This window comes from Nycticebus coucang, chromosome 20 (assembly GCF_027406575.1).
Source record: "Nycticebus coucang isolate mNycCou1 chromosome 20, mNycCou1.pri, whole genome shotgun sequence".
Taxonomy (NCBI): domain Eukaryota; kingdom Metazoa; phylum Chordata; class Mammalia; order Primates; family Lorisidae; genus Nycticebus; species Nycticebus coucang.
The window spans coordinates 31113725-31185813 of NC_069799.1; the positions used below are offsets into that span (position 1 = coordinate 31113725).

Below are 72089 nucleotides of genomic sequence, written 5' to 3' on the forward strand. Positions count from 1 at the left end.
TTTCCACATTGTTGACATTTGTAGGGTTTCCCTCCATTATAAATTCTCTTATGGTTAGAGTATTTTGAGCTCCGGGTGAGACACTTGCAAAATTTTTACATTGGTAGAGTTCTCCAATATTGGTAGAGTTCTCAAACCCCTTGTAATTAGAAAGGCTTGAGCAAGATTTAAAGATTTCCCAACTCTCTTTACATTTGTACTCCTTTTCCATAAAATGAATTATCTCATGTTTTCCAATGTGAGAGCATATATTTAAGGCCTTCCCATATTTTCTACACACAAAAGTTTTATCTATGGTATATATCATCTTATGTCTACTTAGATGTGATAATTTTCTGATCACATTCAAATATTTACTGTATTGTGACATTTTGTCATGGGTAGATGTTAAACATTGAAGGAGCTAAGAAAATTTCACTGCAAAATATGATTCCTAGGTGTAAAAATTATTTTGAATTAAAGGCTATTTGTTATTAGGGAACTTTAAAGAAAGACTTTCCTCTATGTTAAAAGGCTGCTAGACTCCTTATCACATGCTAATAGACCTGTGATAAGGTTATTTGAAGAACAATAACTGTCTCTCTCTTTTTCCCCTCCATCTATCCATCCCCCCTAGCACCACTAGCTACACCAATACTTTCCAGTTTCTCTCCACCCCCTTCTTCCTAAAAGGCATCTTTAAATGCCACTGACAGGTAGTGCCCGTGGCTCAGTGGGTAAGATGCTGACCCCATATACCAATGGTGGCAGGTTCAAACCCGGTCTAGCCAAACAGCAACAAAAAAATAGCCAGGCCTGTGGCCAGTGCCTGCAGTCCCAGCTACTTGGAAGACTGAGGCAAGAGAATCACCTAAGCTGAGGAGTTGGAGGTTGCTGTGAGCTCTGTGACACCACATCATTCTACCGAGAGTGACAAAGTAAGACTCTGTCTCTCAAAAAAAAAAGCCACTGATAATCACTGGGACTTTGGGAAATTATTCTTTTGGTTCCCTCCATGAACATGGTATTTGGAAATAAATCTTTCTCTTATTAATGTTCCATAACTATGAGTTGATCTTTTCAGTGAACCAACCTAGGGGGAAAGGGCAAGTTTCCCTGAGACCCCAACACATTCATCAAGTCCACTAAATCATACTTTCTACTTCTTATGTTGCAGGAAGATGAGGCCCAATGGAGAGAAAGAGTACCCAAGCACCATGTAGTACCCAGCAAAAAGACCCTTAAAGGCCCTTAACTGTCTCAGCCAGTGCCCCTGCAAGTCTCAACCCACCCACCCTACTTGGGTTAATTCTGAGAACAGGTTTCAGGACAAGGAAGTTCCCTGAGTTCCCCAAAACTTATAATTATATAACAGGTAAAACAATGGTAGAACTTACCCCAACCCCTTAACAAAGGTTAAACAGTAATGGAAAGCTTACTCAAGCTAAGTTTGTCCCCATGTCAGCTGCCAGGGTATAACCTCCTGAGCCAACCATCCTCCCTGACTGTAACTCCACCCCAAGCTCCCCCCTGAGCTAACCAATGGCCATGTTCTACATCTGTTTTGGCTTGGCTTGCCACATAGCACAAAGAGTATAAAAATCACCCTGCTCCTCTCTTCAGAGCCATTTGCCCTTCAGGGCGGTGGCCCACCTGCAAAGGTGTAATAAATCACCATGTGATTTATACCTGAAGTGGGGTCCGAGTTTGTCTTCCAGGTGGCAAATGAGTTACAACATTTCTGGGGGCCCCATTGAGATTGAAATGGGGTTCCAAGTTTTTCTTCAGGGTGGCAAATTGAGTGCAACATTTCTGGAGGCCCCAGTGAGATTTCCACCCTTGGACCCCCACCTAGGCCTGCTGCTATCTGACAATTCCAGGGGAAGGCCTCAGAGAGACGTTCCTCTGCCCCCGGAGTCCTCAGATGTGTGGAGTCAGGGCATAGTTTTCCAAAACTTCTGAAACTGATGATAAGGCAACAGCATCCGGGTGAGTTTTGTTTGATCTCTAGAGGTTTTTGGGGGAGGAAATCAGACCAGTTGGATGCAACTACACAGTCAGTTCCCCAGGTAGGGGGAGACGTCTCCCCGCCCCAGGGTCAGGACTCATGCAGGGCTCACAGCAGTGAGTCCAGGTTTCATGCAGGGCTCACCGAGGTCACAGGGGTGAGCCTGGTCTGTCTCAAGTCTTTTCTGTATCAGTAGGATTGTGTAAAACTTGTCAGTCTTTTTTCGTGCAGAGTCTGTTAGTTTCTCTTTTCTAGACACTCAGAATATGGGTCTGTTGGTCTCTTCTCTTCTTAGGACTCACAGAAGGGTGGGTATTCTGTTTGTTTAGCTTGTGTGTGTGAGTAGTTTGTCAAATTTGTGTCAGCACTGGTGTGTGTGAGTTTTTTGTCAAATTTGTGTTTGCTGTTTCCAATGGTTTGTCAGAATTCCTTTCGAAAAATTGATCAGTTCCAAGTTTGGGTGTCAACATCTGTGTTTTCTTGTTGTCTGTCAATGTGTCAACATAGAATTTGTTTTATTCCCTATGTCTCCCACTGCCCTATAACCTACTTGTGGTTGAGACTCTCTCTTTCCAGCAATTAAAGAGTTACTGCAAGGTTTAGTAAAATTGTCCCTCCCTTTGACTGCTAAAAGCTATGGTTGCTATTTTACAAATAGTCTTGAGATAAAGTGCTGGCATTCAGCAGAAATCCCAAGGTTAATTACTCATTGGAACTAAAGAAAAAAAAAACAGTCCTCTTTACCTTTTAAAACTGCAGCCACTTGGAATTACTCTGTTTGGCTCTTATTCAGCTGATCCTCTGGCAACTTTCAGGAGGGGGCACACCAGCCCCCCCAGGAGACCAGCTGATGATCACTCCTAAATTCACCTGTAAGTCCACCTCTGGAGGTAAGCCATTTTAACATGTAATTTTAACTAGTGTCTGCAAACATTAATATAATTATTCATGGTATTTTATTGTGCTTATTTGTTGTGAATTGTTAGAAAAATATGTAACTGTTTGTTAAATTCAATTATTGTAATTTGTATAGAGTCTCTGAGGGAAGGCCAAAGAGATAGGGACCTCAGGTTGCCAGGCTATTGACCTGTCAGAAGCTTTTGGAGGCATGAGAAGCTTCAGCCCTACTGGCCAATCAGGGGCTCCCAGAAAGCAGACATCAAATCAACCCCCACAGTGTTAGGTCACACACAGGCCTGTTAAAAACTATATGAGAAGGTGTTCTGTTTCTGGTTTTGAGAATATGAGAGTGTGAGAGTAAATGTAAACTAAAGAGAAAAAGAAAAAAGTATAAAAGAGTTTGTTGTTTTTTTTTCTTTTTGTAGAGACAGAGTCTCACTTTGTGGCCCTCGGTAGAGTGCCATGGCATCACACAGCTCACAGCAATCTCCAACTCCTGGGCCTAAGCGATTCTCTTGCCTCAGCCTCCCAAGTAGGAGGGACTACAGGCACCCGCCACAACGCCCAGCTATTTTTTGGTTGCAGTTCAGCAGGGGCCGGGTTTGAACCCGCCACCCTCGGTATATGGGGCCGGCGCCTTACAGACTGAGCCACAGGCGCCGCCCAAGAGTTTTTAAAAAATTCCCTAGAACTCCCTGTTCTATGCTTTGAGACACCTGAGTTCTAGTTCTTGTGTCAGCAATTAGAGGTTTCTTCCTCTATATTGTTATTATAAATGTCTGTCTGTTTTAATCCCCTGTTTTTCTGCAACATTTTGGTTCCCTGAGGAGAGTGCTCCCCAGCACCCTGACCAACGTCATTCCCTAAGAGCCCTCCTGTACTAATTACACGGAGAGGAGGGCCCCAGCAGGGAGACAGGAAGGTCCCACGGTGGTCCTCTGTGACAGCAGTCCACCAATAGAGGAATAAACATGCAGGAGAAGAGAGGCTCTGACAATGAACCTACTTTTGTTAACTCCATCTCTAATGTAAAAGGTAAAATACAACCCCCTGTGTATTCCACAACTTCCTTGCCTCTAGGAAAATGAAATTTAACTACTCTCCCCCACTGTTTATATAGAATCTTAAAGTTAATTTAAACACCTAACTCCTCTAACATCACAGACTTTCAGAGAAACTTTACTGAAACTTTGTATCTTATGTCATAAATTTGTCCTGAAACAAAATAGTTGTATAGAAAAGTGAAAGGCAAGACAAAGGTTAAAAAAGTCTAAAATATGTGCGAACTGTCTGTGCAGGTTAAATAAAACTTATGAAGACATTTACATGTAATCCAGTGCAGTTGTAATCTTGTTTGAACAAATGTTTAAACCTCTGATATTTGACAAAACTTATGAAATTTAGAACTCGGCACCTGTAACACTGTGGTTGCAGCGCTGGCTACTGCACCAAGGCTGGTAAATTCAAACTCTGTCCGGGCCAACTAAACAACAAAAAACACAACTCTAAATTTGGTCTTCTTAGAAAAATATATAAGAAACATTGTCAAATATGAAATGGTGATTAGTTGTGTATGGATTATAGTTGTATATATATGTTCCAATATTGTAAAGCATTGGTCTGTCCTAACTATAAGACATTGGTCTGTCCTGACACATACTGTCAGTAATGATTTTAATTCATCTAAAAACGACTGAGTCCAAAGTTCATCCCTAAAAGGAAAAAGAAATATTTGTCCTACTGTCTTTAGAATTTTTGTTGGAAAGTTAACCATATCTATGAGTAATGCTGACCTAACTTCAAACAGAATAGAAATTACTTATGTGGAAATGGGCTAGTTTTGTTATAGCTTTTTGTTTGAAATATTATTGATTCTTTCTATGTTTTGTTTTCCAGAAGTCAAGTAAATAATTTTCTGTCTTTTGAGCTATTTACAACTTTTCAAGTATATACTTATGAGCAGAGTTTAAAATATGTACTTTTTTCACTCTTTTTGATTTCTCCAAAAGTTAAAAGCCTTTTGTCAGTATTCTTAATTCCTGACAATACAGTTATTTGCGTAAGTTCAATAAGAATCTGTTTTGTTCTATAGCACAATGAAGGCACTGGTTAACTTACCAAGGCTTTGGCTGCAATAGCATTTCCAGAGGTATCCAGACTGCATTAAGGAATTAAGGTTGACTTTAAAAAGCCAAAAAAAAAAAAAAAAAAAAAAGCCCTTTGGAAGACTAACCAGATACCCGTCAGTAACATTTCCTGATCTGTGATAAGTAACAAAGGTCACTTGCTGATGGGTCCTCTGGGAATCAAAATGTGCTTGGGGACCTCAAGAGAAGAGGAATTTACCCAATGCATACAGGTATCTAATGGCACAGAGGAAACCTGGGCTAATGAAAGGCTTTCTAGAAAGTCCAGCCTGAGATTCCTTATGAAAGGTTCCAACAAAAGCCAATTTTAAAGGAAAGAAGAGCCTAGATGGCTAATAATTATTCTTACTGCACTCTATGCAAATAATCAGACCCAGTATACTGAAGGTACAGTTTATTTTGGCAACTAAGTTTGTTTTGCTATATTTTGTTTTTAGTAAAGAGAAAATTAGAGAGAGAGAAATAGTTCAAAGAGAAAAAGCTGTCACCCACCTGTATTAAATCCCAGCCTTGTCTGTACTGTCAACTCATAAAATGAGACATAACTGTTTTGCTAATCTGTTAAATAGAACTAAAAAAAACTGGTCAAAAAGTATAGAATTATATAGAGTAATTACTGTGCCTGATTTGCATACACTGCTGAGTTTGCTGCTAGCAGAAGCCAAGTGACTCACTTGCCTGGACATAAAAGATGACATCTAGAGACCATCCACATGCCCTGCTCTGGCCACATATTGAGAGCTGGCTGGTCAACACATGCTTGAAGCCTGAGGAAACTCCTCAAGGGACTTGTCTTAATTGGACTTTTGAACTTTAGCTAAAAGGGGGAAAATGTCACAGAGGAAAGTAAAAACTCATATGTATATTAGCTCATCACCACGGTACTATTCAGGCCTGAGTAGAGAACCCAAGAAGAGTCACAGTCCCTAAGACCTCAGTGGTAAAGTATCAGCACCTGCAGAGACAAGCTGATATTGAGACCCTAAATCAACTCCTTGGACATTAGATCACCAGCAGGTCTGTTTAAAAAAAATATATATATATATATGTGTGTGTGTGTGTGTAAAAGTGTATGAGTGTTGTGTAACCTAGAGAACTCTGAGAGTAAAATTAGATCTCCCTTCATAAGATCTAGGGAAGTGTTGGTTTACCTCGTATGACTAAGTAGCAGCTTGAATGAAAAATCGAGGCTGCCCTGGTTAAAAATAGGTTAAAATTGTATGCATGTAAGTGCTTGAAGAATGACTGAAACAATAGGTGGGTCTTTGACTCCCCCTCATTCATGGGATGAAATGAATGTGTAAGCATGCCCTTCTTCCTTGCTCCCTTTGTCCCCTGGCTATTAAGTCTTTGCTACAATTTTTGTCTAGAGAAAGGATTAGGGTGTGTGCTCCTTGGTCAGAATAGAGCTATCCAAAATGTTTAAAACTGCTTTGTTCATAATCTTACTGAAGCTCAGAGAGTTAGTGCCTGGAGATAGGAGTCTGATACATACCAAATATCAGCCCCTTCCCAGTGACACAGATGAATCAAGGATTTGATGCCCAAAAAGACCAGTGGGGAATGTAGTACCCAGAAAAAAAGACCCCTAAAGATCCTTAACTGTCTCAGCCTAAGTCCCTGCAAATCTCAAACCCCCCCAACCCCCTTGGGTTAACTCTGAGAACCAGGTTTGAGGGCAAGGAAGTTCCCTGAGTTCCCAAAACTCCTAGGAACAGGTAAAACAATGGTAGAACTTACCCCAACCCCCTAGCAAAGGCTAAACACTGGAGGAAAGCTTACTCAAGCAAAATTTCACAAGCCACGTTTGTCCCCATGCCATCTGCCATGATGTAACCTCCTGAGCCAACTATCACCCTGACTATAACTCTGCCCTGAGCTACCCCCTGAGCTAACCAACGGCCACGTTCTGCATCTGTTTTTGCTTGGCTTGCCACATAGCACAAAAAGAGTATAAAAATCACCCTTCTCCTCTCTTCAGAGCCATTTGCCCTTTGGGGCGGTGGCCTACCTGCGCAGGTGTAATAAATCACCATCTGATTTATACCTGAAGCGGGGTTCGAGTTTTTCTTCCAGATGGCAAATGAGTTACAACAGTTTATAAGAGGAAGAGCTTTATTTACCAACTGGGAGCCTAGGGCATAGAAGAATTCCAATTGGCTGCACTCTCCCAGTGGCTTGGTCTTTCCCTTTTTATTGACAGTCAAAAAGTTTCAACCCTTAGGTACCCTTCTCATTGGCCAGTTTGAATCAAGTGGGAGATGCTATTTCAGTCCCTACAGAACTACAGGATTTCACAGAAGTGGAAATTTCCAAGTTCCAAGAAGTTAAGTTTATAAATTCCCTAAGAGCTGAGCCACCATGGAGAGGACCCTGAAAGTCTATCCTTGTGGTCTCCTTGAGAAGACCTATTCTCCTAGACCTCACCTTCTTGGGTATCCTCTCTCACTTACACTCATATGCTCTTTCCCAGTCTTTTCTTAAGTTTTAATTCTCAGGGACATAGTTTTAATATATTCTCAGGTTTATCTCTGGGAATAAAATATTTATGCCCAGCTCTTATGTATGGTCTTGGAAAGAATTGAGAGAGGACACCCGAGGAGTTTGAGTCTAGGAGAACAGGTCTTCTCAAGGAGACCACAGGGATACACCTGAAGGGTCCTCTCCATGGTGACTCAGCTCTTGGGAATTTGTTGACTTAACTTCCTGGAACTTGAAAATTTGCATTTCTTTGAAATCCTGTAGTTCTGTGGGGGCTGGAATAACATCTCCCACTTGATTCAAACTGGCCAATGAGAAGGGTACGTGTGGGGTGAAACTTTTTGATCGTCGATAAAAACGGAAAGACCAGGCCAGTTGGGAGCATGGCCATTTAGAATTATTCTATGCCGTAAGCTCCTGGCCAGTCAATAAAGCCTTTCCTCTAATAAACGTGGTGTTTGGGTGCTTTTTCTCTCCATTGGGCCTCATCTTCCTGCAACAGAATGATTAGGTATAGCTGAAAGGTATTTATAAAATACAAAATTTTGCCACTGACTTTTTATCAGGAAAAAATACAAATTTTTCCTGTAAAATTGCCAAGTACATTTAGGAGAGGGCATAATATAGTACATGGGCCCTAATAATTTTTAAGATACATAAATATAACAAATATATACTGCATATTGAGGAATTACAAGAAGCAAATAAAGGGGCTGGGAGCAGTGCTTCATGCCAGTATGTATTCTCAGTGTTGTGCCCAGATCTCGAAATCCCCCACAAAGACCACTAAGGAGCCAAGTCTGATGCAAAAGCAAAAAAGTCATTTTATTGCAAGCTTGAGCTTGGGGCCCCCGGGGTCTCTGTTACAACGGATTGGAGCCAGGAGCCCTGAGCTCTGGAGCAGGGGGGGGGTTTAAGGTCCCACGCAGCGGGTGGGCGTGCACAGCTTGAAACAAAGGGGGCACTTCTGGATTGGTTAGGTGGGGGGTTGTCCCTGATTGGTGGACAGTTGTCTCATGATTCTGGGGAATTTCCTGGGCTTGCCTGAAAGGTGAAACTTACTGAGTAAAATGGCGGGGGGTGGGGGGAACAAAACTTTAAGATGGCGCTGGTCTGGTTCTTTCATTCCCCCCTCTGCTTGTAAATTCAAGGACCCAATCATGGGTCTGGTACCATGTGTGTCACCTCTAGCTTTCTGTCTGAAAGGGGCCAATATTGGCTTTTTAAGACCAGCAGTTGTATGGCACTTGCACGGTCCTGTACAAAAGTGATGAGCTTATTGATAATGCAAGGGCCCACAGTCAGGAGTAGGAGTAATAACACTAGGGGACCAACCAGGGCTGATATCAGAGTTGTTAGCCAAGAGAGACTTATACCAGCTCTGATTATTTTCTCTTTCTAATTTACGCTTGTGCAAGCTCTCCTGCACAAGGGCCATTGATTCTTTCATTATTTCCGAGTGACCAGTGTAAAAATAGCATTTTTTACTTAGAGCAGCACACAACCCTTTTTTTAAAGTCCAAAGTTTAATTAAGGCAAGTTCTTTGAGGAGTTTCCTCAGGCTTCAGCCGTGCATTGACCAGCCAGCTCCCAGTATGTGGCTGGAGCAGGGCATGTTGGATGTCAGGATGATGGTGTAAAGTTCTTTCTACCTTGGTTTCAGGTGGACCAGGTTCTGATTCCAGACCTAGACTTGGTCCTCTTGATCTTCTAGAGATACAAGATGTACAGTCACAAAAGACTGGAAGTCCTCAAAGGGCATTGCTCTATACAACTGGATTCCTGGGAGTACAGCTGGTCCTTGGCACCCGTCGAACTGGCTGCAGGTGATACACTGTAGACTGCAGTTTTGACCGGGGCTGTCAGGTGGAAGATGTAGAAGTACTGGCCCAGCAACTTCATTGAATACTCCTGTCACTATGGTGGCTTCTAGAATCTGGGAGATTCCTACTCGTCTGTCTCGCATCTTTATTTATCCTCTTTTTCCTGGCTCCTTTCCACTGCTAACTATTCCTTTTCCTCCTGGGAGTAGATAGGGGTGAGCTCCGGAACCCATGGGATGAGGGGAGCTACTCGTGACCCTGGTAGGGCTGGGATGCAGCCCTTTTTGCCTCAGTACTAACCCTAGTGTTCTCTTTAGCGATGGTGGAAGCATTTCTTTGATGTCCACAACAGTGCATAACTGCTACTTCCTGGGGTTTCTATACTGCCTCTAACAACTGAAGTTATCTCCTGCTGATACTTGGAATGTCTTTATTTTTTTCCCAGAATTTAACAGTTCCTTCTCCTTGTACAATGTCATGTGTACTCAGAGAGTCAGAAAAGCATTTAAATTTTTCCCTTGACTTAGTTCTAAGGTTCCAGTCAAGGCAATTAGTTCAGCCTTCTGAGTTAATGTCCCTTGAGGGAAGGACTTAGCCTCCACAGTTTCTGTTAAGGTGACCACTGCATACCCAGCCCGCAGCTCACCTTGTGCTGTCACACAGCTGCTTCCACCTACATACAAGTTCTAGTCTGCATCTGTCCAGGGCTGGTCACGCAAGTCAGGTCTGTTAGAGTACACATTATCTATAACTTCTGTACAGTTATGCTTAGTCTCTCTTCCACTGACTGGAAGGTGCATGGCTTGGTTCAGAGTGTTGCATTAGAGAGTCAAAAATGCCCCTTAATGTCCATTAAGTTGACCACAAAGTGCAGTACTTTCACTCTGAGATCCCGCCCAGAGTCAGCTTATTACCTTCTTGCATAAGGAGAGCAGTAGTGGCTAAGGCTCGTAAACAGGTTGCAGACCTTGGCCAGGACCCACCAGCTGGGTTAACACCCCCCCAGCCATTTTATTTTTCTCTGAGACATATAGAGTAAGGGGCTTGGCCAAGTCTGGCAGTTTTAATGCAGGTGCAGCTGTCAGCCTCATCTTTAGCTGGGAGAAGGCCTGTTCTTGTTTTCCTTCCTACTCCAAGGGCTCTCCCTCTTTTAGTTGCCTCATACAAGGGCTTAGCTAAGAGGGCAAAGTTGGGGATCTACAGATGACAGAAGCCGACCAGGCCTAAGAATTCAGGAACCTGCTTTCGTCTCTTGGAGGTGGGGAGGCAATTAATGACCTGCCTTTATTTCATGCCTAGATACTTATACCCCTGCTGGACAGTAAATCTTAGATAACGTACTTGCTGCTGGCAGACCTGGGCCTTCTGCTTTGACATTTTATAGCCACATACCTCTAGATGTCATAAAAGACAGTCCATGCCTCGGGAGCAGCCCTCCTGGGTAGGGTGTCCTGAAAGGAGGTCATTGACATATTGGAACAGCACACATTCTGATTCCTCAGTCAGGAATTTGTGGAGGTCATGAGTCAGCGCTTCTTAAAAATTGGGTGTTTTGAACCCCTGTGACAACCTGGTCCATGTGTACTGTTTCTATGTCTGGTCTCTCTCACTGGAAAGCAAACAGCTTCTGGCTTCTTAGAGCCAGCCTTACACTGAAAATGGCCTCTTTTAAGTTCAGACAAGTGGGACACTTGGCTTCTGCTGGCAGCAGATTCAGCAGAGTAGAATGTAGTGTTTACTGTTATATCATTTACTAAGAAATTTTAGATAACATTTAATACTACACAAGTTTTCCAGTATAGCCAACAGGTAACTTTTGTTGAGTCTTAAGGTTTCAAAGTAAATATAATTATTATATATAATTTTATATTCTTTGGCCAGTCTCTTAGTCCCATTTAATAGATTAATTTAGTAAAATAGTTGCATCTCATTTTACGAGTTGACAGTACAGAAAAAGCTGGGATTTAATACAGGTAGGCCACAGCCTCTTTTTCCTCCTTTTAAACTATTTTTCTCTCTCCTATCTCTGTCTTTACTAAAGGCAAATTATAGTAGAATTAACTTATTTGCCAAAATAAACTGTACTTTCAATATACGGGGTCTGATTATTTGCATAAAGTGCAGTAAGAATAATTAATTATTAGCCATCTAGGCTCTTCTTTCCTTTAAAATTGGCTTTGCTGGAACCTTTTATAAGGAATCTCAGGCTGGACTTTTTGAAAGCCATTCAGAGCCCAGGTTTCATCTGTGCCATTAAATAACTGTATGCATTGGGTAAATTTTTCTTCTCTTGAGGTCTCCAAGCATATTTTGATTCCCGAACCTGTCAGCAAGCGACCTTCATTACTTACTACAGATAAGGAAATGTTACTGATGTGTATCTGGCCAGTTTTCCAAAGGGCTTTTTTATTGACCTTATAAAGTCAACCTGAATTCCTTAATGCAGTCTGGACACCTCTGGAAATGTTACTCCAGCCAAAACCTTGGTAAAATAACCAGTACCTTCATTATGTTCTATAGAAACAAAACAGATTCTTATTGAACTTATGCAAATTACTGGTATTGTCAGAAATTAAGAATGCTTACAAATGGCTTTCAAATTCTAGAAAAATCAAGGAGAGAAAAATACATGTTTCAAACTCTGCTCATAAGTACATACATTTCTTGAAAAGTTACAAATAGCTTGAGAGACATAAAATTATTTTCTTGACTTCTGGAAAACAGAACACAGACAGAATCAACAATATTTCGAACAAAAAGCCATTACAAACTAGTCCAGTTCCACGTAACTGATTTCTGTTTTTTTATGAAGTTAAGTTAGTAGTACTTATAGACATGTTATCTTTTTAATGAAAGTTCTAAAAATCTGCTTTTAGTCCGAAGGTATTCAATTTTTAAAAACATCAGTAATTTGGTGCGTGGGCCGCGCGGGCTGGCCATGGCGGGCGGTCACCGGCGTGCCCAGCGGTGGGACTTGGGATAGCTGACGGCCAGGAGAAATAGAGTGGAAAATGCAAAACAACGAAATTATAAAACCTGCCAAATACTTCTCAGAATTGGAAAAGAGCATTTTGCTTGCTTTAGTAGAAAAGTACAAATATGTGCTGGAGTGTAGGAAAAGTGATGCTCGAACTATTGCCCCCAAGCAACGTACCTGGCAAGCGCTTGCCCACGAGTACAACTCCCAGCCAAGCGTGTCACTGTGGGATTTCAAACAGCTGAAGAAGTGTTGGGAGAACATCAAGGCTTGGACCAAAAAAATTATGGCCCATGAAAGGAGAGAGAAAGTAAAACGTAGTGTCAGCCCACTTCTGAGCACCCAAGTCTTAGGAAAGGAGAAGATTGCCAGCATGCTGCCGGAGCAGCTCTACTTCCTGCAGTCCTCCTGAGGAGGAGCCGAAGTACCACCCTGACACTGCGGCCCAAGAATCATTTGCTGTTTCAAATAGAGAACTGTGCGATGATGAGAAAGAGTTCATTCATTTTCCAGTGTGAGGGGACCTCTCAACCTGAACCCTCGTGTTCAGCTGTCAGAATAACAGCCAATAAAAACTACAGGAGCAAAACTTCTCAGGAAGGTGCTTTAAAAAAGATGCATGAGGAAGAACACCATCAACAAATGTCCATCTTACAACTGCAGCAGATACAAATGAATGAAGTGCATGTGGCCAAAATCCAGCAGATAGAGCGAGAGTGTGAGATGGCAGAGGAGGAACACAGGATAAAAATGGAAGTTCTCAATAAAAAGATGATGTACTGGGAAAGAAAACTACAAACTTTTACCAAGGAATGGCCTGCCCTTTCCCAATTCACCGTAAGACTTTGGGGGTGGCTCTCTTGTAATTAATCTGTGTTGGCAAAGAAAGTCTGGAACATGAACTTGTGGTCTGTAACCTGTAACAGCTACAACTAGGAAAATTAGAGTGGTAATAGTCACTTATCTAAGAATACATTCAGGTAAACAGCTGCACCCTATTTACCCCTTAAGTGGCAAAGAAGCTGTTATAGTCTTCTGAAAATTATCACTATGAGTGCGATAATTCTGAATGTAATGTCTCTTAATTAGAATTCATACAAGAACCATGTGTGAGTGTTGTTGTATTTTTTTTAATCAAATGCAAGTGTGACTATAAAGGAGCGTAGCTGATGTTTTTTTTTTTTTTTAAACAGCAGAACTTTTCTATCCAAATGAATGCCCTTCCATCAAAATCAGCTGTCCTGGGAGGCTACATGTCTCCAGTGATGATGCTGTTGCTCAGAACTTGCTAGAGGTCTTTAGGGAACCCCCTTGAGAGCTACAGCACCTTTTTTACTGTTTGGGTGCCATCCTCTGAGTGTGCATTTTCTGTTTTTCAACAGCCCAACATTTAGAAGGGTATTTTCTAATGTGAATCATAAACTGCCTTTTCAGGCCTTTCCCCAAAGAGGAGTTCTAAATAATGTCTCCAACCATGAAGCTTTGCTGGAACTAGGGTGTGACTAACTACTTTGAAGGAGAAATGTTTGTTTAGATTTCTACATTCTGTTATGTTTGCTTTATTAAAGACTTGCAATTAAAAAAAAAAATCAGTAATTTGAATTTGAGAGAATTCGTTGGCCTCTCTTAATATTTTTCTTTTTTAGGACAAACTTTGGACTTGGTCAGTTATAAAAAAAACACTTTTTTAGATGAATTAAAATTATTACCAATAATATATGTTAAGACAGATCAATGTCTCATATGTTAGGACAGACCAATGTTTTATACATTGGAACATATATAATCCACACAAAATTAATTACCACTTCATATTTGACAATGTTTCTTATATATTTTTAACAAATTAAACTTGACTTTCGGTGGTCTTACTATTTCAAAAAGACCAAATTCTAAGTTGTTGTTGTTGCCCTGGGCCAAGTTTGAATCCGCCAGTCTCAGTGCATGTGGCCAGCATTGCAACCACTGCTCTACGGGCACCAAGCCCCAGATTTAGTTTTGATTTTGAAAGGTTTATCAAATATCAAAGGCTTAAAACATTTGTTCAAATAAAATTACAAGCCAAAAGATTTTAAAGGAAATACATAGTCAACTGGATCATATGTAAAACATCTTCACAAAATTCCCTTTTATGAGCAATTTAACCTTCACAGACAATCTACAAACTTTCTAAACTTTCTTTAACTTTTGCCCTGCCTTTCACTTCTTTACACAACCATTCTGTTTCAGGACAAAATTTATCACACAAGATTCCTTCTTTACACAATGCCATTCTCTTTTCTGTCTAATTTCTCTTACTCTCAAAAACTCACTTTCTATAAAACAGGATCCCAGTTTACCATGAAGTCACCCATTCATTCAGCCAAACTGATAATTAGGTTTAAAAGGCAAGAATCTTATCTTTTGACAAAGATTCCGTTTGTAAAAATATTTTTCTATTTATACAAATTGCTAATGGCAAAGGGCTAATAATAAAGGCCCTTTATTATTGAGCTTTACCCAGGCATGGAGATTCTGGCAGCATCGCTGTAACACTTGGGAGGCGGGCCTGCCCTGCAAAGGGTGAGGCCCCAAGCTCTTTCCTTGCCAGGCCTTCTCAGCCATCCTGGAGCCGCCCAGCGGTGGCAGGTCACTGGCGGGGGGGGAGGGGTGGAGGGGAACGGTTCCCTGCCTCAGCTTTCATGCAAGTCCCTGACTCGCGCATGTGTTAGACTTCTTGGTCCGTGTTTCAAGATGGGTGGGTGGGGTAGCTGACATGGCCACTGACCCCATGCGCTCACTTGGCTGTTTTTTTTTTTTTTTCCTCGAGTGGTCCCTGGAGAGAAAAAAAAGTCCTCCAGGCCCACAGGCGTCCCCGCCCCATCATCGCCAGGACAGAGGGTTAATGCGAAGGGGGTGGGGAGAGCAGTCGTGCGGTGGAAGGGGTGGCCCGCCACCCAGGAGAGCACTGGCGCAACCCCCACAGGGGAAGACGTTCAGCGAGGGGTGATATAAAGGAGGGCAAAGTAAATATTTGTTTGCACTATCCTGCAAAATGGAGTAAAGCGGCGCAGAAGTTTTGTGGGGTCAGAGACCGGGAAGTGCTTTCAGCCAGGGAGGGGGTGATGAAAAGTTCCCTCTGGAGGCAGGCCAACATTGAAGTTTGGCCACTCCGTCCTGCAAAAAAAGTAATCAGTTTAGCTCTCTTTTTTTTTTTTTCTTCACCACAAGTCCCAAATTTTGGGCTCTGAGTTCAGCCACACTAAAATTCCAACATAATACAAGAGACATACACACTGAAGACATACAAATCCACGGCCAACAGAAACAATAGGACAACAGTCTCTGACCATGCTGTGGGCGCGACCGCTTTGTCCACCCAGAAAAACTACAAGAGGGCCTGCATCCATACCACGCCCCGAGGGTTCCACATCTCGGGCAGGGAGGGCCTGCTTCCACACCACACCCCGAGGGTTCCACATCTGGTGGGGGAGTGGCAGGGTCCCTTCCAGAAGGGGCCGGAACGTCTTCTCGGCACCCCTAGCCAGCAGCCTCCATCATGTCCGCTTTGATTTTAGCCTACCCTCTTTACAGATTCCAGACTTCCAAAAACAACCACGGCAGACAAGACAGACAGACACTTACCACAGAGCAGCTTTTCGGGTCGATGTCCTCAGGGGTCTTGGGAGACTTCCCGGCCAACACACCAAATGTTGTGCCCAGATCTCGAAATCCCCCACAAAGACCACTAAGGAGCCGAGTCCGATGCAAAAGCAAAAAAGCAGTTTTATTGCAAGCTCAAGCTTGGGCCCCTGAAGTCTCCGTTACAATGGATCAGAGCCAGGAGCCCCAAGCTCTGGAGCAGGGGGTTTTTATGGTCCCGCGCAGTGGGCGGGTATGCACAGCTTGAAACAAAGGGGGCATTTCTGGATTGGTTAGGTGGGGAGGGTCCCTGATTGGTGGGCAGTTGTCTCATGATTCCGGGGAATTGCCTGGGCTTGCCTGAAAGGTGAAACTTACTGAGTGAAATGGCAGGGGTTGGGGGGAGTGAAACTTTTAAGATGGTGCTGGTCTGGTTCTTTCACCAGCACTCTGAAAGGCTGAGGTGGTTGGATCTCTTGAGTTCATGTGTTTGAGACCAGCCTGAGAGACAGCGAGACCTTATCTCTAACTATAGGCAAGCACAATATTAAGGGGCACTTCAGGCCAGCACAGTGCCTCACATTTGTAATCCTAACACTCTGGGAGACTGACATGGGTTAATCATTTGAAAACAGGCCTTTGTGGCCAGCCTTGTCACAAACCAGCACAGCAAAGGGGAGCCAATCAGAGTGGAATTCGTGAGGAATGAGGAAAATACAGCACAAGAGAAGACACAGAGAAAAAAGATGGGTTTGGGAGGTCTGACTAAGCTGATGGCTCCACCCAGCACCAAAGCACAAAATCAGCTTTATTTTACAATATCTGTACAGAGTTTTCTACAGGGAAGTAGCATAAACAAAACACATATGTTCGGTCTTACAATAGGATTGGAAACTCTAAATGACTTGAATAAGGACAAATCATCTTGTTAATGGTTTCTACTCACCTTCTTTAACATATGACAAGAAGTAAGAAGGGAGAGGTCAGGAGGATCTCTGCACAGTTAACAAAACAAAGGAAGAACCATGTGACTTAGTGGTTTCTACCTAACTTCATTAACATATGACAACATATGACATTGAAAGATCACAAGGATCTCTGCACAGTTCTTGAAAATTAACTAGACAAAGAAAGAGCTATGTGACTTCTGGCTGAGGGAGCATGAAGGAAGGAATATGGTTATTTCAGGAATGGAGAAGTAGTTGGGGGTTCATTCCCTGAATGTTCCCGAAGCTGTGGGGTCCCTGGTGCCTCACAGCCCACACTCCACACAGCTTGCGACCCCATCTGTACCAAAAATAGAAAAATTAGTTGGGCATGTGGCAGACTCCTATAGTTCCAGCAACTCGGGATTCTGAGGCAAAAGTATTGCTTAAGCCAAGGAGATTGAGGTGGCTGTGAGGTATGACACCACAGCACTCTACCCAGGGTGACAGAGATTCTGTCTCAAAAACATATAAATACATAAAATAAAATAAAAATTTTTTTGAAATTATCCTTTATTTTTATTTATGAATATTAGTTGTCTATTTTTTGAGACTTTGGAAAAAAATAAGAAGTTAACTGATGAGTACATACTAAACCTCCCAGTCAAAGCATTCTATGATAGACATAGTCTTATCTGACAATGTGAATGTTACTTTTTTTGCATTATTATTATTAATATTGCTTAATATTTCATTGTAGCATTCGTCTGATTTCTTTTCTGAATGTGTTTATCTTCATTTGTTCTTTACAAGGTTTTTGTTTCTAGTCCTTATCTTATACATTGTTATTGTTATTAAATTTTAAGCTTTTTTAATTTTGTGAAGGCAAAAAGCAGAAAACAATTAAACACATGTATATGTATAGAGAAAATTAAAAAAAAGAAAACATGAGAAAATTAAAAAAAATCAAAAATATAAGAAAGAAAATAATAATGAACCACAAAGAATGGGAAGAAAAGTTTGCCTTATTTACACACCACAGACTTTGCACCATCTTAATATAACATGTTGCATAAACTTCCAAACTCCAACTTTGTTCTCAAAAGAAAAATAGTAACATCTGTGTTAATTCTTCTTGCTTTCCAGGGTTTTTTCAAAGAAAGGCTGTCTTTCATGAATGACAGTGCTGGAAGGAATGGTGTATAGTTTGCAAGATAGATTAGGGGTGTGGAAACCAAAGGCAAAAGACTGTTATAGCAGCAGAGGGACTCCAACAGGCAGATTCAGGTCTAGCAAGTGATGAGAAGCTCTTAAGAGGAACTGTGTCTTCAAGTAAAATATAACTACATAATTCCACAGGCAAAACACTTTCTTAGGGTGTATGAGGTTCCTAAAATCTTTAGTACACTTTGTGTCAGAGTCCTACAGGATAAAGCCATATCACAAATGTTGTAAAAGGTGCCTTTTGTAATTTTCAAAAATCAACAAAACATTACAATATGTACAAAATATTAGAACAACAAAAACCCAAGAAACAAAAGAAATAACCTAGAATCAACTTCTTCTCTCTTTTTTTTTTTTTTTGCAGTTTTTGGCTGGGGCCAGGCTTGAACAGACAATTCCCTGTGTATGGGGCCGGTGCCCTACTCCTTAAGCCATAGGTGCTGCCTGGCAGCACAAAACCCAAAAAACAAAATAAATAACCTAGAATCAACCTTAAGTAATAGAGATATCTAGATTACCTATAAAAATTACCTTAATGATGGTAAATGGGTGAAATGGGAATGATACAGTCAACTAAATAAAATCACAAAAATGGAGATATCAACAAGAAATAAAAGCTTTATAAAAACAGAAACTCTGAAGTTGAAGAACACAGTGGACAAAGACTGAGAAATTTTCAAAGTTAAGCAAAAAGGTGCAGAATATCCAGAAGCTCACCACACTTCAGCTAGGAGAAACACAGAGACCCAGAAGGCTTGGCGCCAGTGGCACAATGGTTATGGCGCCAGCACATGCACTGAAACTGGCATGGTGGGTTTGAACCCTGCCCGGGCCAGTTGAACAATAATGACAACTGCAACAAAAAAAAGCCAGGCATTGTGGCAGGCGCTTATAGTCCCAGCTACTTGGGAGGCTGAGGAAAGAGAATCACTTATGCCCAAGAGTTTGAGGTTGCTGTGAGCTGTGACGCCACGGCATTCTACCCAGGGTGACATAGTGAGACTCTGTCTCAAAAAAAAAGGAAATATAATTTAGGATATATGAATAATAGGTATTACTCAGCTATTAAAAATCAAGACATCAGGTGGCACCTGTGGGTCAAAAGAGTGGGGCGCTAGCCCCATATACTGGAGATGGTATGCAAACTCAGCCCCAGCCAAAAACTGAAAAAAAAAAAAAAAGAAAGAAAGCAAATTTAGGACATCTTCTAACTTTTCTAATAAAGATTAACCTTAACATTATGGTAAAGGAAATAGCCCTCACTCTGGGAAGCTGAGGCAGGTCGATTACCTGAGTTCAGGAGCTTGAGACCAGCCTGAGCAAGAGAGAAAGCCCATCTCAAACGTAAGCCAGGCATTGTGGTGAGCACTAATAGTACCAGCTACTTGGGAGGCTGAGGCAAGAGGATTACTGGAGCCCACTGAGGCTGCTGTGAGCTCTGAGGCCCAGGCACTCAATCCTAGGGTGACTGAGTGAGACTCTGTCGCAAAAAAAAAAGTAAATAAATGGCTGGGCAAGGTGGCTCATGCCTGTAATCTCAGCACTCTGAGAGGCTGAGGCAGGCGGATCACCTGAGCTCACAAGTTCTAGACTAGCCTGAGTTTGAGCGAGACCCCACTTCTAAAAATAACTGGGCCGTTTGGTGGGCACCTGTAGTCCCAGCTACTTAGGAGGCTAAGGCAAGAGAATTGCTTGAGCCCAGGAGTCTGAAGTTGCTACCAGCTATGATACCATGGCTTTCGGCGTGGGGGTGGGGGGGTTGGGAGAGCAGTGACAAAGTGGGACTTTGTCTAAATAAATAAATAAATAAATAAAGTAACCCAGTGTCCCCCCAAAATCAGATATATTTGCATCACTTATATAAAATATCTAAAGTAGTTACATTTGTAGAAATAAAGAAAAAATAATGTAGTCCTTATAAAGGTTCTGAAAAGTGGATGAAACGGGTAGTATTTTCACACACATTGAGTTTTACTTTTGCAAGATAAAATGTTCTAGAAATGTAGGTTGCATAACAATGTCAATATACTTAACGCAACTGAACTGTACAGCTAAAATGATAAGGATTGTCAACTTTATGTGTTTTTTACAAGAAAAAATGAACAATAATACCAAAAAAAGAACTATATGGCTTCTCAAAATTTGTCTTGAAATCACACAAATATATGTTCATTCATTAATATGTATTACAATTTAGACAGTTTTCATAAATATTCACTTTTAGGATAAAATAACCATTGGCCACCAACCTAGAGAAAATATATTATTCATGAACCAAACGTAAGTACCATGTAGGCAAAGAAAATGAGCTTACCAACAGACATAGGGCTGATTTGTATTTAACTTTCCTCTCAATGTTTTCAAGTACACAGAGCTGAACAATGTCATACCAAATGATAATGTACAAAGTGTACCAAAGTTACACACATAAGAAACTCATATTATGGGTGGTGCCTGTGGCCCCATATACCAAGGGTGGTGAGTACTAACCTGGCCCCAGCCAAACTGCAACAGCAACAACAAAATAGCCAGACGCCTGTAGTCCCAGCTACTTGGGAGGCTGAGGCAAGAGCTGGAGGTTGCTGCTAGCTGTGACACCGTGGCACTCTACCGGGGGTGACAAAGTGAGACACTGTCTCTAAAAAAAAAAAGAAACTCATATTATATTTTAAATTTTATATCAATACATAGAGAAATATTTTGTAAAAATATGTAATGAATATTTTGTAAATAATAGTACATTTGGTTAGAATTTCCTGTTTTCCCTACATGTATATGTATGGCAAATTTTGGGATATGCTGTATAGGTAAATCTAAAAAAAAAATGTGCCGAGGTGACCTAATTTAAAAAGGTAAAAAGAACTACACAGGCTCAGAGCTTATAGCTCCGCTGCTAGGGCATCAGCCACATACACCAGAGCTGGCGGGTTCAAATCCCACCCAGGCCTGCTAAACAGTGACGACTACAACCAAAAAATAGCCAGGCATTGTGGCAGGCATCTATAGTCCCAGCTACTTGGGAGGCTGAGGCAAGAGAATCACTTAAGCATCAGTGTTTGAGGTTGCTGTGAGATGTGACGCCACGGCACCCTACCCAGGGTGACAGTGAGACTCTGTCTCAAAAGAAAAAAAAAAAAGAACTACACACAGTTACAAAACAAAATTGAAAGAAAACTTAACCCATAAAATTGTGAAGAAGGCTCAGTACCTGTAGTTCCAGCCTCTAACGTGCCAGCCATATACACCAGAGCTGGCCGGTTCGAATCCTGCCCGGGCCTGCCAAACAACAATGACAACTACAGCTGAAAAAATAGCCAGGCATTGTGGCAGGTGCCTATAGTTCGAGCTACCTGGGAGGTGGAGGCAAGAGAATCACTTGAGCCCAGAAGTTGGAGCTTGCTGTGAGCTGTGATACCACGGCACTCTGCCCAGGGTGACAGCTTAAGGCTCAGTCTCCAAAAAAGAAAAAAAAATTGTGAAAAAAACATACTACATTACAAAAGTAATCTGAATGACAGTCTTTTAGTTTTTGAGACTGAGAGTCTCATTCTGTTGCCCCAGGCTAGAGCACTGTAGCATCACAGCTCACTGCAACCTCAAATTCCTGACCTCAGGAGATCCTTTTGCCCCAGAATCCCATGTAGCTCTGATTATAGGTGTGTACCATGACACCTAGCTAATTTTTCTATTTTGTTAGCAGAGACAAGTTCTCACTCTTACTTAGGCTGGTCTGTAATGGCTGAGGTCATACAATGCACACACCTCCACTTCAAGAGTGCTAGAATTACAGTCATGAGCCACCATGCCTGGCCCATAACAGTCATTTTTAAGGATAACTGGACATCCATGAGCAGCACAAATTTTGAATCTTTAGTATACACTTAGGGCAATAACATTTTATAAAAACACATGAAAACTATTGATAAAAACTCTGATAAGAAAATATTCGCTTGGTGCCTGTGGCTCAAGCGCCTAAGGTGCCAGCTACATACACCTGAGCTGAAGGGTTTGAATCCAGCCTGGGCCCGCCAAACAACAATGATGGCTGCAAACAAAAACCGAACCCGGTGCTGTGGCAGGTGCCTGTAGTCCCAGCTACTTGGGAGGCAGAGGCAGGAGAATCGCTTGAGCCCAGGAGTGGGAGGTTGCTGTGAGTTGTGGTGCCATGGCACTGTACTCAGGGTGACAACTTGGGCTCTATCTCAAAAAAAAAAAAAAAAAGAAAGAAAGAAAATATTAAAGGCTCTGTGACCATAGCACAGTGGTTACAACACCAGCCACATACACTGAGGTTGGCAGGTTCGAGCCCAGCCCGGGCCAGCTAAACAATGACAACTGCAACAAAAAGTAGCCAGGAGTTGTGGCAGGCATCTGTAGTCCCAGCTACTTGAAAGGCTGAGGCAAGAGAATTGCTTAAGCCCAAGAATTAGAGGTTGCTATAAAAAAAAAAAGAAAATATTAAGGATTGAGGCTTAACACTAGAAAAACCTCATTTTAATGTGATTGATATACACAAAAGAGAAAGGCTGTAATTCACCTTTCAGAAGCAAAGAAAAGCCTTGCATTTATAAATAAGGCAAAACATGAATATTGTAACATATGGTGTGAAACTGGTATATGAAATGAACAATTAGAATGGAATTATATTGTCATTCAGTTAAACGTTGATAACAGAAGATGGAAATGCTTCTATTTGCATGCAGCCAACTAAAACATACAAAATCAACAGATTTTGATAAATGTGGGGTGCATAATAATTATCTAACTTAGCCTTTATAAAACATATACATTCAAGCATGTTTAAAACTTCTGAAATGTCTCTACAAATATTTGCACAATATAAAATGATATAATTTGTCACATTTATAACAAAGTGAAGTCTGGCACTGTGGCTCACACTTGTATTCCTAACACTTTGGGAGACTGAGGCAGGAAGAATGCTTGAACTCAGAAATTTGAGACCAGCCAGAGCAAAATAAAACCCCATCTTTACTAAAAACAGAAAACCTGGCCAGGCATTGTGATGGGTACTGTGGTCCCAGCTATTTGGGAGGGAGACTAAGGCAAAAGTGTTACTTGAGACCAAGAGTTTGAGGTTGCTGTGAGCTAGGATGCCAGGTCATTCTACCAAGGGTGACAAAGTGAGACTGTCTCAAAAAAAAAAAAAGTGGGTCACACCTATAATCTCAGCACCCTGGGAGGCCCAGGCAGGTGGACCTGAGCTGAGCTCAGAGGTTTGAGACCAGCTTGAGCAAGAGCAAGACCCCCATCTCTAAAAAGTAGCTGGAAGTTGTGGCGGGCACCTGGAATCCTTGGAGGCTGAGGCAAAAGAATCACTTAAGCCCAAGTGTTTGAGGTTGCTGTGAGCTATGACACCACGATACTATACCAAGGGCAACATAGACTCTATCCCAGGGAAAAAAAAATTAATAAAAAACAGAAAACTTGGACATTGTGTAGTACCTAGGCCTAACAAGTACAGAACTCTCTAGTTAAAAGTAGGAAAATCTGGCTGTCCTTGGCTCAGGGCTGTAATCCTAGCACTTTGGAAGGACGAGGCACATGGATCGCTTGAGCTCAGGAGTTTTCGATGATCATGGGAAAGGGCAAGATCCCATCTCTGTTAAAAATAGAAAGACTATGGGCGGCGCCTGTGGCTCAAGGAGTAGGGCGCCGGTCCCATATGCCAGAGGTGGCGGATTCAAACCCAGCTCCGGCCAAAAAAAAAAAAAAAAAAAAATAGAAAGACTATATGAGCGTCACAGGAAGGAGTGGATGTGGTGTGTGCACAGCGTCAATAAGGTTTAAGGCCAGACTGTATTGCCTGGGTTTTTCTGGTAGAAGCTCAATTAGTTTATTTACTAGTTTAGCCGTTCTTGTAACTGGCACTTTACAGTTTTGAAGATCCCGGGGATCCACTGTTTTCAGGCAGGTGCAGAGGGTGGGTGGCAGCTTGGCCAGCAGCTCCATGCTTTCTTTTGTCTGTATGCGGAACAGCACATGAGCCACTTTTTGCCCTGTCAACACCAGCAGCTGAGAGGCAAGGACTTCTTCGTCATGAACCTGTCCAACCCTTCCTTATGACACTCATCTACTGGAAGTAGTCTAAACTGTGATTATAACATGAATTAGTGCATGGTTATTTTACATAGGAAGATCTGGAACTTTATTGAGCGTGTATCTTTTTTTTTCTTTTGTAAAATAAATAAATAAATATATAACTTTAAAAAAGTTCAATCCTGGGCGGCGCCTATGGCTCAGTCGGTAAGGCGGCGGCACCATATACCGAGGGTGGCGGGTTCAAACCCGGCCTGGGCTGAACTGCAACCAAAAAATAGCCGGGTGTTGTGGCGGGCGCCTGTAGTCCCAGCCGCTTGGGAGGCTGAGGCAAGAGAATCGCTTAAGCCCAGGAATTGGAGGTTGCTGTGAGCTGTGTGAGGCCACGGCACTCTACCGAGGGCCATAAAGTGAGACTCTGTCTCTACCAAAAAAAAAAAAAAAAAAAAGTTCAATCCTGGCTAAGCTTCACTCCTTTGGTTAATACTGAAGATAAAATATAAACAAATACCAATTATAGTACAATTAATACAGATGTTTTACTGTTTATTTCTAATTCAAACACTTAGGTAGATTTATTCTTTTTATTTATTTTTTAATTTTTATTTATTTATTTTTTTTTTTTTTAGAGACAGAGTCTCACTTTATTGCCCTCTGTAGAGGGCTGTGGCATCACAGCTCACAGCAACCTTCAGTTCCTGGACTTAGGCGATTCTCTTGCCTCAGCTTCCCGAGTAGCTGGGACTACAGGCGCCTGCCACAACACCCAGCTACCTTTTTGTTGCAGTTTGGCCAGGGTCAGATTTGAACCCGCTACCCTCGGTATATGGGGCTGGCGCCCTACCCACTGAGCCACAGGCACTGCCCTAGGTAGCTTTATTGTTAAACTTTGCTATTTTAAATTGATTACAACTTACAGATCATGTTATAAGATTCTATATTTCTATCCAAAATGTTATTGTTGTAATTAAATTTAAATGTGTTCACGTACAGTCGCCATCAGTAGAGTGAGAGAAACATCCCTCTCCCCTATTAATAAATGTTGAGAAGATGCTTTTGTTATCATGCTTACAATCCCATACAGAGCTGCCCCCTGGAGTTTTGGACACTGAAAGATTTCTTTCTCAGTGGTCCTGCTGTTGCCATCAGAGGATGGCCTTGCTTGAGGAGGAAGAATGGGTTCAGGATCATCCTGTTTATCAGAAAGGACACTAAATAGTGCCCTTAACCTGTTGTACTTGCCAAAAGTGAGAGTTTGAGATGCAAACAATCCAGCAGAATTATCGTGTAAGTTAAGATTTGCTTCTTGCCAAGTTGCAAAGTTGTATCCATATCAGGTAATTGTAAAAATGTATTATCTTATAAAACTTATGTTAAAAAAAAGGCAAAGATACTAAAAATTTTAAGACCAACTTAATTTTTCTTATAAGTGTTTAGAAATGTCTACTTCTGGGATTTGGCAATGTTTTCTCTCCTTGGGAACAGTACAGAAAAAATATGCTTAGTGACATTACAGCTTTAGCAAACCTACCTTACAGCTGAATTCAGAGGACAAAATACAATTACTTTTGTACCCTATAGTTCCTAGAGCAGTCCAAGTGCTAAATAAATATTTACTGATTAAAACCAAACGGTAGCCACTTAGGAGGCTGAGGCAGGAGGATGGCTTGAGCCCAGGAGTTTGAGGCCAACCTAGGCTAGGTAGCAAGACCCCTATCTCCCAAAACAAAAAAAAACCCAAAACTCTGTAAAAAAGTGCTTTAAGCTCTACAAATACCAAGTATTTATTACAGTGTACCTTTAGAATGCAGCCAGCCATACAGTGCAATTTTTGTCTGTCATGGATCACAATTGGTGCTCAGTGTAACTCATTGTGATACAGAAGTGTGTTACTTCCTTTTTTATTTTTTGAGACAGAGTCTCACTATGTCACCCTGGGTAGAGTGTCACAGCTCACAGCAATCTTGGGCTTAAGAGATTCTCTTGCCTCAGCCTCCCAAATAGCTGGGACTACAGGTGCCCATCACAATGCCCAGATATTTTTTTCTTTTTTTGGTTGTAGTTGGCAATCCCAGGCTGGCTTTGAACCCACCAGCTCCGGTGTATGTGGCTGGAGTCCTAGCTACTGAGCTACAGCACCAAGCCTCTTCACTTCCTTTTAAGAAGCCAACTCTAGCAGTTGTACGAAGTTGAGAAGCTATGCCCTTCAGGAACATATTCCTGATATTTGAGCTAAAAGATAACATCCAGATAAGAAGTTAAATGGCTAAAACTTAATGATAACTGTTTAAAACTATTAAATTTAAAATCTTTCACGCTCAATTTTTAACATCATCTTGAGTATTTTATTTGGGGTAAGGGCCTACGAATCTGATTGAAGCACACATTTTATACAGTAGCAGCATTGAAAAGGGTCTTAAATATTCCAATCTTCCAGCCTCTGCTTGGATTTCCACTGCCCCAGCCACACACATTCTAGAATTTTTTTTTTTTGAGACAGAGTCCCACTGTGTCGTCACAGCTCACAGCAATCTCAAACTCTTGGGCTCAAGTGATTCTCTTACCTCAGCCTCCAAAGTAGCTGGGACTACAGGTGCCTTTCACAACTCCTGGCTATTTTGTTTTGTTCTTTTTAGCAGGCCAGGGCCGCATTCAAAACCACCAGCCCCTGTGCATATAGTTGGAGTCTTAGCCACTAAGCAACAGGTGCCGAGCCTTGAATTATTTTTTTCTCTTTTTTTTTTTAGACAATCTCACTCTGTCATCCTTGGTAGAGGGTCGTGGCATCACAGCTCACAGCCACCTCTAACTCTTGGACGTAAGCCATTCTCTTGCCTCAGCCTCCCAAGTAGCTAGGACTATCGGTGCCTGCCACAATGCCTGGCTATTTTTTCGTTGTATTTGTTATTGTTGTTATTGTTGCAGGCCCGGGCTAGGTTCAAACCCACCAGCTCCAGTGTATGTGGCACACCAGTCGCTGAGCTACAGGCTCTGAGCCAGAGCCTAGAATTCTTGTATCTATATCTAACTTTATAGAAATAGTCACTTGTTATATATGTTCTAGACATTAGTTCTTCCTGCGATTTTTCTAAACATACTGAAAGTAGTATGAATTTAAGGAGGTTGGTCAAAGAAACTTAGAATTATAGGTGTTTTTAATGATTAAATCCTTAGTTCTGTTATCACTTTGGGTGTATACTTACTAAGCATTTTAGAGAATAAAACTGGTTAAACTTAACTCTGTAGGACACATAAGTCTGAGGATTGCTGAGAATAATAAACTGAAATATGACTCAGAACCATAACACAAATCATGAGTCTCTAGTTAGATTTGTTATCTTAAAATTTAATGTTCGTAAAATTTTAAAATTGAATTCTGAGTTGTGTAGTTAAGAAAATCAGTTAAGGGCAGCGTCTGTGACTCTGTGAGAAGGGAGCCAGCCCCATATACTAAGGGTGGTGGGTTAGAACGCGGCCCCAGACAAACTGCAACAAAAAAAAATAGCCAGGCACTGTGGCGGGCGCCTGCTCAGGAGGCTGAGGAAAGAGAATCACCTAAGTCCAAGAGCTGGAGGTTGCTGTGAGCTGAGATACCACAGCACCCTACTAAGGATGACAGAGTCTGACTCTGTCCCTAAAAAAAAAAGAAAGAAAGAAAATCAGTTGAAGCTCGATGCCTGTAGTTCAGTGAGTAGGGTGCCAGCCAAATACACTGAGGCTGGTGAGTTCGATCCTGGCCAGAGCCTGGAAAACAATGACAACTGGAACCAAAACATAGCCAGGCATTGTGGAGGGCACCCATAGTCGCAGCTTCTTTTGGAAGCTGAGGCAAAAGAATCACTTAAGCCCAAGACTTTGAGGTTGCTGAGAGCTGTGATGCCACAGCACTCTACTGAGGGTGAAATAGTGAGACTCTGTCTCAAAAAAAAAAAAAAAAAAAGAAATCAGTTAAATATTTTACTACTTCATGAAGGACATTTAAAATAAATATGATAGGAAGAAAGAAAACTAAGTACTTATGTATACATTCTGTAACAATGAAGAGTCACAAATAGAGGAATTAGACTTTATGTAGAGTGGGTAACATTTGACACTTACTACAGTAATTGATGGGAAGGCAGTAATCAGTAGTGTTTTCCTAGACATATCTCCACCATCCCCACATACCTGTAAATCTTCATTAAAGTACATGCTTATCTTGCTAAATTATTTATATTGTATAATGCTGAAGGAGAACAAAAGTGTCAAATAACCACAACGTCTAAATTACAGGTGGTTGTCTTTGTATGTAGGATTAGAGGGGCCAGGATAAATGTAGATAAAGAGGTGTAGGTATATAGTACCAAACTTCCAAATCCTTCCCACTTTTTTTCCGGGGGGTGGGGGGATAGAGTCTCACTACCCTCGATGACGTATTACAATTGACCATGTTTTTATCATTATTTATTTGCATGGTGTCACATCTCACAGGAACCTCAAACTCTTGGGCTTAAGTGCATCTCTTGCTTCAGCTTCCCAAGGAGCTGGAACTACAGGTGCCCACCATAACACACGGCTAGTTTTTTGTTGCTGTTGTCATTGCTGTTTAGCAGTCCGGGCCTGGTTGGAACCCCCCACCCCCGTGTATGTGGCTGGCGCCCTAACTGCTGAGCATAGGCGCAGAGCCAATGCTTTGCACTTTTGCGAAAAAGAAAGAAAAGAAAAAAGAGTTTGGCCTTAGTTATAGCAATTTATCTATGATCAAAGTAAACCGTGTTACATTTAAATGGCCTTTTCAAAAGAGGTTAAGGCTCGGCTTCTGTAGCTCAGCAGGGAGGGTGCCATCCACATACTCTGGAGCTGTAGGGTTCGAATCCAGCCCAGGCCTGCCAAACAACAATGGCAACTGCAACCAAAAAAACACCCAGGAGTTGTGGCAGGTACCTGTAGTCCCAGCTACTTGGGAGGCTGACGCAACAGAATCCCTAGAGCCCAAGAGTTTGAGGTTGCTGTGAGCTGTGATGCCACAGCACTCTACCAAGGGTGACATAGTGAGACTCTGTCTCAAAAAATAAATAATAAGAAAAACTTAATTAATTGCAATCTAAGATCACAGAAAACTGAGATTTAATAATACTAGGCTTACACTGACTGTAATGTTTCACTTAAAGAAGTTGTTGTGGTCCATTTCATTTATAAGAAACAAATATTTTTACAGTCCACTTTAGTAACAAGGAAAGCCAACTCTCACCCTAATAGAAATGGGTTTGCTGGGCTTCTGAAAGTCAGATTTCTGCTGAATTGAACTATTCATACTTAAGAGTTTAATCCAATATTGAATTGTTTATAAAATGTCTGATTATCTATTGTAATGCATTGTAAGTAGTGAAATTCTGTATATACTGCTATTTTCTGTGTCTGTTCATTGTTGGTGAACATATATATATATATATATATACACACACACATATATATAAAATAAATTTTCAGCTTTCTAAAAATAATAGAAAGACTATTGAGGTGTTTTAGCAGGCGCCTATAGCCTCATCTACTTGGGAGGCTAAGCCCAGAGGAAAACATCAGCCCAGGAGTTTAAGGTTGCTCAGAGCTATGACTCTCCTGCCCCTCTACCGAGGGGAACAGAGAAAGACTCTATCTCCAATAAAACAAACAAACAAATAATAAAGTACCAAAATATACAAAATTTTTAGTCACACGGGGACTTCGCGTTAGGACACATAACAAATATAATAAAATTTAAATTGAGTAAAAATATACAGTATATCTCTTCTGTCCAAAAAAGGAATTAATCCACCAATAAGGAGCAAAAAAAATAGCCAGGTGAAGTGACTAACATCTGTAATCCTCGCTTTCTTGAAGGCCAAGGCAGGTGGACCGCCTGAGCTCAGGAGAATTTGAGACCAGAATGAGCAAGAGTGAGCCTTCTCTGTAGCCTGTAGCTCAAAGGAGTAGGGCGCCGTTCCCATATACCAAAGGTGGCGGGTTCAAACCCAGCCCCAGCCAAAAACTGCAAAAAAAAAAAAAAAAAAAAGAGAGAGAGAGAAATTCTAGGTCAAAGATCAGATAATTTCATTTTGTTACAATGGCCATTTTACCCACAGTGATGAACAAATTCACCACAACCTTTATCGAGATCCCAATGGTACATTTTCTGACAATTATTAAAAATTTCTAAATTTTGTTTAGAAACTATGACTAGTCAAATGCTATTTATAAAGATCAAAGAAGTGATGGCAGGGGTGGTTCACCCATATAATCCTAGCACTGTGCCAGGGTGGTGTGGGAGGATCACTTGGAGTCAGGAGTTCAACATAGTCCTCAGCAAGAGCAAGACTCCATCTCTACAAAAAAATAGAAAAAACTCCAGACATGGGAGCAACACACCTCGATTCACAGCTACACTGGAGGCTGTGACAGAAGGATTACTCGATCCCGTAAGTTTCAGAATGCAGTGAGCTATGATGATGCCACTGCACTCTAGTTGGTGTGATAGGTAAAAACTCTGCCTTAAAGAAAAAAAAAAAATAAAGATAACATATTTCTGGATTTCAAAATGTATTACAAAGCTACAAAAATAAAAGCAATGTGGTATTGGCACAGAGACAGACAAATAGATGATGGAAAATAAGAGGGTGACCACAAATAAATTCTTAGGTATATGCTCACATGATCTTCCATGAGGTGGTCATGAACACACAATGAAGAAAAGAGTTTCTTCAAGAAATGATGTTGAACTTGGGAGGCTGAAGCAAGAGAATCGCCTCTGCCCTGGAGCTGGAGGTTGCTGTGACCTGTGTGACCCAATGGCACTCACCAAGGGTGATAAAGTGAGACTCTGTCTCTACAAAAAAAAAAAGAAAACAAGAAAGAAAGAAATAATGTTGAAAACTGCCTATTTAGATAACAAAATAGACTTGGACTTTTTTCTTGTACTGTATACTTCTCTTTTTTTGAGACAGTCTCACGATGTCGCCCTAGTAAAGTGCAGTGGTGTCGCAGCAACCTCAAACTCTTGGGTTTAAGCAATTCTCTTGCCTCAGCCTCCGAAGTAGCTGGGACTACACTTGCACTGTATACAAACTATATTTTAAATAGATTAAATATGTATAACAGAAGAAATATAACTAGTAAAATTGTTAGAAGAACAAATAGGAAACTAGATCATGACATTGATCTTGGCACTGTTTTCTCTTTGATATGACATCAAATGCATATGTAATGAAAAACAGAACAATGAGACTACGTGAAATTCCAGCATTGGCAGATATCAAAGAAAACATTCAACAAAGTAAAAATGCCACCTTAGAAATGGGTGAAAATATTTCTAAATCACATGTATGAAAGGAAACAATATTCAGAATATATATATGTAACATATGTGTATAAACAACTCCTAAAACACAACAGCAAAAAGTCAATACTTTGATTTAAAAATTGACAAAGGGGCTCAGCGCCTGTAGCTCAAGTGGCTATGGTGCCAGCCACATACACCAGAATCCAGCCTGGGCCTGCCAAAACAACAATGACAACTATAACCAAAAAATAGCCAGGCATTGTGGTGGGAGACTGTAATCCCAGCTACTTGGGAGGCTGAGGTAAGAGACTCGCTTAAGCCCAGGAGTTGGAGGTTTCTGTGAGCCGTGATGCCATGGCACTCTACCCAGGGCAACAGCTTGAGGCCCTGTCTCAAAAAAAAAAAAAAAAATCACAAAGGATTGAACTGCCAATTTCCAAAGAAGATATGTAAATGGCCAACAAGCATTTGAATGCTAATTATTAAAGAAATGCAAAGCAAAATTACAATAAAATGGTACATCATACTCAGAATGAACCCTAAAAATGTCTGTCCCTCTGAGAATTCAGAAGTAATTATGTGGGCATCTCAAGCTTCTCCCACCCATGATCTGAGTGTGGTCCTACTCATCCAGAGACCTGGAGGGAAATGCTCACTCATGATCATGGAGACAGGCCTGCAGACCTTGGCACTTTTGTGTATATGTTTATATATCTCCTTGTTTGTATATATACACATATAACACAGTAGAACTTCCATATTTACCACCTCCCTACAATGACTTCCTCAAGTTGACCTAAACATAGGCAGGACCTACGCCACTTGTACATATCAGTATACTAGCCCAAGTTCCTTATGCTAACCACCTCTGCTTGTTGATAAGTTCCTTACACTCCCTTGAGTGGTCAACTGACAGAAGTTCTTTTTTTTTTCTTTTTTGAGACAGTCTCAAAGCTATTGCCCTGGGTAGAGTGCATGGTATCACGGCTCACAGCAACCTCCAACTCTTGGGCTTAAGTGATTCTCTTGCCTCAGCCTCCCAAGTAGCTGAGACTATGGGCACCTGCCACAATGCCCAGCTATTTTTTCGTTGCAGTTGTTGTTGCTTAGCAGGTCTGGGCCGGATTCCAATCTACCACTCTACATATATGTGGCTGTCACCCTCCCAACTGAGCTACAGGCACCGCCCAAATGACAGAACTTCTACCGTGTGTGCATCTGTGTGTGCATGTATGAATAATACAGTCCGGATAAGCGTATCCTAAGAGATAATTATAAGAATTACTTACAACAGGCATGGTGGCTCACACTTGTAATCTTTGCACTTTAGGAGGCCAAGGCAGGGGGATCACCTGACCTCAGGAGTTCTACAACAGCCTGAACAGGACTGAGATACTCTCTCTACTAAAAACAGAAAATCTAGCCAGACATTGTGGCAGAGAAGACTTTAGTCCCAGCTACTGGGGAAGCTAAAAAGAGAGGAGCTCCTGAACCCAAGAGCTTGAGGTTGCTGTGATCTATGACACAATTAAATTAACCCCAGGGTGATAGAGTGAGACACTGTCTCAAAAAAAAATAAACAAATAAAATAAATAAGAGGGCCAGGTGCAGTGGCTCACGCCTGTAATCCCAGCACTCTGGGAAGCTGAGGTAGGTGGATTGCCTGAGTTTATGAGTTCAAGACCAGCCTAAGCCAGAGCAAGACAGTCTCTAAAAATAGCTGGGCATTGTGGCAGGTACTTGTAGTTCCAGCTACTTGGGAGGCTGAGGCAAGAGGATCACTTGAACCCAAAATTTTGAGGTCGCTCTGAGCTAAGATGCCACAGCAGTCTATCAAGGGTAACAAAGTAAGATTCTGTTTCAAAAAAAAGGAAGAGAGAAAAATCTTTCTCTGGTTCAAATTCTAGTATTCTAATTTGTATTTGCTCTTACAAGAGACAGGTCTAGGACCACTGCCTTGAACTCATGGACTAATACCAGGAGGCACAGACTTAGGCACCAGAAAAGTAGCCTAAGCCACACTGTGTACATGAAAGAGGATTTATGGGAAAGAAAATAACCAGAAGACAGGAGCTATCAATGATCTATGGCTGGAGGCAGTATAGAGTTTGTGAAAATATTGATTGGGCCTTTGGGCTGTAAAAGAAACTAAAAATTTCAGGACCAAATACTTATGCAAACTCAAGGGTAAAGCCCAGAAGCTGAGTCATTGGAGATATCTCTTCTCTCTCTCTCTCTCTCTCTCTCTCTCTCTCTCTCTCTCTCTCTCTCTCTCTCTCTCTCTCTCTCATATATATATGTATGTATATAGTTGTCACAAATGAGGGAGCCAAGGAATTTTGCCCCAAAATATTACTCCTTGATGTAAAGATTATTTTGAGTTAAAGGCCTTTCATGATCAGGAAGCATTAAAAGAGGCCTTTGCTCTATCTACATAAAAACTAAGTAACCTCATTGAGAATCGAAAGGGACTGCTGACTTCCTTAACTCCTGCTGATAGACCTAGATCCAAGATCTTCTGAAGCACCCGACCTCTCAAGGTTAATTTACAAATCAATCTGTTTCCTTCCATCAACATATTCCCCTTAGCAACCACTTACTGCACCTATACTTTCCACATTCTCCCACCTCCCTTCCAAAAGGGATCTACAAAGGTCTCTGACATTCATTGAGACTTTGGGTAATCATTCTTGTGGTTCCCCCATGCACATGATATTTTTTAATAAACCTTTCTCTTATTAATCTAATCTACCGTAGTTCAGCAAACCAACCAAAAGGGAAAAGAGCAGACTTTGCCACAATTCCTACACTAACAATATGTATCATGCAGAACCTTATGGAAAGGTAAAAGTAGTGGAGCATTTACAGGGACTGTCCTCAAAGATTATTGGAATTTCCTACTGGGCTCCAATAAGCTAAAACATGTAATTATAGCTCTAGGTCTTCAGGCTAAGTCTAGCTCCCAAAACTAAAGTCCATTTCATTCCATACTCATAATGTTTATTATAAGTTTATCTTTCCAGGTGTAGGACAGAGACAAGATCAATTGTTCTATCTATCCAGGGACATCCACATAACTGATTCTTTCCTCACCCCTTTTCTGTTCAGACATTTACCTTATTCTAAGCAAAATGTAAATTTCTTAAGCTTTATAAGAATGTAACCATTTTGCTTCAGTACTCCTGGCTCTAATTCTTTACCCCTCTGTACGCCTTGTCATGTTTAAGTACTCAAGTTCCCAAATGTCGGAAGCCATATAAGGTACAGCTTGGCCTTACTTCCTTTTTAAGTAAAAAACAGTTTTACCTTTTCCCGGTAACTTTACCTGGCAACTAGCCAACCAATCACCTTATGCCCCATCTTACTTACTCTAGCCAATCCCCAGTTAACAACTCCTCTGAACCTCCCAACAAGACCCACCCACCTTCCCCGTAATGCTTATAAGGCACAAGTTTTTTCAATAAAGTTGGAGACTTGATCAGAATACTGTCTTGTCTCCCTTTCTCGCGCACCTTGTTTGTTTTTCTCCTTTAGGTGGTTCCTGCGGCCCCCCGTTGCTGTCCCGCGGGTCGGGACATCCTGGCGCCCGACGTGGGGCCATCGGGACCCCCTGGAGGAGAACGCTGGCCTACGGAAGCCTCCACCGGGCACCCTTCGGAGCTGCAGCGAGGACCCGCGTGCACTCCCCATTCAGATCGCCTCGGTTCACCCGCCGTGAGACGGATCAGAAGAGAAGGTAGGCAAACGATAACTTACAAGATTTCAAACATTACACCCCTTTCTCTTGGCTGTTATTATTGGCTCTCCCGGATCTAATTCACTTACCAAGCTCACAGGGCCAAAGCGGGGAAGGATGAGAGGTACCCGTTTTCGGCAGTGAGAACTCCAAAACACTTGGACTAGTTTTTCTGCCTAACACTCTCTAACAAACTCTGAGCTCGCTACGTCTTACACGGTCGTCCACCTCAAGGGCACTCCCAGGGACGCTGCCTCCCAAAGGCTAAGCCTGAGGGCAGTAGGCAGCTGTCCTGCCTGAGAGGGTCCGAGCAGGCGGATTATACCTGCCGACCTATGACACGCGAGCAGAGATCGTAAGGCACAGAGAGAGTGGTCACAGAGAAACTTAAGTTCCAAGTCGACTGGAGACTTGCGTGAACCGAGATCCTGAGAGAGCCATCCAGCCAACATAATGGGGAATTCGCTTAGTACACATGAAATGTTCCTTGACGGGGATCAAGGGATCACTCAGAGTGCGAGGAGTAAGGGTTAAAAGAAAGGACCTTAAAGAATTTTTTAATTTTATTCATGAAACCTGCCCCTGGTTCCCTTTAGAGGGAACAATCAGCCAAAAACGCTGGGACCGAGTAGGAGATGCCTTGCAGGACTTTTACCACACCTTTGGTCCTGACAAAGTCCCAGTTACAGCCTTTTCCTACTGGAATTTAATTCACGACATGTTAAAAGTTCATTCACTAGATCCTGACATTCGAGATGTAATCAAGGTAGGAGAAGAAGTCCTTAAAGAGGCTTCTCGCCCTCCTTCCACCTGCCCCTCTGTCACGGTAGAAATTCCTGACAACCCCCCAGTTTCCCCTAAACCCCCGAACAGCCCCGACAATGCTCTTAAAACTCCAAAAACTATATGGAGCACCTTGTGACTGCAAGGGAGGAACAACTACAATAATACCCACCTCCCATACTAGCCAAGTTGATTGCAGCGGCAAAACCGCCTATTTAACTTTCACGTCACAGGTAGGAGGAGGACATAAACAAAACTGGCAGTGTGTTAATGCACCCAAAATCATACTCCCAGTTCAAAACGAACCAGGACCTTGTCCCACAGAGTGCGAAATAACCAATCAAATGCACTCTATGTGCTACAATAGTGTCCAACAGTGCACCCACACAAACGGCAACACATATCTAACAGCCATTTTACAAAGAACTTATTCTGGCTCCTTTGGAGGTGAGCTTGATTCTACTCATAACCTGGGACACTCCAAATATGCCCAAGCCTCCTGCTTAGGCACTATTGGCAAAAATGTTTGCTGGCCACTAAAACCACCAATTCACACATCTGATGGCGGTGGGCCATCAGATAGGGTAAGAGAAGATGCGGTCCAAAAACAAATTGAAAAAATAATTAAAGAAAAATATACTCCCCTACAATACCACCCCTTAGCTTTACCTAAATCTCGAGACATAGATCTCAACATCCAAACCTCTGATATTTTAGAAGCCACTTTCAAAGCTTTAAATAATTCCAACCCAACCCTCGCGGAAAACTGCTGGCTATGTCTAACTCTTGGCACACCTATGCCCCTAGCCCTACTAACAAACACCTCCACTTCACATCTAAACAACTCACATCTAAACTGTAGTGACAGTCTACCTTTTAGAGTCCAACCTATAGAATTTACACAAAGCCCTTGTATATACGAACCTCCCCAGAACAATGATTATGATGTAGACTTAGGAAGCATCACCTTCACAAACTGCTCCTCCATTTCTAACATCACCTCACACCGGTGCCCCCCTCCCAGACATGTTTTTGTATGCGGAGGAAATTTAGCCTACACGGTCCTACCAGGTAACTGGACAGGCTATTGCGTAACCGCCCAACTACTCCCTGATATCTCTATTATACTAGGAGATCAACCTGTTCCTCTCCCCAGTCTTGATTATATAGCTGGACATCCACGCTCTAAAAGAGCTATTCAATTTATCCCACTAATAGCAGGACTAGGCATCACTACAGCAGTAGCCACAGGAGTTACTGGAACAGGAATATCTATACATTCCTACCACAAACTGTCTCATCAACTAATAGAGGATGTCTCAGCTCTTTCTGAAACAATTCACGATCTTCAAGATCAAATAGACTCCCTAGCAGAAGTAGTCCTACAAAACCATAGAGGCTTAGATCTCCTCACGGCAGAGCAGGGAGGTATCTGTTTGGCTTTACAGGAAAAATGCTGTTTCTACGCCAACAAGTCAGGCATTGTTCGAGACAAGATAAAAAACCTGCAAGACCAGCTCGAAGAAAGAAGAAAGGAACTTCGTGATAACCCCCTTTGGTCAGGACTCAATGGACTTCTTCCTTATCTCCTCCCACTCCTAGGCCCCCTATTAGGTTTTCTATTAGTCCTTTCCTTCGGCCCCTGGCTATTCAAAAAGGTCACCACTTTCATTAAACAACAAATAGACTCTGCCCTATCAAAACCAATTCAAATTCACTACCATCGCCTGGCTCTGTCGGACCAAGAAACCGACTCTCATGGCTTCCCCTCATAATGAGGGCAGTGTATAGATCAGAGGTACACTTACCCATTCCTAATAAAAGGAAAAAAGGGTATGGGCACCGAGTTGAGTGCACAGCAAGGCATTGCAAAAGAAGGTCCCACAATCCTTCGACCTCCTGATCCCAAGGAGAAGTCAAATGAAGGATCAGACCCCCTCTGATTTTTCTCTGAGAGCAAACCTGGCTTGCATAGAGGTTGGTATCAAAAATTTCGCTTACCTCTCCTCTCCAAAAGATACCGCAAATAACAAATGTGGATCTGGGAAATCCACGAGAGGAGCCAGGTCACTACTCCCTCTCTCAGTTAATGCCCACCTCCTTAAAACAAAAAGGGAGGAGATGTCGGAAGCCATATAAGGTAAAGCTTGGCCTTACTTCCTTTTTAAATAAAAAACAGTTTTACCTTTTCCCAGTAACTTTCCCTGGCAACTAGCCAACCAATCACCTTATGCCCCATCTTACTTACTCTAGCCAATCCCCAGTTAACAACTCCTCTGAACCTCCCAACAAGACCCACCCACCTTCCCCGTAATGCTTATAAGGCACAAGTTTTTTCAATAAAGTTGGAGACTTGATCAGAATACTGTCTTGTCTCCCTTTCTCGCGCCCCTTGTTTGTTTTTCTCCTTTAGGTGGTTCCTGCGGCCCCCCGTTGCTGTCCCGCGGGTCGGGACACCCAAATTCCCTTTAAGAACAATCAAAGATGCATCTATGCTTTGTTTTTTTCTAGGAATGACTACAATCTTTGTCTTGATATATGTTTATTGATTTTTATCTTTGCCTTCCTCAATTCTTTGGTGTGCCAGTGGTAGAGATAACAGCTCAGGCTGCGACATGCATGCTCTGGCTTATTTCTGTTCCATGGATTAACATGAGGTTATCACTGGGTGTTGAGTGGCTTGGTTGATGAAGGGCCAGGTTGCTGGTACTGGGGCCAGGGATAAGCCAGGTGTCTTCTGGGCCCAGGTGTGGGGTCTTGCTGGGACACTCTGAAAGCACCGATGCTGTGGACTGGAATCCAGAGGGGTGAGCTTTGCCTAGGAGGGCTATGAGCACATCACTGTCTAGGGCGCACGTGCATAAAAGAGTGGGTCTCTCAGGATGTCCCCATAGCTCAGTGGGTAGGGCACCGACCACATATACTGAAGCTAGTGGGTTCGAACCCAGCCCAGGCCAGCTAAAACAACAATGACAACTGCAACAACAACAAAAATAGCAGGGTGCAGTTGCAGGTACCTGTAGTACTAGCTACTTGGGAGGCTGAGGCAAGAGAATTGCTTAAGCCCAAGGGTTAGAGATTGCTGTGAGCAGTGACACCACAGCACTCTACCTAGGGAGACATAGTGAGACTCTGTCTCAAAAAGAAAGAAAGAATACCTTTGTAACAAAAAACACTGTATTCCCAGGCAAGAGAATCGCTTAAGCCCAGGAGTTGGAGGTTGCTGTGAGCTGTGTGATGCCATGGCACTCTACTGAGGGTGATAAAGTGAGACTCTGTCTCTACAAAAAAAAAAAACAAACAAAAAAACACTGTATTCCCTAAAGCTATTGAAATAAATAAAAATTAATAAAAAAATAATAACTTAAAAAAAGAAGAAGAAGAAGAAATGATTCTTTCAGGTGAGAAGTGACAGGAGAGAGGTTAGTACAGTATCCCCTGGTGAGGAAACTGAAAGCTCTTTGTCATCCAGAACCTCTCAGATTCCAGACTCTGCTATAAAGAAGAATCAACTTTTGCTGACAACTTCAGCTCATGATTATCTAGGCTAGATTAGGACTTCTAAGGTGTTGGCTTAGAGGTCCTCACTCAAAAACTCATTTTTCCGGTTGGCACCTGTGGCTCAGCAGATAGGGCGCTGGCCCCATATACTGAGGGTGGCAGGTTCGAACCTGGCCCTGGCCAAACTACAACAAAAAATAGCCCGGCATTGTGGAAGTGCTACAACTTCAAGGAAGAGCGGTGGCACCAAGTGGCTGAGCTGCCTTCCCGGAGGTGAAGGACAGGGATGGTCTATATGGCCGGCCTTGTTTTTGCTGTTGGTGGCTTCAATGGCACGTTAAGAGTCCGGACTGTAGATTCCTACAACCTGGTGAAGGACCAGTGGACCAGCATGGCTAACATGCGGGACTGGAGAAGCACATTGGGGGCTGCCGTGCTAAACGGGCTGCTGTACGCCGTGGGAGGCTTCCATGGGAGAACAGGTTTATCGTCAGTGGAAGCGTATAACATAAAGTCTAACCAGTGGTTCCACGTCACCCTGATGAACACCAGGAGGAGCAGCGTGGGTGTTGGGGTTGTGGGAGGCTTGCTCTATGCTGTAGGGGGCTATGACGGAGCTTGGTGGCAGTGTCTGAGCACGGTGGAGTACTATAATGCCACGACCAATGAGTGGGCCTACATGTAGCAGAGATGAGCACCAGGCGCAGCAGCACAGGTGTTGGTGTATTAAACAACTTACTGTACGCTGTAGGAGGTCGTGATGGCTCTTTAATACGGAAAAGTGTTGAAGTATATGACCCAACCACTGACACGTGGCGACAGGTTGCAGATAGGAACATGTGCAGAAGAAATGCAGGTGTCTGTGCAGTTAATGATCTGTTGTATGTTGTTGGAGGAGACGATGGTTCCTGTAACTTGGCATTCATAGAATACAGCTCACAACAACTGATAAATGGACGGTTGTGTCGTCATTGAGCACAGGAAGAAGTTATGCAGGAGTCACAGTGATAGATAAGCCACTATGAGCCTCAAGGACATTTTTCCGGCATGTTCATACATGAGAAACAGGCTTCGACAAGTATTTCTGAAGTGACTGAAGGTCTGGCACTTCTCCACTTGTAGCTGCACTTTAAGTCTCAGCAGAAGATGAGATCATCAGCCTTTATAGACCTCGGATATTGAAGATTATTTTTGGTAGAAGCACCGTGTAGGCTTTTTCTGCAATGAGTAGCAGCTGACTGAATTTTCATGACACTCTGACTGTGGGACTCACTCTGTAGTCTTTAGATACAGTTGCTTTCATAAAGAATAGTTCTTTCAACCTTGAATGACTATGGATTATTTTATGAAGAAGGATAACACAAAAGAATGTGTGTTCTTGTAAAATTAAATTTTATCTTCATTTCTTTTCCTAAAAATATACCCAGGAACTGAAAATCTTTGAACAGGTATTAAAATTACATGAATATAATAAATTGTGTGCATATAAATGTGTGTCTATATGCTTTCCTTTAAATACGTTTGAAAATTCAAGATTAAAGATGGCCACCGAGTAACAGCTTCCCTGCAACTGGGACAGCGAGTCTGGGGAGACAAGACAAGGCATCTCTGGCTGGTGGGATCTGCCTATAATCATACCTTTGAGGATACAGGGAGCCAGCAAGGGATTTCTGGACCCCAAGAGGAGGACAAAAACAGTGGAAAATTGGCAAGTGGTTGCGTGTGTTCAATCGACCTCACGCCGGCAAACGTAAGTACAAGCAAAAGTGAGACTGCAAACTGGAAAGGCCTTACCTGTGAACTGTTTCGGTGTTCTTGGACTTGGCACTCAGTTCAACTGCCTTAGGGAGAGCTTGAGCAGGATTGTGGAGAACTTTGGGCATTGTCTGGGACCCCAGACTGAGCCACTGAGCTGGGCACAGGAAGCCATTGTGAAAGAACTGCCCCGGCAAGCTCCGTCCTCAGGGTGTCAGAGCAAGGATTGGGCGGGTCACAGTAACCTACTGACTGAGCAGCCTAAAGGTGGGGGCTGAGCTGCCTTACAGCCTTAATCCTTAGCAGCAGAGTGAGACGGTTTTGCCACACTGGAACCTGGGGCTGTTGCCCTGGGTAGAGTGCCATGATGTCACAGCTCATAGCAACCTCAAACTCCTGAGCTTGGCGCTACCCAGACCTCCATAAGAGTAGTGCAGTGACCCCCGACTGGTGACACGCACCCACCAGGCCTCAACATTCCCTGACCAGTAACTGTGGGAGCCATGCAACCCTGCGTCCTCCCAGCTTCCACAATAGCCCATTCATCTGGACAGGGACTCTGGTAGCTGCGTGCCCTTTGGAGCCCTCCCTGCCTCTGCGCAGAGCTCTTCTCCTGGCCAGAGACTGCTGGAGCCTTGGGCTTTCTGTGCCAAAGTCACTGGGCAACTGGCACTCCCAGAACCGTGCACCCCAGCCCAAGCCCTATTGTTGCTGGATCCAAGTGTGTCACAAACCAGAGCTGCTTCCACAACCAGAACTCCCTAGCTAGAGCAGCCCCAGAGGAACTACACAGGGTCACTCCCTACAAAGATCCAGCAACAATTGAGTGATCCCGCTGGCGTCTAATCTTGGAGAGACACCTCCCCAACTCTGAGGACAGCCAGAGGCAACGGTGAAAAACAATCATGAGGCGAAATCAACAGAAAAACTCTGGCAATATGAATAATCAGAATAGATCAACTCCCCCAAGGATCAATGGGGCAGAAACAGCACAAGACCCCATGCACAAACAAATAGCTGAGATGTCAGAAATTGAATTCAGGATCTGGATAGCAAATAAGATCAAATTAGAATTCCAAAAGTTATCTCAAGAATTCAACAAATTCAAAGACCAAATGACCAAAGATTTTGACACATTGAGACAAGAAGTTGCATCCCTTAAACATCTGAGAAACACAGTAGAATCCCTCAGTAAAAGAATGAAGCAAGCAGAAGAAAGGATTTCTGACATTGAAGACAAAGCTTTTGAATGCTCCCAAACCCTCAAAGAAGAAGAGAAATGGAGAGCAAAAACAGACTACTCTCTCAGAGAGCTCTTGGATAATTTGAAGAAAACCAATATTCGTCTTATAGGGATCCCCAATTTACGAAGTGGCTTCACAAGGCACAGAGTCTCTTCTCCATGAGATTATGAAGGAGAACTTTCCAGACACGCCAAGAGATTCTGAAATTCAGATAGCAGACAGTTTCAGAACTCCAGCACAACTCAACCCAAAGAAGACATCCCCCAGATGCATCATGATCAATTTCACCAAAGTTAATATGAAGGAGAAAATTCTGAAAGCTGCCAGACGAAAGAAAACCATTACCTACAAGGGGAAGAATATCAGAATAACTGCAGATCTCTCTGCTGAAACCTTTCAAGCTAGAAGAGGATGGTCACTGACTTTTAATCTCCTAAAACAAAATAACTTTCAACACAGGATCCTGTACCCAGCTAAACTGAGCTTCATTTATGATGGAGAAATTAAATACTTCAATGACATTCACATGTGGAAGAAATTTGCACAACTAAACCAGCTCTCCAGCACTTTCTTAGACCTATCCTCCATAAAGACCAGCGTAATTCTCCACCACAAAAGTAAACCCATCCAAAAAATTTTTGATCAAATTCCAACTTCCACAGTTGCAAAAGGATTAAAAATGTCCACAGGTCTCTCGAAAGGCTTATCAATACTCTGAATTAATGTGAATGGTTTAAATTGTCCTCTAAAGAGGCATAGGTTGGCGGACTGGATACAAAAACTCAACCCAGATATCTGCTGCATCCAAGAATCGCATCTTACATTAAAAGACAGATATAGACTCAAGGTGAAGGGATGGTCATCTATATTCCAGGCAAATGGAAAGCAGAAAAAAGCAGGCGTTGCAATCCTGTTTGCAGACACAATAGGCTTTAAACCAACCAGAATAATTAAGGATAAGGATGGACACTTCATATTTGTTAAAGGTAATACTCAATATGATGAGATCTCAATTATTAATATTTATGCACCCAACCACAATGCACCTCAATTTACAAGAGAAACTCTAACAGACATGAGCAACTCGATTTCCTCCAGTTCCATAGTAGTTGGAGATTTTTTCTTTTTAATTTTTTTTTATTGTTGGGGATTCATTGAGGGTACAATAAGCCATGTTACTCTGATTGCAATTGTTAGGTAAAGTCCCTCTTGCAATCATGTCTTGCCCCCATAAAGTGTGACATACACCAAGGCCCCACCCCCCTCCCACCATCCCTCTTTCTGCCCCCCCATAACCTTAATTGTCATTAATTGTCCTCATATCAAAATGGAGTACATAGGATTCATGCTTCTCCATTCTTGTGATGCTTTACTAAGAATAATGTCTTCCACTTCCATCCAGGTTAATACGAAGGATGTAAAGTCTCCATTTTTTTTTAATGGCTGAATAGTATTCCATGGTGTACATATACCACAGCTTGTTAATCCATTCCTGGGTTGGTGGGCATTTAGGAAGTTTCCACATTTGGGCGATTGTAAATTGAGCTGCAATAAACAGTCTACTACAAGTGTCCTTATGATAAAAGGATTTCTTTCCTTCTGGGTAGATGCCCAGTAATGGGATTGCAGGATCAAATGGGAGGTCTAGCTTGAGTGCTTTGAGGTTTCCCCAGACTTCCTTCCAAAAAGGTTGTACTAGTTTGCAGTCCCACCAGCAGTGTAAAAGTGTTCCCTTCTCTCCACATCCACGCCAGCATCTGCAGTTTGAGATTTTGTGATGTGGGCCATTCTCACTGGGGTTAGATGATATCTCAGGGTTGTTTTGATTTGCATTTCTCTAATATATAGAGATGATGAACATTTTTTCATGTGTTTGTTAGCCATTCGTCTGTCATCTTTAGAGAAGGTTCTATTCATGTCCCTTGCCCATTGATATATGGGATTGTTGGCTTTTTTCATGTGGATTAATTTGAGTTCTCTATAGATCCTAGTTATCAAGCTTTTGTCTGATTGAAAATATGCAAATATCCTTTCCCATTGTGTAGGTTGTCTCTTTGCTTTGGTTATTGTCTCCTTAGCTGTACAGAAGCTGGAGATTTTAACACCCCTTTAGCAGTCCTGGATAGATCCTCCAAAAAGAAGCTAAGCAAAGAAATTTTAGATTTAAACTCAACCATTCAACATCTGGACTTAACAGACATCTACAGAACATTTCACCCCAACAGAACTGAATATATATTCTTCTCATCAGCCCATGGAACATACTCCAAAATCAACCACATCCTGGGCCACAAATCGAACCTCAGCAAATTTTTAAAAATAGAAATTATTCCTTGCATCTTCTCAGACCATCATGGAATAAAAGTTGAACTCAATAACAACAGGAACCTGCATACCCATACAAAAACATGGAAGCTAAACAACCTTATGCTGAAGGATACATGGGTTATAAACGAGATTAAGAAGGAAATCACCAAATTTTTGGAAGAAAACAACAATCAAGACACGAATTACCAGAACCTCTGGGATACTGCAAAGGCAGTCCTAAGAGGGAAATTTATAGCACTGCAAGCATCCCTCAAAAAAACGGAAAGAGAGGAAGTCAATAACCTAATGGAACATCTCAAGCAACTGGAGAAAGAAAAACACTTCAACCCCAAAAGCAGCAGAAGAAAAGAAATAACAAAAATCAGAGCAGAATTAAATGAAATTGAAAGCAAAAGAATTATACAACATATCAATAAATCCAAAAGCTGGTTTTTTGAGAAGATCAAAAAAATAGATAAACCTTTGGCCAACCAAACCAGGAAAAAAAGAGTAAAATCTCTAATTTTATCAATCAGAAATGGTAATGATGAAATAACAACAGACCCCTCAGAAATTCAAAAAATCCTTAACGAATACTACAAGAAACTCTACTCTCACAAATATGAAAATCTGAAAGAAATCGACCAATATCTGGAAGCACGCCACCTACCAAGACTTAGCCAGAACAAAGTGAAAATGTTGAACAGGCCTATATCAAGTTCTGAAATAGCATCAAATATACAAAATCTCCCTAAAAAGAAAAGCCCAGGACCAGATGGCTTTACGTCAGAATTCTACCAAACATTTAAAGAAGAACTAGTACCTATACTACTAAACCTCTTCCAAAATATAGAAAAAGAAGGAATATTACCCAACACATTCTACGAAGCAAACATCACATTGATCCCCAAACCAGGGAAAGACCCAACAAGAAAATATAATTATAGACCAATATCACTAATGAATATAGATGCTAAAATACTCAATAGGATCCTAACATACAGAATCCAGCAACACATCAAAAAAATTATACACAATGACCAAGTTGGATTTATCCCAGGGTCTCAAGGCTGGTTCAATATACGTAAATCTATAAATGTAATTCAACACATAAACAAACTTAAAAATAAAGACCATATGATTCTTTCAATTGATGCAGAAAAAGCTTTTGATAATATCCAGCATCGCTTCATGATCAGAACACTTAAGAAAATTGGCATAGAAGGGACATTTCTTAAACTGATAGAGGCCATCTACAGCAAACCCACAGCCAATATCATATTGAATGGAGTTAAATTGAAATCATTTCCACTTAGATCAGGAACCAGGCAAGGTTGCCCATTGTCTCCATTGCTCTTTAACATTGTAATGGAAGTCTTAGCCATTGCAATTAGGGAAGAAAAGGTGATCAAGGGTATCCACATGGGGTCAGAAGAGATCAAACTGTCACTCTTCACAGATGATATGATCGTATATCTGGAAAACACTAGGGATTCTACTACAAAACTTTTAGAAGTGATCAAGGAATATAGCAATGTCTCAGGCTACAAAATCAACACCCATAAATCTATAGCCTTTATATATACCAATAATAACCAAGCTGAAGAAACAGTCAAGGACTCTATTCCTTTCACAGTAGTGCCAAAGAAGATGAAATATTTGGGAGTATACCTAACAAAGGACGTGAAAGATCTCTACAAAGAGAACTATGAAACTCTAAGAAAAGAAATACTGAAGATGTTAACAGATGGAAAAACATACCGTGCTCATGGCTGGGAAGAATCAACATTGTTAAAATGTCCATACTGCCCAAAGCAATATATAATTTTAATGCAATTCCTATTAAAGCTCCATTGCCATACTTTAAAGATCTTGAAAAAATAATACTTTGTTTTATATGGAATCAGAAAAAAACTCGAATAGCCAAAACATTACTGAGCAATAAAAGCAAAGCAGGAGAAATCACGCTACCAAACCTGAGACTGTACTATAAATCCATAGTGGTCAAAACAGTATGGTACTGGCACAAAAGCAGAGAAGTAGATGTCTGGAAAAGAATAGAGAACCAAGAGATGGATCCAGCTACTTACCGTTATTTGATCTTTGACAAGCCAATTAAAAACATACAGTGGGGAAAAGATTCCCTATTTAACAAATGGTGCTGGGTAAACTGGCTGGCAACTTGGAGAAGATTGAAACTGGACCCACACCTTTCACCATTAACTAAGATAGACTCTCACTAGATAAAAGATTTAAACTTAAGACATGAAACTATAAAAATATTTGAAGAAAGTGCAGAGAAAACTCTTGAAGGAATCTGCCTGGGTAAATATTTTATGAGGAGGACTCCCCAGGCAATTGAAGCAGTATCAAAAATACACTACTGGGACCTGATCAAATTAAAAAGCTTCTGCACAGCCAAGAACATAGTGAGTAAAGCAAGCAGACAGCCCTCAGAATGGGAGAAAATATTTGCAGGTTATACCTCCAATAAAGGTCTAATAACCAGAATCCACAGAGAACTCAAATGTATTAACAAGAAAAGAACACTTGACCCCATCTCAGGGTGGGCAAGGGACTTGAAGAGAAACTTCTCTAAAGAAGACCGACGCAAGATCTACAAACACATGAAAAAAGGCTCACCATCTTTAATCATCAGAGAAATGCAAATCAAAACTACTCTGAGATATCACCTAACCCCAGTAAGAGTAGCCCACATAATAAAATCCCAAAACCAGAAATGTTGGCGTGGATGTGGAGGAAAGGGCACACTTCTACACTGCTGGTGGGAATGCCCACTAATACGTTCCTTCTGGAAAGATGTTTGGAGAATACTTAGAGACCTAAAAATAGACCTGCCATTTGATCCTATAATTCCTTTACTAGATTTATACCCAGAAGACCAAAACTCACAATATAACAAAGACATCTGTACCAGAATGTTTATTGCAGCCCAATTCATAATTGCTAAGTCATGGAAGAAGCCCAAGTGCCCATCGACGCACAAATGGACTAGCAAATTGTGGTACATGTATACCATGGAATGTTATGCAGCCTTAAAGAAAGATGGAGACTTTACCTCCTTCATGTTTACATGGATGTAGCTGGAACATATTCTTAGCAAAGTATCTCAGGAATGGAAGAAAAAGTATCCAATGTACTCAGCCCTACTGTGAAGCTAAATTATAGCTTTCACATGAAGACTATAACCCAATTATAGCACAAGACTATGGGGAACGGGCCAAGGAATGGGAAGGGAGGGGGGAGGTTTTGGTGGAGGGAGGGTAATGGGTGGGGCCACATCTATGTTGCATCTTAGAATGGGTACAAGCGATTGCACTAATGTACACAGCTATGATTTAACAAGAAAAAAAAGAAAAAATAATAAATATGTTTGAAAAGATGTTTGAAACTTGATTATACTATTTATAATTGGTACAGTACTTTGAATTATGCCAGTATCATATTGTAAAACAGAGTTGTATTTTTTGATATTTAACTATACTTAACACTTTAAAATGCCACTTCTGAGGAATGAACATGGTGTAACACACTTGAATATGTGTGATGCCAAACTTTTTAAAATAAAATATAAATTATGCTTATTTAAAAAAAAAAGACAGGTTGCATAAATATTCATCTACAGGATAAACAGCCATTGTCCAACAACCATGAGAAAACTATTCATAAACCAAACATGCGTAACCCATAGGCAAATGAAGAGAAAAATAAAATTTCCAGTAGACATGTGGTTGATTTATATTTAACTTATGTTCGCAATGTCTTAAAGTATACACAATCGAATACTGTTATACAAATTTATATTTATAATATATAAAGTGTCCCAGAGTTACTCATAGATAGAAAAGTGATCATATATATATATATATATATATATGTTTTTGTTTGTTTGTTTGTTTGTTTTGAGGCAGAGCCTCAAGCTGCTGCCCTGGGTAGAGTGCTGTGGTGTCACAGCTCACAGCAACCTCCAATTATTGGGCTCAAGTGATCCTCTTGCCTCAGTTTTTCTATTTTTTTAGAAGAGATGAAGTCTCTACTTTTTGCTCAGGCTGGTCTGAACTCATGAGCTCAAGCAATCCATCATAGGATTATAGGTGTGAGCTACTGCACCTGGCCTATATTTTATTTTATTTATTTATTTTTTGAGACAGAGTCTCACTATGTTGCCCTAGGTAGAGTGCCATGGTGTCACAGCTCACAGCAACCTCAAACTCCTGGGCTTAAGCAATTCTGTTGCCTCAGCCTCCGGAGTAGATGGGACTACAGGCACCTACGACAACACCTGGGTACTTTTTGGTTGCAGTTGTCACTGTTGTTTAAAAGGCCTGGGCTGGGACTGAATTTGCCATTTTTGGTATATATGGCCAGCGCCCTACTCACTGAGCTATGGGAGGCAAGCCGATGTTTTATATTTTTAGTATTTTTATTTTAACACATAAAAAAAGTAGGAAAATTATATTAGGAATATTTTGTAAATAATAGTACTGTTAGCTATAATTTCCCATTTTCCCTATGCATGTATGTCTAGCAAATTTTGAAATATTCTGTATAGGTAAAAACTACAAATGAAATTGAGGTAAGGTTACCTACTTAAAAAAGTTAAAGGGAGACAGGGGACAGTGGCTCGTGCCTGTAATCCTAACCCTCTGGGGGGTACAACCAAGTGGATGGCAGGAGCTCACTGACATTTTTCAAAGAAGAAATATAGATGGCAAATAAGCCATTTATTTGAAAAGATGTTTAAAGTACTTATTACTAGAGAACTGCAAAGAACAATGCAATGAACACTAAAAAAGTTTGTCATGGATACTGAGAAAGTGGACACTTTTTGGGGGGTGAGGGGAGTAACAAAGTCTTAAGCTATTGCCCTGGGTGTCATAGCTCACGGCAATCTGAAACTCTTGGGCTTAAGTGATCCTCTTCCCTCAGTCTCCCAGGTAGCTGGGACTACAGGTGCCTGCCACAACACCTGGAGATATATATATATATATCCAATGGCTATATATATATAACCATTTTTTTTTATGGTTATAGTTGTAACTGTTGTTTGGCAGCCCAGGCTGGATGCCAACCCACCAGCTCCGGCATATATGGCTGGTGCCCTAGCCACTTGTACAGGCGCAGAGCCAAAAGTGGACACTTTTTAAAATGTTGGTGAGGAAAAAAAGTTTCAGACACTATTAAAATGTATAAAGCTTTCAAAGAAAACTAAAGTGAAAGGTCATTATTTGATCCAGCAATCTCATGGCTGGGTATATATGCAAAATATACACCGCAGAACAGGGAAGATCCATGTTCTCACTCACAGTCATTGCACCATTATTCATAAAATGGAAGACATCGCCAGGTGTACTGGCTCACACTGCAATCCTAGCACTCTGGGAGGCTGAGGTGGGTAGATAGCTGGAGCTCAGGAGTTTGCCACAAGCCTCATTAGCAGTGAGACCACGTCTCTACTAAAAATAGAAAAAGTAGCTGAGTGTTGTGGGCCTGTAGTCCCAGTTACTTAGGAGGCTGAGTCAAGAGGATTGCTTGAGCCCAGGAGGTTGAGATTCTTGTCACACCACCACATTCTTCCCAGGACACTCTACCCGGGTCGACAAAGTGAGATTCTGTCTGAAAAAAAAAAAAAGCCGAGAGGTATAAGCAACACAGATGTCAAAATATGTGACTTGTACAGACAGTGCACTATTATCCAGCATTAAAACAGAAAATCTTTCCACATCTAAGGATAAGAACAAACCTTAAGACTATCGTGTTAACTGAAATAAGCCACAACAATGTGACAGTACCTGGTTACACTTAAAATGATGGATCTTAAGCAGTGAAACTCACAGAAACAGAAAGCAGAACAAAGGCTGACAAAGACTGAAGAGGGTAAAACGAGCAGATATTCTGGAAAACGCACTATTACTTTTCCAAGATGTAAAGATTATAGAGGTCTTGTGTCTAACAGTGTAAATACACTTAATCCTACAGAAACACAATTTAGAGAGATTGAAGGTGGTATATTCTGTTTTTGCCAAAATTAAAATTGAAATGGGATAACTAATATAGTTACGAAGTTTCTCAAATATTACCTGAATACTAAAAAAGCTTTTTCCTCTCAAAAAGAGAATATAGATTCATCAATAAACACATGTCAAGATTAAGGCTATTTCCATGACTGTTAACCGAGACAGCACAAAACAACCACTGAATGACCCAGGGAAAGAAATATTCAAGATAAGCCATAAACTAACTTGGGGCAGGTCAGTGCCTGTGGCTCAGTGGGTAAGGTGCCAGCCCCATATACTGAGGGTGGCGGGTTCAAACCCAGCCAGGGTCAAACTGCAACAAAAAAAAATAGCCAGGGGTTGTGGAGGGCACCTGTAGTCCCAGCTACTTGGGAGGCTGAGGCAAAACACTCGCCTAAGCCCAAAAGCTAGAGGTTGCTGTGAGCTGTGACGCCACAACACTCTACCAAGGGTGATAAAGTGAGACTTTGTCTTAGAAAAAAAAATTTTTTTATAAGTAAAATAAAAGTATGAACTTTGTAAACTGCGATAAGTTGTAATATGTAAAATAAACATTTTGGAAAAATTAAAATATAATTTAGATATAGGTTGAGGAAAGTGATGAAAAATTGGCTGATTTCTTTTTGCCCGCAGTAAACTAGAACTTTCAAGTGTATTTATTTATTTATTTATTTTGAGACAGTCTCACTCTTTTGCCCTCAGTAGTCTGCTGTGGCATCATAGCTCACAGGAACCTCAAAGTCCCGGGCTTAAGTGATTCTCCTGCCTCAGCCTCCCAGTAGCTAGGACTACAGGTGCTCGCCACAATGCCCAGCTACTTTTTGTTACAGTTGTCATTGCGGTTTTAGCTGGCCAAGGCTGGATTTGAACCCGCCAGCCTTGGTGTATGTGGCTGGCGCCATAACCACTGTACTACAGGTGCCGAACCTCAAGTGAGCCTTTTAATAAATATGGAATGCCTACTTATTCTCTAAATTACTTCTTACAAAAGTTGGAATTCTAACACATAGTTCTGAATATTTTGATTTAAAATGTCAGAAAATTGAATACAGAATAAAATGGAATGTGGAAAAAATATACAGAGACACAGTAAAATCAGCAACACAGTAGAATAGAAGTCCCATGTTCATGTGTTCCTCCCATGCCAACAAAAATTTGGAAGCCATCTATGGGGAAAAATGCTTTAATGACACCCAGCACAGTGACTCACACCTGCCATCTCACCTACTTAGAGGCTGAGGTGAGAGGATCACTTTAGCCCAACAGTTTGACACCAGTGAGATACCATCTCACTAAAAGTAATTTTTGAGAGCTTTAAGATCCAGGGAGGAGGTTGTGAAATTCTCCTGATGCCCTTAAGGAAGGTTATTTAGAGAGGGCAGACCCTCATTTACTTGGCAAACTAGAGGACTCCTGGTCTTGGTTACTGACTGGAAAATGACCTGCTCAACTTTGTCTCATTGAGAATTCTAAAGTGACTATGTGGGCCTCTCCAACCCAGCCGGAGACCTGGAGGGAAATGCACACTCGTGACCCTGCAGACAGGCCTGCAGATCCTGGCACTGTGTGTGTATGTTATTGTTTTTGTTTTTGTTTTTTTAAGAATATTTCATTACCTTTTTTTTTTTTTTGGAGACAGAGTTTCACTTGTCACCGTTGGTAGAGTGCCTTGTCATGACAGCTCATAGCCAACCTCAAACTCTTAGGCTCAAGCTGTTCTCTTGTCTTAGCCTCCCAAGTAGCTGGGACTACAGGTGCACACCAGAATGCCCAGCTGTTCTTTTTGTTTGTTTGTTTGTTTGTTTGTTTGTTTATTTTTTAGAGATGGAGTCTTGCTCTTGCTATGGCTGATCACAGAACCTGTGATCTCTGGCAATCCACCTACCTCAGCCTCCCAGGGTGCGAGGATTATAGGCATGAGCCACAGTGCCCAGCAGTGTATATTTGTTTATGTAACTTTTTGTGTGAATTTACACATGTATACACACAGTAGAACCTCCATAGTTGGCCATCTCCCTACATTGACCACCTCCTCAAGTTGACGTGATTTTCATAGACCAGACATGCACCACATGTGTGTATTGGTACAGCAGGCCTAGTTCCTTATGCTAATTACCTCTGTACACTCACAAGTTTCCTCAATGTTTGTATACCCTCGTAAATAATTTGATTTCTTCATCATTTTTAAAGCTTAGCTTTGCAGGATATAGAATTCTGGGCTGGAAGTTGTTCTGTTTAAGTAGATTAATGATAGATGATCATTGCCTCCTTGCTTGGAAAGTTTCATTAGAAAAGTCTGCGGTCACTTTGATGGATTTTCCCCTGTAGGTCAACTGGCGCTTACTCCCAGCAGCTTGCAGAATTTTTTCTTTTGTCTTGACTTTGGACAGGTTCATCGCAATGTGTCTTGGAGAAGCTCGGTTAGAGTTGAGGTGACCTGGGGTCCCATATCCCTCTGAAAGCAGTGTGTCAGAATCTTTGGTGATATTTGGGAAATTTTCTTTTATAATATTCTCTAGTATGGCTTCCATTCCTCTGGGGCATTCTTCTTCCCCTTCTGGGATTCCTATAACTCGTATGTTAGAACGCTTTATAAAGTCCCGTAATTCTGACAATGAATGTTCTGCTTTCTCTCTCTTCTTTTCTGCCTTTTTACTATCTGAGTTATCTCAAGAACTTTGTCTTCTACCTCTAAAATTCTTTCTTCTACATGGTCTAACCTGTTGCTGATACTTTCCATTGCATCTTTAGTTCCCTAATTGACTGCTTCAGTTCCTTCAACTCTGCTATATCCTTTCTGTATTATTCATATCATTCATCTCTTATTTGATTCTGTTTTTGGATTTCCTTTTGGTTATTTTTCACTTTATTAGCAGTTTTTGTCATTGTTTCCATCATTTCCTTCATTGTTTTCATGATCTGTGTTCTAAATTCCATTTTTGTCATTTCTAACATTTCTTTATAAGTGGAATCCTCTGTAGGAGCTATCTCATAGTTCCTCGGGTGGGAAGGTTGGGAGGGGCGCTTGCTCTGCACTGGTTTTTCATGATGCCAGCAGTTTTCTGCTGATTCTTCCACATGAGTGATTTCTTTTATCTGTGTCCTTGCCCTAATTTTCCTTTCACTTCCTCTTGATCTTTAAGTTGCCATGCCTCTGGACTAGGGTTTTGATGAGTCCTTTTGGTACAGGATCAGAAGGATGAAAATATTGAAGAGTAAGAAGGGAAAAAAGAAAGGAAAAAAAAAGAGAAAGGAGAGGGGGTGGGTAAAGGGGAATATTGACAAAAAGAAGAGAGGCACAGAAAGAGGGAGACAGGAGCAATAAAAGTGTACTGTAGGGGCGGGGCCTGTGGCTCAGTCAGTAGGGCGCTGGCCCCATATGCCAAGGGTGGCGGGTTCAAACCCGGCCCTGGCCAAACTGCAAACCAAAAAATAGCCGGGCGTTGTGGCAGGCGCCTGTAGTCCCAGCTACTTGGGAGGCTGAGGCAGGAGAATCGCTTAAGCCCAAGAGTTGGAGGTTGCTGTGAGCTGTGTGAGGCCACGGCACTCTACCGAGGGCCATAAAGTGAGACTCTGTCTCTACAAAAAAAAAAAAAAAGAAGTGTACAGTAGGGTAGATTGACCCAACCTTATAAAACTCCAGCCTTTGGGGGTGCCGGGTTGGGTGGTTCCCTTGAGGTCAGCAGCTCTTTGCTAGACTGTTCAGACACACTATCGCACCTCCACCAAGTAGAGAGAAAATGGAAAAATGCTATAAATCAAACTGAAACAAGCAAACAGAAAACTTTACAGGATAATATTTGGAGAAAAACCAAATAGTAAGGGTAGAAACACTAGCAAAAATGAAATTCTAATTGTTGAAAAAAGCAACAATGGGAAATTGTATTTACCAGAAAAATGAAGAAAGAAAAGAAAGAAGAAAAAAAGAAAAGAAAAATCTAAAGAGAAAATGTTGAAATTAAAAATTCAAACAGAAACAAAAAAGCAAAAAACAAACCCCAAAACAAAACAGTACATATATCTTGCTGGATAATGTCTGCGCAACAGGTGATCTTCTGGGGTATAAGATGTTAATCACGATGCTGATACAGCTTTACGAGATAGAGACTAGAGGCCTCTGCTGATTTCTCAAACCCTGCAGGATGGAGATCCTAAATCTCTCCTCTGCCCGCTTACAAGGCACTTTAAACTGCTAACCTTAGCTAAGCAGAAGCTTTTCCAGAAAAGCACTTGTCACTGGGATCACTCCTGAAGTGGCTATCCACTTACCCAGTGTGCCATAACCGGTCTCATCTATGCTCCTGAGGGCTAAGGCTATAAGGTGTCTCAGTCCCCCTCCCCCCAACCCCATCCCCACTTTAGGCTGCTCAGTCACTAGATTACTCGCTCCCACCTGATCCTTCCTCTGTGACCCTGAAGGCAAAGCTTGCCAGGTCAGTTCTCTCACAGTGGCTCCATGCAGCCCACAGCCAAAAACTATTAGCTCTGTCTGGCTCAGAGGCTCAGTCTTGGGCCCTAGACAACACTTAAAGTCCTCTGCACTCTTTCTCAAGTTCTCCCAAGGTAGTTCAACTGAGTGCCAAATCCAAGGAAAAAACAAAACAGCTCACAGGTAAGGCCTTTCCAGTTTGCAATATCACTGCTGCTGTACTTACAGCTGCTGGCAGGATTAGACCGAATGAATACAGGCAAACACTTGCCAGTTCTCCACAGCTTTTGTCCTTCTAATGGGGTCCAGAAGTCTCACACTGACTCCCTGTGTCCCCAAATGGATGTTTCTGGGCATATCCCACCAGGCAGAGGTGCCCGGAGTCTTCTCTCCCCGGACTCACAGTGACCAGTTGCAAGGAAGCTGTTACTCGGCTGCCATCTTAATATGTTATAATCTCTAGGGAAAAATTCTTTTCCTTACCTTTTCTAGCTTCTAGAGGAGGCCTACATCCCTTGGCTTGAGGCCCTCTTAATCCATCTTTAAAGCCAGCAATGGAACATCTCATTCATTCTCTCCTTCCTCTTCTTCTCTACTACCCACCCTTCCTCCTTACCTCTTCTCTCATCATATCTCCTCTCTGATACAATAAAATGTTAATCAGCTTCTTGCCTGCCCTCTCCTCCCCTGTGCACCATCCCTGCTGAACTGGCTGGCTGGCCTGGCTCCCCTCCCCAGCCCCTATGGGTAGGCTGACTGCCCTGAGGAGGCAGGGAGGGGAGGGCTGAGCCAGTCTGTGGGCTGGTAATGATGTCAAACTTCTGTCCTGCCCCCAACTGCACATGGAAGAGCACCCAGTCCAACCTGGCCTACTTCAGGTTCCCACGGGATCCAGCCAGATGCCAGAAATGGGTGGAGAATTGTAGGAGCACAGACTTAGAAGATAAAAAACCTGATCAACTAAATAAACATTATCAATTATGTGACAAACACTTTGAGACCTCTATGATCTGTAGAACTAGCTCCTACAGGACAGTTCTTTGAGATAATGCAATATCAATAATATTTGATCTCACCAGTCATTTGAACAATCCACACAGTAGACACAGAAAACTAATAAAAGAATTGAGTAAAGAGGAAATCAGGGCTCTGAAACAGAAAAAAATTGATGAAAGTTCTGAACAGGAAGAAAGACATAAAGAAACCAATAACAGCAATGCTCAGAACCCCAGTACAGAAGAGGGGGGTGAAGAACAGGATGAGGACATTTTACCTCTAACCCTTGAAGAGAAGGAAAACAAAGAATATCTAAAATCTCTATTTGAAATTTTGATTCTTATGGGAAAACAAAACATACCTCTAGATGGACATGAGGCTGATGATCTACCATGAGGTCCTTTACTCCTGATAACTTTCAAGTGCTGCTGGAGTGACGGATACATTCTGGTAAAGAGGTTCTGAGAAAGTGCTTTGAGACAACAGCAGTTAATACATTGTTTTGTTCAAAAATACAGCAGAAACAGATGCTAGAAATCTGTGAGAGCCACATTCGAGAAGAAACTCTCAAGGAAGTGAGAGCCTTACGCTTCTTTTCTCTAAGGGGAAGAGCACCTGCCGGTGCTGGTGAGGTTCGGGGATAAATCTCATAACCTGAGAGAGGAATTTGTGGGCTTCCTGCCTTATGAAGCCGATGCAGAAATTTTGGCTGTAAAATTTCACACTACAATAACTGAGAAGTGGGGGTTAAATATGGAGTATTGTCGTGGCCAGGCTTACATTGTGTCCAGTGGATTTTCTTCCAAAATGAAAGTTGTTCCTTCTAGACTTCTAGAAAAATATCCCCAAGCTATCTACACACTTTGTTCTTCCTGTGCCTTAAATATATGGTTGGCAAAATCAGTGCCTGTTATGGGAGTATCTGTTGCATTGGGAACAATTGAGGAAGTTTGTTCTTTTTTCCATCCATCACCACAACCGTATTTGAGAACTTGACAATGTAATTTCTGTTCCTTTTCAGAATAGTGAAGAAAGGGCTAAAGAATTGAAGGAAATTTGCCATTCTCAGTGGACAGGAAGGCATGATGCTTTTGAAGTTTTAGTGGACCTCCTGCAAGCACTTGTTTATGTTTAGATGGTATAAATAATGACACAACTGTTAGATGGAATAATTGTATACCTGGACAAAAATTTGTCCTCTGTAGTGCAGTAACATATTTTGATTTTGTGGAAGGCTGACACCACAGCATCTAGTTTGTAGGCCAAGTGCTATTTCCGGTACTAACAGACTTAAGTTTCTATTTCCCTGCAAATGCTAGGCCTAAGTTTCTATTTCACTGCAAACGCCAGGCCTCTTCTCGTAAATCACGTGAGCGAAACTTGGAAGCTTGCCGTTTGGAACTTATCTCCACCAAGGCCAGCTTGCTTGGATACCTGGTGACGTAAACCTCCTCCTTCACCTACCCTTATATACCCTGGAAGAACTTTGCAATAAACGAGACTTGATCAGACTCCTGTCTTGTCTCCATTCTTCACGCCCCTTGCCCCTTCCCATTCTCACCCCCTCCTCCAGGTATCCCTGTCGACTGACCCAAGGGCCGGGTCATGATTTTATTGTTACAATTGTTGTTCTTTAAAATTTCCTCTTTTTCACAAGGGCCTTTGGAAAAAGTCTCCAGGGGCAAACCAATAGCTTGACTGACTATTTCTTGCTTGACTATTTCTTTGCAGCCAGTAGCTTGACTGCAGTACTGCATTCACTCAATGAAGTGATGGAAAATATTGAAATTTATTATGAGTTTTGGTTTGAGGAAGCCACAAATTTGGCAACTAAACTTGATATTCAGATGAAGCTCCCTGGGAAATTCTGCAGAGCTCAGCAAGGTATCTTGGAACCTCAACTAACTTCTCAGAGTTACTATAAAGAAACCTTAAGTGTTCCAACAATGTAACACATTATTCAAGAACTTAAAGATATATTCTCAGAGCAGCACCTCAAAGCTCTTAAATTCTTGTCTCTAGTACCCTCAGTCATGGGTCAACTCAAATTCAATACATCAGAGGAACACCATGCTGACATGTACAGAAGTAATTTACCCAATCCTGACACACTCTCAGCCAAACTTCATTGTTGGAGAATTAAAGGGAAACACAGAGGAAAAGATATTGAGTTTCCATCCACCATTTATGAAGCCCTTCACCTGCCTGACAGCAAGTCTTTTCCTAATGTGTATGCATTGCTGAAAGTCCTGTGTATTCTTCCTGTGATAAAGGTTGAGAATGAGCGTTATGAAAATGGATGAAAATCTCTTAAAGCATACTTGAGGAACACTTTGACAGACCAAAGGTCAAGTAACTTGGCTTTTTTTAATATAAATTTTGATATTAAACACGATCTGGATTTAATGGTGGACACATATATCAAACTCTATACAACTAAGTCAGAGCTTCCTGCAGATAATTCAGAAACCATTGAAAATACCTAAGAGACTTTAAATATATTTAAAGGCTTTCTCTTATATTTGATATTTGAAAGAAGAGCTGTAGGTGGATTGAATACTTTAGCCATTGATAATCTACCTAGTTGAATGGCCCCTATTGAATGCTCATGCTTTGAAGACCTATTCGTTCTTCATTAAAAGTGCCATCTTTCACTTTTTTGGAATCTCTGCTACTAACACTGTTAAATTGTTTTAGTTAAGTCAATTTAGACATAACATTTACTATCACAGTAGACACACATCAGGTATTGCGTTGTCAATTCTTTGAAGAAATAAATTTTGAAGAGGTATGATAGGAAAGAATACATTTTATAAAATGTTACAATAAAGCTAATGATTCCCCTTTGAAGCTAATAAAAGTTTTAAATATGTTGTTAAAAATCTGTGGACAGTTAAAAGAAATTACCAGAGAGAACCTTGCAAGCTCACCAAATGAAGATATCTGCGTAGATTTTGTCTTTATCAACTGGACTTAAAGGAACAAGTGACAGTTACAGTTTGAATGGGAGAGCCTGCCATTGTTACCCTCCATCAGGTTGTTGCTGTTTACATTTCTTTGTCCAGCCTATTCTCCATAAGCTTTTTAGCAGGCATATGTTGAACATTTCTGTTTCCTGATTGACTGACAACTGACTTAACTGTTTTCTTCTTTTTCCATGACATTATATACTGCCTCGTCTTGATTTATAAACAAAACCTGGAAAATCTACAAAAATAAGTGTTTTATGATTTATCTAGAAATAATATGGAAAATATTGCTGTTATTTTTGGTGAAGAAAATCAATTTGGTACACTTTATTTCAATCTAAATAAAATGTGAATTTTGGTTATTAAAAAAAGGAAAACATTAATCAAAAGACAGCTCCCTCTATACTTTTTTTTGTAGAGTCTCACTTTATGGCCCTCGGTAGAGTGCCGTGGCATCACATAGCTCACAGCAAACTCCAACTCCTGGGCTTAAGCGATTCTCTTCCCTCAGCCTCCAGAGTAGCTGGGATTACAAGTGCCCTCCACAACCCCCGGCTATTTTGTTGTTGTTGTTGCAGTTCGTCCAGGGCTGGGTTTGAACCCGCCACCCTCAGTATATGGGGCCAGTGCCTTACCGACTGAACCACAGGCGCCGCCCTCCCTACATACTTTTTTTGAGACAGACTCTCACTTTGTCACCCTCGGTAAAGTGCTATGGCATCACAGCTCACAGCATCTTCAAACTCTTGGGCTTAAGCAATTCCTTTGCCTCAGTCTCCCATGTAGCTGGGACAACAGGCACCTGGGACAACAGGCACCTGCCACAACAGGCACCTGCCACCCAGCTACTTTTGGGTTGTAGTTGTCATTATTCTTTGGCAGGCCTGGGCTGGGTTCAAAACCACCAGTTCTGATGTAGGTGGCTGCCACCCTAGCCGCTGAGCTATAGGCCCCAATCCTTCTCTATAATTTTAATATTGGTCACTAACAAACAGAAAAAAAATCCTCTACTTAGTTAATATTATGTGCCTAATTTTCAACTTCTGTTTATTTTGATGGATCTTATTTTATTATATGATGTTAAATGTAATATACATATTAACCTTTGTGTGATATTTGTTGCATTTTTGTTTTTAGATAGACTCTCATTCTGTCACCATGGCTAGAGTGCCATGGCATTATAGCTCAGCCTCAAATAGTTGACATAGAGCAATCCTCTTTCCTCAGCCTCCTGAGTAGCTCGGACTACAGGTGTGCACCACCATCCTTGGTAGTTTTTCTATTTTTTTTGAGACAGAATTTTACTAAGTCACCCTCGGTAGAGTGCCATGCCATCACAACTCACAGCCACCTCCAACTCTCTTGGGCTTCAGCAATTCTCCTGCCTCAGCCTCCCAAGTACCTGGGACAACAGGCGCCCACCACAATACCCAGCTATTTTCTTGTTGCAGTAGTAAATGTTGTTTATCTGGTCTGGTCGGGGCTCAAACCCACCAGCCTTGGCGCATGTGGCTGGAACCATAACCACTATGCTATGGGCACCGAGGCTAGTTTTTCTATTTTTAATAGAGACCAGGTCTCCCTGTTGCTCTGGGTGGTCTGGAACTCCGGAGTTCAAGAAATCCTCCTGCCATAGCCTCCTAAAGAACTCGGATTACAAGTGAGAGCTACCTGCCTGTCCACGTTAGCTGTATTTCATTGGCATTTTAGACTGGGATCATACAATGTACTAAATTTCCACATTATAGAGCATAAGAAAACATTAATGGTTTTAAGTATTTTTAATTTTAGATAATTTTGCATTTTATCCAATAAAATTTATTTTAACTGCATGTGTGAATCACAGGTCAGATTTGTCTTTAATTTTTCATCCCAACCTTGAGCTTCCCAAACCCACAGTTCTCATTGTAGTTGTGTAAGATATCATTTTATTATTCCAGTAAATGAAAACAATTTAATCATGATAAACTAGAAATCAGTTTAAAACCAGAATATGTCTTCAAAGACAAGCACGTACATGTGCACTAAAATTTTTAACTTTACATATTTCAGTTGTGTTGGGACCTGAATTTCAACAGTAAGAATTGTTGAGCTACAATAGACACTAGTCCTGAGAATTTATGAAATTGGCCTCAGAACTGATCTCAGACAGATATCAATACATGTCAGTTAACCATAGCTAGGAAAACAGTAAATAAAAGAACAATGGAGAATGATATAACTTATTCTTTAAAAACTGTGTATTTATAAACTCATAGGAAGTATCCAGAAGAATAAACACAGTTAATGGTTTCTTCTATGAATCATTGGAGGAAAGTAAAGATTTTCTCCTCATGTACATCGATATTACTTGACATTTTTATTGTGTCAGGACTCTGCTACATATCTCGTTCCTGAATATCACTATGGTCACATTTAAAGTACTCCACTTGGAAAGCTATGTACTGAAGCCGGTGCCTAATCTACCCTTTAATGCAATTTTGTAAGTCTTTTAGTTTTCTCTGAATGTCCATCATGGCTGCTGTTGTATTACCCTTGATATTTAGAATGTCAGTAAAATATCTTTTTAAAAAAATATTTCCACCTCTGGGACACTGCAAAGGCAGTTCTAAGAGGGAAATTGATAGCACTGCAAGCCTTCCTCAAGAGAACAGAAAGAGAGGAAGTTAACAACTTAATGGGACATCTCAAGCAACTGGAAAAGGAAGAAATTCCAACCCCAAACCCAGTAGAAGAAAAGAAATAACCAAAATTAGAGCAGAATTAAATGAAATTGAAAACAAAAGAATAATACAACAGATCAATAAATCAAAACGCTGGTTTTTTGAAAAGGTCAATAAAATAGACAAACCATTGGCCAACCTAATCAGGAAAAAAAGAGTAAAATCTCTAATCTCATCAACCAGAAACAACAAAGATGAAATAACAACAGACTCCTCAGAAATCCAAAAAATCCTTAATGAATATTACAAGAAATATGAAAATCTGAAGGAAATTGACTGATACTTGGAAGCACGTCACCTTCCAAGACTTAGCCAGAATCAAGTGGAAATGTTGAACAGGCCCATATCAAGTTCAGAAATAGCATCAACCATACAAAACCTCCCTAAAAAGAAAAGCCTGGGACCAAATGGTTTCACGTCAGAATTCTACCAAACTTTTAAAGAGGAATTAGTACCTATATTACTCAACCTGTTCCAAAAGGTAGAAAAAGAAGGAAGACTACTAACACGTTCTATGAAGCAAACATCACCCTGATCCCCAAACCAGGAAAAGACCCAACAAGAAAAGAAAATTATAGACCGATATCACTAATGAATATAGAAGCAAAAATATTCAACAGGATCCTAACAAACAGAATCCAGCAACACATCAAACAAATTATACATCATGACCAAGTCGGTTTTATCCCAGGGTCTCAAGGCTGGTTCAATATATGTAAATCTATCAATGTAATCTAGCACATAAACAAATTAAAAAACAAAGAACATATGATTCTCTCAATCAATGCAGAAAAAGCTTTTGATAATATCCAGCATCCCTTCATGATCAGAACACTTAAGAAAATCGGTATAGAAGGGACATTTCTTAAACTGATAGAGACTATCTACAGCAAACCCACAGCCAATATCACATTGAATGGAGTTAAATTGGAATCATTTCCACTCAGATCAGGAACCAGACAAGGCTGCCCATTGTCTCCATTGCTTTTTAACATTGTAATGGAAGTTTTAGCCACCACAATTAGGGAAGAAAAGGCGAACAAGGGTATCCATATAGGGTCAGAAGAGATCAAACTTTCACTCTTCGCAGATGATATGATAGTATTTCTGGAAAACTCTAGGGACTCTACAACAAAACTCTTAGAAGTGATCAAGGAATACAGCAGCGTCTCAGATACAAAATCAACATTCATAAATCGGTAGCCTTTATATATACCAACAATAGTCAAGTTGAAAAAACAGTTAAGGACTCTATCCCATTTACAGTAGTGCCAAAGAAGATGAAATATTTGGGAATTTATCTAACAAAGGACGTGAAAGAGCTCTATAAAGAGAACTATGAAACTCTAAGAAAAGAAATAGCTGAAAATATTAACAAATGGAGAAACATACCATGCTCATGGCTGGGAAGAATCAACATTGTTAAAATGTCCATATTACCCAAAGCAATATATAATTTCAATGCAATCCCTATTAAAGCTCCACTGTCATACTTTAAAAATCTTGAAAAAACAATACTTCGTTTTATATGGAATCAGAAAAAAACTCGAATAGCCAAGACATTACTCAGAAATAAAAACAAAGCAGGAAGAATTACGCTACCAGACCTCAGACTATACTACAAATCGATAGTGATCAAAACAGCATAGTATTGGCACAAAAACAGAGAAGTAGATGTCTGGAACAGAATAGAGAACCAAGAGATGAATCCAGCTACTTACCATTATTTAATCTTTGACAAGCCAATTAAAAACATTCAGTGGGGAAAAGATTCCCTATTTAACAGATGGTGCTGGGTGAACTGGCTGGCAACCTGTAGAAGACTGAAACTGGACCCACACCTCTCACCATTAACTAAGATAGACTCTCACTGGATCAAAGATTTAAACTTAAGACATAAAACTATAAAAATACTAGAGTAGAGTGCAGGGAAAACCCTTCAGGAAATCGGTCTGGGTGAGTATTTTATGAGGAGGACCCCCCAGGCAATTGAAGCAGCTTCAAAAATACACTACTGGGACTTGATCAAACTAAAAAGCTTCTGCACAGCCAAGAACACAGTAACTAAAGCAAGCAAACAGTCCTCAGAATGGGAGAAGATATTTGCAGGTTATGCCTCTGACAAAGGTTTAATAACCAGAATCCACAGAGAACTCAAACGCATTAGCAAGAATAGAACAAGGGATCCCATCGCAGGCTGGGCAAGGGACTTGAAGAGAAACTTCTCTGAAGAAGAGAGGCGCGCGGCCTTGAGACATATGAAAAAATGCTCATCATCTTTAATCATCAGAGAAATGCAAATCAAAACTACTTTGAGATATCATCTAACTCCAATGAGACTAGCCTGTATCAGAAAATCCCAAGACCAGAGATGTTGGTGCGGATGTGGAGAAAAGGAAACACTTTTGCTAGGTGGTGCCTGTGGCTCAAAGAGGTAGGGCGCGAGCCCCATATGCCAAAGGTGGTGGGTTCAAACCCAGCCCCGGCCAAAAACTGCAAAAAACAAAAGGGAACACTTTTGTACTGCTGGTGGGAATGCAAATTAATACATTCCTTTTGGGAAGAGATATGGAGAACACTTAGAGATCTAAAAATAGATCTGCCATTCAATCCTGCAATTCCTCTGCTGGGCATATACCCAGAAGACCAAAAATCACATCATAACAAAGATATTTGTACCAGAATGTTTATTGCAGCCCAATTCACAATTGCTAACTCATGGAAGAAGCCCAAGTGCCCATCAATCCACGAATGGATTAATAAATTGTGGTATATGTACACCATGGAATATTATGCAGCCTTAAAGAAAGATGGAGACTTTACCTCTTTCATGTTTACATGGATGGAGCTGGAACATATTCTTCTTAGTAAAGTATCTCAAGAATGGAAGAAAAAGTACCCAATGTACTCAGCCCTACTATGAAACTAATTTAGGGTTTTCACATGAAAGCTATAACCCAGTTACAACTTAAGAATAGGGGGAAGGGGGAGAGGGAGGGGATGGAGGGGAGAGGTGGTACAGGGAAGGGGATTGGTGGGATTACACCAGCGGTGCATCTTACAAGGGTATATGTGAAACTTGGTAAACGGTCTGTGAAGCTAGTGAATGATGCCCCATGATTATATCAATGTACACAGCTATGATTTAATAAAAAAATAAAAATAAAAATAAATATTTCCTGCTCGGGTGGTGCCACCAACTCGGTGGGTAGGGCACTGGTCACATACACCAAGGCTGGCAAGTTCGAACTAGGCCCAGGCCAGCAAAAACAATGACAACTACAACAACAACAACAACAGAAAATAGCAGGGCATTGTGGCTGGCACCTATAGTCCCAGGTAGGTGGGAAGCTGAGGCAACAGAATCGCTTGAGCCCAAGAGTTTAAGATTGCTATGAGCTGTGATACCAGGCACTGTACCCAGGGCAACAGCTTGAGCCTGTATCTCAAAAAAAAAAAAAAAAAAAAATTGTCTGACTCATGCCTGTAATCCCAGGAATCTGGGCGGCTGGGGCAGGTGAATTGCCTGAGTTCCCGGGTTCGAGACCAGCCTAGCAACAGCAAGACCCTGTCTTGAAAAATAGCCAGGCATTGATGTGGGGGCCAGTAGTCACAGGTACTTGGGAGGCTGAGACAAGAGAATCGCTTGAGTACCCCAAGAGACTGAGGTTGCTGTGAGACGTGAGGCCACAGCACTCTACAGAGGGTGACATAGTAAGACACTATCTCACAGAAACAAAGAAGAAATTTCCAAAAGTTTGTTCATTGCTCTGAGTCAAAGTCTGACATTCTCCCAAGAACACACAAAAACACACAATAACAAAAATAAACAAAATGCATCAAGATACCAACACAAGTCAATGGGAACACAACTGTGAGACACTGATACACCAAGATATGGAACCTTGCTGAGTGGTTTGTACAGGGTTCCCACTGTAAGCGCACAGTGGCAAGTTCACAAACATAATTCTCAGATCTCAAATAAATTTCTTTATAATTACAAAAAAATTAAAATTAAAATTAAGAAAATCACATTTTGAACACACACCCTTGCCAACATGGCGGCGCCCAGTTGGGGCCGATTCATCCACTGCGTGTTCTGGCTGGGGCTGGGGCTGGGATTTAGCCAGGTAGTATTTAGTTGTACAACGTTTGAGGATCTATTTGGAGAGAATTATTCCAGTGTGCCAAATAATCAATATGGACAAGGGGAAAAATTAAAGACTAAAGTTTTGGAGTCACCTGCTCCTAGAGAAACCACGATTTTAAGCAGAATCAGAAATCAGGCTGGATCCTGTCATCTCCATTCCTTCCTTGGACACTTCATTTCACTCCTGAATTCAGAGCTTTATTTTCTCTTCATCCAGAAGGGCTTGGTTTGTTCAAAGATAAGGACAATCCTGATACAAAGGTTTGAGTTATACATTTGCAGTGACAGCGCTTATTTGCTCAGCTTCTGGTCCTGAATCAGGAAGTGCGTCCACACACCTCACTGATGTCTGAGGGGAGACCAACAGTGATGTGAGGCAACATGATGGTCTGGCCATGACCTCATCAATCGTCTGTAGCATGGAACCATCATTAAACAGATTGTTTGTAAATAACACAAGAATGGCAGTGAGAAGCAGGTGAATATGCCAGTCTTTTAGTCATAAATTATGTCCTAAATTATAATTTCTGTAAATAAACCTTTGTGCTATACCACATGAGATTAAAGTGTTTATTACTAGAAATATTTTATTGCATGTTTACTCTTACTGTACACCCAAGTCATGAAGTGTATAGTCTGGAGTTCTACTTGTGAACAAATATCTTGAAACTTAATCCTTCATTCAGTACTTTAATACTTGGAAAATGGATTTGGAGAATTTTACAAATAGAAGACTGTAGCCTTAGGAAAGAACCCAATGTCTTCATAGTTGCAATATTGTCATGAAGGTTAATTACGGAACTAATAAAAATAAATTGAGGAATCTTCAAATTAACACATATATAATTCAATTTTATTTTGTATTTTTCATCATTGCTTTAATGTAAATATTGGCCTAGTAAAGATGACATCACTTTAAAAAGCTTATTTTGAATTATGTTTATATAAGATCACATAATTTTAGAGTATTGGGTTCAAAACTGATTTTTTACTGTTATCCCGAAATACTCATGATAATCTTGTTCAGGGTAAAACTCTAGCAAACATTTGCTGAATGAATGAGTTAGTCTTCTCTGACTTACTTTTTGTTTTTTCCTTTTACATATATATGTGTGTATTAGGTTTCCACCCTTTGCCTTCACAAAATGAAAAAGGCTTAAAATTTAACAACAATAACAAGGTTAAAGACAAGGACTAGAAACAAAACTCGCAAAGAATGAATGAAGATAAATACATTCAGAAAAGAAATCAGACAATTGCTGCATCAAAATATCAAGCAATAACAACGACAATGCTAAGAAAGCAACATTCACATTGTCAAATAAGTGTATGTCCACTGTAGAATGCTTTGACTATGAGGTTCAGCATGGAGTCATCAGTTAACCTATAACTATATAATTAAATTATAAATTAACCTATAACCCTATAATTAAATTTTAGATTTAGTTTATTACTTTTGTTTAGAAAGGTCATTTATATGTGTATGCTTAGGTATATTCATTATAACTAAATCATATGTATTATACACAAAGTTATTATAAACGTATTTTAATTAGTAACACCTTCACTTTTTTTAATGACTACCATTTATTCTAACCAGATATTAGAAATCAGAATTAGATATTAGAAATTTGCTCATGTAAATATAATAATCTCTGCTTGCCCTACAAATCTTATACAGCCAGTGGTTTCACCACTGACCAGTAATCCTTTAGTAAAAATTCTCTATTCTGGCAATAAAGTTTCAGTGTTTTACTCTATGAATAGAAAATAAAATGGTGTTTGCTGAACTTGTTAATTGACGTTTTGGAATTATGTATTTTTATTTTTTTTATTTTCCAAGAAAGCATTGGAGACAAAAAATACATTTTGGCCCCATAGCCTGTGCAAATAGAAACATTTTTGGTCAGCTCAGTTTAGAAATACATAGTAATTAAGATGTTGTGTCTGTCTTAGAGGTACTGTATGACTGAATTAGCTATAATATAATAATTCACAAAATAATTTCAAAACAATGTATATAAGGCACATTATAAATTAAAGACATTAACTTTAAGCAAAAAAAAAAAAAGATTGAAAAGTGTTGTTATCATTTGCTATTTGGGTAACAGATTGACTTTCATCTGAATTTGTAGCATGTTATTCCACAGCACAAACTTGTGAAAGCCATATCTCATAAAATTGTCAATCAAAGGGGCTATGTCTACTAATTAATACTTCCAGTTTCAAAGGGTGCAAACATTTTTGGTATTAAATGAATCTTTACTGAGGTAGTCCTGAGGTTTCCTGGGGAAGCTCTTCCCAGATAGAGAAATTTACATGGACGTTGATTTCTTCTGGCCATTTGTCCTCATCCTCCAGACACTAGCGTAAACACCTACCAGGTGTGTTCATGGAATACCTTCATGGGAAGGCTATTGTTTTCTAGAGAATAAGTAATCATGAGTATTTAATTTAGACAATAATTCTTTCCCCAACAATAGACAAGGAAATCAGGCATCTAAAGGAAATTGATGAATCGACTCTTTTTCTCCAATCTAGCATGTAAGAGGTTGAAGAAAGAATTTGTGTTCCAGCTGTCCTGTAAACTCCTGCTACAGAACCAGCTTTCTTAGTCAGAGGGGAGAGTGAAGTATTAAGCAATAAATATGTAGCCTCAGTATTTATTAGAAAGACTTGGCCCACAGCTTTCCATAGGTAAAGACAGGGTAGACTACCCTTTGCGCTGGGCGTCCCTAGAGCCATTGTACCAAATAGCTGGCTGCCCATGAAGGCATCATTGTCATGGACCAAGTATTACCTGTGGACAATGTTGTGCCCATCTCAGGTTGCCAGAGTGGGCTGAGATCTGCATTTTCTCAGAGTCCCAAGGTCAGATTCCAGTGGCAGGTGACATCTCTTAACAAGCATGCACCCACTTTCAACCCTCAATTCCTGAGTTTCAGACTTACCTCTGCCTGGGTACCTCTTTTTAGCCTTTGCCTCACCAAGTCCTCTTGGTCACACGACCTCCCTGTCTGCCTGAAGTTTTACTACTGACCACAGTGAAAGAGCTGCCCATTGATTCAGCCTGAGAGGAATCTGGGGTGTCTTCCTGGATCTTTTCAGGGAGTCTGTGAAGAGGTTTTACATGGACCATTTGCCTGCACTTGAGGAGTGGCAAGCTAGAGCTTTAAGCCAAGGGCATATGATCAAGGCCACAGGTTTATAAAAGAGACACCATTCATGCAGCAGGGGAAAAATCCATCTTACTTGATTGAGAAAGTCACAACTCAAAAAGGGCAGCAAGGAGAGCAGGTAGTCCCCAGTTTGTACCACAACCAGAAATGGTCTAGTTTGGCCATTTCTTGTCAAAGAAAAAATATGTTGTTCAAGGGTGGCAGCAGTCACACATACATAGTCTGTCATCTTATCTTAGCAACAAAAAGCCAAGAGGTGTGTGGAGCGAATTAAAGACACAGAGGAAGGAGTGAAAATGTGAGGCAGTAAGAAAAAGAGGCTAGTGTTTTAAAGGATAAAGTTGGCTCCTGTTTTTCTTTGCTTCATTTTCAAAGGAGTAACTCATAACCTTGAGTAGTGATCTCAAAACCCATAACTAAGGAAATACAGCTTCAGGCAGGCAGAAGAAAATACAGAGCAGCAGATTTAACACTATGGCAGACTGATGCTGAATAATTGATGTTTGTCACTTTCAGCAAATACACAGCAATGTGATGAGGTTTTAAACAAATTCTCAAAACAAAAGTAACACTTACCTGGAGATTCCCTTTTCAGTTAGGCCAACCTGTTCACATACAAAATTTTTCATAAATTTGCCTTTGCAAATGTTAGCCCTTACATAGACCATTTTTGACATGCTGAAGCCCTTTGTTTGTCAGAAAATTTTCTTCTTGGATCAGCACCTGTAGCTCAAGTGGCTAAGATGCCAGCCATATACACCAGAGCTGGCGGGTTCAAATCCAAGGTGGGCCCACCACAATGACAACTATAACCAAAAAAAAATCTGGGTATTGTGGTGAGGGCCTTATCCCAGCTACTTGGGAGGCTGAGGTAAGAGGATCACTTAAGGCCAAGAGTTTGAGGTTGTTATGAGCAGTGATGTCACAGCACTCTACCCAGGGTGACAGCTTCAGAATATGTCTCAAAAAAGAAAAAACAAAAAAGCACATTTTCTTCTTAAATCATCACTTATTTTAGGAGAAATATTGTTATTAGGTTTTGTCCCACACAAAATCATTCTCTTTCCTTTTAGTGTTCCTTGCCACCCATGTTTCTTCTTATTCATAAGCTCCTTCACAACCCTCTCCGACATAGTGGTTCCTTCTTGCTTTAAGTTTTTTTCCTATTTTGAATGTAAATGCGATCCCAGTTAAGTCTTTTCTATTAAAAGGCCTGGGAAGGTGATTTTACAGGATATAGGTCTCTACCTTAATTTTCAGACTTCATTAAATAATGGGGTAGGCCAGCTGAAAAGCACTAAAAACAGCAGAGGGACTTTAGAGTACCCAGTAAGTTTATATTTTACCTTCCATTTTTACAAAAGATATGAGAGGGAAAGAGAGGCCCTGAATATTCCAGAAGAGGAGAAGTGTGGCTCTCATGTTATGAACATCACTTTCTTTAATGTGACACTGAGAGACAGCTATCCAACAACCAGCCTTACCAGCATCTGAAAGTGGACCTTATTCTGAAGCTAGAGTGTGTCCACCAAACTAAAAGAGTTCCAGAGAGTCAGAGCTCGTTCCGGGATTTCAGAGTCTAGAAGGCAAGTTTGATACCCCATCTGCATAAGAGGGAAATGTCACTTCCAGGGCATCTCTCTCGTAGTGAGGAGACGTCCAAGAACAGGCTGCTTCCTGAGGCATTCCTGACCCCAGGAACCCATAGTCATGGTGCGGGAAGGGCTCTGGCCTGGTGGCTTCTTGCCTGACCCTAGAGTAACTCTGTTCCTGACAACCTTCTTCCCTAGTGGTAGCAACCATTTCAAAAGCTTCCTTGTGCTCTTGGGCACTGATGCTGGCCTGGCTTTCTCTTGCTGTCTCTTCATCCCAATTCTCTGTATAAAGACCTTAAAAATCTGGTTTAATGTTCTGCTTGTGGAGCCAGACGCCCCTTTGTATGCTTTTGAATATCAGGATGAACTGGAGGATGATGTGCATTGTGGAGATGGGAAAAAAAAAAAGAAGGAAATGGAGCAGGGGTAGGTAAGGAGCTATATTACCTGGAAAGCAAAGAGAGTGAGAGCTGTAAGTGTAATAAGTAATGTGCATCAGGCAGCGTGAATTCACAATGTCTAATGTTCCATTACCTTATATTGCTGAAAATGTACACTTTCTTCCCAGATTTTGGCACTAAATGTCACATACGGGGAACAGATGTCAAGTGTGCGATCCCTGGTTTTTGGTTCCAGGTGACACAGCATAGTTACTGGTACCAAGACAGCAGAACAAATGGGCAGAACAAGTAGGTACAAGTGAGCAAAAGGTCAAAGTTTATTAAAGCACAGTACACTCCAGAGAAGGGAGACATCCACCTTATCAAGTGGAGACCACCCTGGGTTAGTGAGATTTCTCCCCTTAATGATAATTTTTCAAATCTCTGTTAAGTGGTGGTGGGGGTAATATATTTACTATTTTTACTAAAAAGGGGGATAAATTCCCGAATGGAGAGTCCTCCCATTTCTATCCCTGTAAATCAATTTCTAGAAGTTGTCATAGTATTTATAAACTGTGATAAAAGTGATTGTAGTCCCAGCTGCTAGGGAAGCTGAGGCAAGAGAATCGCCTGGGCCCAAGGATTTGAAGGTTGCTGCCACAGCACTCTATCAGGGGTTAATAAGTGAGATTCTGTCTCAAAAAAAAAAAAAGTGGTGAGGATTTTACTGTGTTTATAAAAATGAGTCCCTTGAGGCTACTGTCACCTTACTTATATGCATGCTACAAAGACCCTTTTTTTGTGGCTTGGCCATATCTCCACACTGAGGTCTCTCTACCTCTTGAGAGTCATTTTTGTAGAGCAAAC

The 72089-nt window shown here is 41.1% G+C and overlaps 1 protein-coding gene and 4 pseudogenes across 2 annotated transcripts in view; 4 read left to right on the forward strand and 1 right to left on the reverse strand.

Annotated features, from left to right (window-relative positions):
* The first annotated feature begins 11259 nt into the window (after positions 1 to 11259).
* Positions 11260 to 13882, forward strand: LOC128572330 (myb/SANT-like DNA-binding domain-containing protein 3; annotated as a pseudogene). Its single transcript, XR_008376175.1, has one exon. The product of XR_008376175.1 is annotated as a myb/SANT-like DNA-binding domain-containing protein 3 (transcript).
* Positions 13883 to 16123: 2241 nt separating this feature from the next.
* LOC128572564 (kelch-like protein 2) lies at positions 16124 to 40482 on the forward strand (annotated as a pseudogene).
* A 15558-nt stretch (positions 40483 to 56040) lies between these two features.
* On the forward strand, positions 56041 to 57465 carry LOC128572565 (52 kDa repressor of the inhibitor of the protein kinase-like; annotated as a pseudogene).
* Positions 57466 to 61600: 4135 nt separating this feature from the next.
* LOC128572566 (ubiquitin carboxyl-terminal hydrolase 40-like) lies at positions 61601 to 66567 on the forward strand (annotated as a pseudogene).
* Positions 66568 to 71553: 4986 nt separating this feature from the next.
* Positions 71554 to 72089, reverse strand: part of LOC128572327 (zinc finger protein 107-like) — a 15338-nt gene continuing 14802 nt past the window's right edge. Inside the window, exon 4 of the mRNA XM_053572154.1 lies at positions 71554 to 72089. This exon is cut by the window's right edge and continues 3253 nt beyond it. The gene's annotated coding sequence lies outside the window, so the exon portion shown is untranslated.